Genomic DNA, 72,089 nt, shown 5'->3' with positions numbered 1-72,089 from the left:
CAGAGCTGATCCGAAGGCCTCCGAGACCCAGGACCTGGGAGGTCGGTGAACTGCTGCTGGAGGAACCGTCGAGGTTCGTCTCGCACATTGTGGGAAAATCAGCTTGAAATTTGCTGAAGCCACCTGTAAAGTTCAAATTAGAAAACCATTTAACATTTATTCCTTCAAACTAACTAACTATCCTTTTTTTTATCTGATGAGTACTCATTTTTAATTACAAGTAGTGACTAGTATCATTTTCTGTTTCACTAGTAACAATTCATTAGATGCTAGTACTCTTTATTTACTAGTAACTATTTAAACATTTATAGTTGAAAAGACACTAGAGTAGCCTACCTATTTATTAGACATTAGTGTGTATTCCTATTGTTACTAATAATATTTTCAATATGACTATTACTATTTTTAGTAGCCAACTGCAACTACAGTGGATTACGAAATGTGACTAGTAACAACTGGGACAATTGGAATAGTTAACAACGGACGTTGTGACTAGATACTAGTTAGTACTAATAAATAGTTTCAAGTGAAATACATGTAAGCAATTCATACATACTAGTAACATAAAACAGATACTATTTTGTTGGCAAAAATATACCAAGTAAAATCGTAAAATGCAGTGGAATTGAACGTACCTTCCAGATAGAAAGCTTTGTAGCCCTCGTCCTTCATTCTCCTCAGCAGTAAACCCAGCACGGACCCGCCGTCGATGTTTTCATTCCACTCTCGGCTGTACTCGTCGTACAACACGATAGTGTCCGTCTTGCACCTCCGCGCAAACATCTCCCGGTCTTCTCCGTTGGAGAGCAGAGACTTGATAGGCAGGTTGCCCTTCTTGAGTCGCCGGAGCATGAGGCTCGGGATGGCCACGTTAATGGCCGTTTCGACGTGCGACGATTCGTAGAGCTCTTGCGCTCGACAGTCCATCACGAGCAAACAGTCCCTGCGCGTTTCCAGCTGCTCCTTCAGCCACTCTACCGTCTTGCTTATAGCCATGACCGAATCGAACTGCACGGGTTTGAACTTATCGAGCATTAGTGAAATAAGGTACGGTACCGTGAGACCTTAAACTGCGGAGAAGACGCGCTGCAAGAGGCCGTGGACGTCTCAGGCCTGGAGCTTTGAGATTCTCACGTCAAAGTCTCTTTTTCTGCACCGTCGAGATGATTTAAATCCTCGGGTTTTCCTTCGAGAGTCAAGCGCAGACTCGCTCTACTTCCACCCCATTCATGCAACTGTGTGCATTTATCAATGACTCACACTAGCCAGTGAGTGCGCGAGCCACAGCCACTGACGTTATCATATGTTATATAACCTCTTTTCTCTCGCGCCGTCGATTTTCGCACGAATCAATCTAGATATCCAGTCGAATATCGATCGTAGACTAATAACGAATGCAAAACGCTTCGTAGCTTTATTTCCCTGCGTGATTTATCCCGGAGAATGCAACACTGCTTCCTCTAGTCCTAGATGCGCTCTCTGTCACAGCGAGCTCGTGAATGGATACAAGCGCGAGGCGTTTCAATGGATACATTATGTCGGCCAGCCAATCAGGAGGCGCCGAGAAATCGTCGCCGTGGAAACGGGGCCGGATGGAACAGACTGTGTTGATGAATTGTTAATAAGTTTGTCATTCACAAAAACGGAAAGGAATTTCCGCTCCGGATCAGAGGAGTGCAAACACACAGTAAAGAGGCACTGCACGGGAAGGAAGGAGTGCGAGTGTATTTGGTGAGGGGTCTATATCCTACCTCATGCTCAGGTTACACACTTGAACTCCGTTTAGCCACGTTTCAGCTGCTGTTTGTAGGTCGGTTTGTGGAGTCTCGTGCGTCGCTGCCTGCCGACGATTAAATGAACGTAGCCTATTTCATAAATGTGCTGTCTGTGTTTTCAAATGTCGTTTTTAATTTCATACACTAAAAGAAAAAAAATCATTATTTTTTTATCACAACGTTTTATCTTTTGTCAAATTGTCAATTCAACTTCAGATAACATAATATTTCATTGTATCAACTCAAATGTTTAATTTCAGTGAACTCAACATTTTAAGGCAACCAGGTAACTTACTTTTTTTAAGTTAAACCAATATTTTTTTTTACAGTATGCACACTGTAGCTAAATTAGCCTACATTTCAAATTGTCATCATATAAAATGATCAACACACAATAAAACTATGGCTTAATAAGTAAATAAAGCAACATTATTTGTCAGTATAAGCATGAAATAATAGCCTAATAACAACATGCAATGAAATAATCATGCAACAAAACATATGCATAACCGACAGTGCCAGAAATTGAATTGCATAAAATGTTAAATAAAACAGCCTATGCATAAAGATAAAAACATGGTAAGATTTTTGCAAAATCGCGCGTGATTTGATCAATCTGACTGTATTTATCGCCTTGATCGATGGCTCAATCCGAATTCAATGAAGGTGGGGTGCGCGAATGATCGCCCCAATAAACACACAAACAGGGCCATCAAAATAGTTTAACACCAGATGCAAATTGGGAGTTTCTCTTCACCTCCTACAGTCATTTCCTACACTGAACCTATAATGTCATCTTGTGTGTCGACATACCACGTGTGCAAGCTTTGAAAAAAATCACTCACAAATCCTTCAACAGCTGCACCGGATTCCTGCGCATACATTAAACCAGATGTCTTTGAAAAAAAAAATGTACGTAAATTTTATTGCTATCGGTTTCAGTAGAACAAGGTTTATTTGAATTGCATACTGATAAACTACAGCGCATGTATTCGTTAAAAGGTCAGGTCTGGTCTCTGGTGCTCAGAAATGCTGAAGCTTAAAAACAAGAGGCTAAATGTTATTTAACTTTGCATCAAGTCGGAGAGTTTAGAGAATTTTCCTAAATGAATCCCTGAGATTTTTAAAATATTAATCTTCACGAAATATGTGTTCACTTTGGTCTAAGTGAATGTAGTAGCCCAGATTAGGGTGACCTGATTAACATGCTGTCAGACTTCCTGTCTCCTGTGTCATTTGGCAGTGAATTGCTCATTAATTGTCCATCAAGGCTCTCTCTCATCATTCACATGCACAGGAGTCGCATGGGCCAAAGGTGTGTTCAGTTTCACCCCGCTTAACATATGAAACGCCACACAGTACCAAGATAATGGCCATTATCCTGTAGCTTGTGGAGATCCTTCTGGGGAGGCTGAATTGTATTCTCATTGTAATCCACTTTGGCTGCTTTACTGTCCATCTGGATGAGCTTTTGTCTTTGAGAGACGTGGTCCCTCTACAATTTCCACAATCTTAAATCTTATAAATCACTTGATTCTTTGAATTGTCAGTACAGAATTGTATAACAAAAGAAATAAAAAGAAATAAAACTTGACACTAATCATGATGATTACTAGAATGTTATTCAAACAGATGTGCCATAATTTCATTTGCTATTCCTTTGATCATAATTTAAAAATAAAAAAACACACACACACAGACATATATATCTGCCTCTTTCTCTCTCTCTCTCTATATATATATACATATATACTGTATATATATATATATACTTTAATATGACTTTTATGGTAACAAAATGAAATAGATAATAAATATAATAATAATGCATATAATAAAAATATTACCTATCACAACTGAAAACAAAATGGCTGCTGCATACAATTTTTTTTATTTAACAAAATAAAAACAAACATTAATAAAACTGAATAATAATATTAATAAAATATGTTAACAAAATTCTAAAATAAACAAAGACAGATAGCATCATATGTAGTTTATATATCATTTGTTTTTTAATATTTAAAAAAAATCTATTAATAATATGAATTTATATATATATATATATATATATATATATATATATACTTTTACTTTTATTGTAACAAAATTAAATACAATATAAACAAAAATATCAAGAATATAATATTTTGTGGAAAATTTAGAGGCAGATACATAGATTAATAATCATTTTATTTGTTTATTTGAACAAAATTAAAATTACATCAATGAAACTTAATAATAAAACATGTCAACAAAATTTAAAAATATATTAATAAACAGAGACAGATAGCATCATATATAGTTTATTAATTTTAAAATATTTTTAGTTAGCACACAAATAATATACAAAAAATATAAAGAATATATAAATATAAAGAAAACATGGAAGAGACAGAATTAGTCAAAGCTTAAATGAATACCTCTGAAAATGTTTTAGAAGTTCATTCAAAATCATAGAAATAAATTAATAAATAATTTTCCTTTGTGTATTCACACTGTATGTGTTGTACACTACTGACAGAATAAATACGAACACTTATTTTGAGAAATCCCCAAATTTATTAGACACCTTATTGTAATACATCAAGTAATTATTGTAATTATCGAGTATTTATTGTAAACCATCAAGCAGACTCCAGTTAAAGTCAACCTTTAAACAGACACATGCAGGTCATCCGGCTCCAGCAACCGGCATGCAAACAGATAAGCGCTCAGTTCTTCCTGCTATTATCACAGAACTGATGATATCTTGTGTGTCAGAAGCAAGCGCAGCACAAAATAGCCCTGTGGTTGGAACATACAAAACTCTTGAACTTTGCAGCTATTTTCATTTAGCCAAATGCACGTTACAGACCATTTGCAGTCGTGTATGAATTACAATGTTTCTATCCAAATACATTCAAATACCTTTATGGAAATGTTTGGGATAGCGTGTATGTAGACTTGTGGTTTTGGGGGGGCTGGAAGTTTCTGCCGCTCAACAGGCCCACTAGACTGTGAGGTTTAGACAATACCGGCTCCGCTTTTATCTGCCGGGTCTCTGTCTTGCATCAGGGTCTCTGCTGACCCCCCGCCATCTCTGAGAGCAGCCCATAGTGCTCTTGGGATGAAAGGTCAATCTGATTGTGTTGTGAATCTCCAGGGTTTCTCTTTTCTTAAACTAACTGCTGCCCCCACCTCCTCCTTTTCACCTATGATACAGTGCAACTTCCTGCCCTCGTGATGTTTACTTCCTCTCTCATGTTGACTTACATTTGTTCCTCTTTGTGAACCGATTTCTTCCTGGGGGTTGGTGGACTTTCATAAACATCAGAACTGCAAGTCATGCATGTAAAGAACACTGTTTGAGAGGTTAAAAGAAGGTGACAAAAGTCATTTAAAGGAGTAGTTCACCCAAAAATGAAAATTAGCCCATGATTTACTCACCCTCAAGTCAGCTAGGTGTATATGACATTCTTCTTTCAGACGAATACAATCGGAGTTATATAAAAAAATGTCCTGGCTCTTCCAAGCTTTATGGAAGCTTTATGGCCAGTGAATGGCCATTTCTGTTTTGAAGTCCATAAAAGTGCATCCATCCGTCATAAAAGTGCTCCACACTGCTCCGGGGGGTTAATAAATGCCTTCTGAAGTGAAGCCATGCGTTTGTGTAAGAAAAATATTCATATTTAACACGTTACAAAGTAAAAATTCTGGCTTCCGGCCAAACGCAGTCTACTTGCGTATAAGCGCAACTTATGACGTCGGAAGTAGCGTAGTGCGTAATGGCCTAGAGTAAATATCAGCAGTACGTCACATTACTCGCATAAGTTGTGCATAGACTTACACCGTGTCCTAACCAGACGCGATGCGATAAGATTCCAGCGACAAATAACTTGTCTGTCCACATTAGACGCGACGCGACTGCGAGATGCGTCAAAATCAATCAAAACCCACAGCCAATCAGAACAGCGTGTGGGTGGAGTCTCGCGGCACCAGAGAGTAATCTTGACGGCACTCACAAGAAAATGGATAAGGCTACATAATCAAATTCACAAATATTACACCATTTAAACATTATTCAAATACATAGGCTATTGAGTCACTAAAACAATCTTTGTCAAAGAAAACACTTGTTTGTCCACAGTTTGAACGTTCTTGTTTCCATTTGTTTAATTTCAAGATCTGAGGTGAATTATCCATTGTTGCTTTTACAGCTACAAAGCTGGAGCACTAAATGATATTCAAAGTCACATTATACCCTTTTAACATTAAATAAAGCACATAAACAGTACCTGAGATTATCATCGCCACACTTTGTGTTTGCTGTTCCAGCGCGACGTCGCAGAAAAATAGAAACCGTTTAAAAAATAGAATCATCGCGTGTCGCCGCCGCGGCTGGTTAGGACAAACACTCTGATTAACATGGAAAAGATACATTTTATCACGTCGTCGTGTCGCGTGTAGTTAGGACACGGTGTTAAGTTGAATCCGTATGTTCGTTTGTCCGGAACCTAGTTAATTTACTTTATAAACTTTTAAATATGGATATTTTTCTAACCCAAATGCATTGCTTCACTTCAGAAGACATTTATTAACCCCCCGGAGCAGTGTGGAGCACTTTTATCATGGATGGATGCACTTATATGGACTTCAAAACAGAAACAGCAATTGACTACCATTATAAAGCTTAGAAGAGCCAGGACTTTTTTAATATAACTCCGACTGTATTCGTCTGAAAGAAGAAAGTCATATACAGCTAGGATGACTTGAGGGTGAGTGAATCATGGGCTAATTTTCATTTTAGGGTGAAATATCCCTTTAAAAGAAGGTGACAAAAGTAATTTAAAGTGAAGCCCATTACAACCATCACAATATTTAAAATTCTGCCTAATTTTATACAAATCCTCATCCTGAATGAGACTCCTCTTAATGCAGCTTTTCTCCTAGTAATTTCATAATTGTCTTCCAGTGTGTGTTTGAATAGCACTTGTTTGAACTCTTAGCAGGACAATAAATGGGTTTGCCTTAGGCCAAGAGGAGGGACACATTAAAGGACACTCCTGGGAATCTAATAGAGGTTTCAAGGCTGGGCTGGTTTTAGTTGTGCACAATAATGCACTCTCTGAATCAAAACAGGAAGCAGAGCCACGAGGGTCTCTCCAGAGAACCGCAGTAAACAAACATGCAACAGCAGCGCTACAAACAGGAAGTGCTCAGATGAAACCGAGATCCCATGTTAAGAAGTCATCAACAAACTATTAAGTCAGGACGGCTTTCACTCCGATTTAGTACATTATTCATGTGATTTCATGCATACATATGGACATTCAGTCATGTGACTGTTAAAGATGTACAGGACACATTATCGATATGGATACATACAACTATAAAACCATTATCACCCCACAGGGCATGTCTTGTCGGACCACCCTTAAACACAAAAGCCCTTTGTGATGGTTCGTTTTCATCAGGTTTTCCACAATCGCCACTTCACATTAACACCCTTAAAGCTCTTGAACTCTGAAATTCCACTTCTAGAAAAATTCTATTAAAATTGCAATTATGTCTAAGAGTGTTTGCTCAACTGCAGGCACTTTTGACCATTCAGAAACACTTAGTTTTAGTCAGTTTAATTGGTCCATTAACAATGTCCAAAACCTTTGAAAGTTTTTGTTTTTCTTCCAAAAAGAAGTCTGTTATACTCAACAAGGCTGCAATTATGATTAAAAATACAGAAAAAACAGTAATATTGTGAAATGTTATTTAGGCTACATTTTAATCAACTGTTGTTTATTTGAATATATTTTAAAATGTAATTTATTCCTGTGAGCAAAGCTGAATTTTTAGCATCATTACTCCAGTCTTCATTCTTGAATCAGTCATGATTCTTCAGAAATCATTTGAATATGCTGATTTTGTGCTCAAAATACTTTTTTTTAAATTATCATCAATGTTTTAAAAAAAAACAGCTGGATTCCCCCCCCCCCCCCAATTCTTTGATGAATAGACAGCTCAAAAGAACAGCATTTACTTGAAACAGATTTTTTTTTTTTACAGTATAAATGTCTTTACTTTCACTTTTGACCAATTTAATATGCATCCTCGCTGAATAAAAGTATTAATTTATTTTTAAAAACAATCTTATTGACCCCAAACCTTTAAACAGTAGGATAATTTTGTCATTATATATTTATTCTTTCTTTTCTGAAAGTAATGAAAATCCCAAGTAGGTACATTTCCATAACAATAAAAAAATATATATATTAATAATAATAATAAAAAAAATACATTTTGAATAATAAAACTGAAGACATTTTTTTCTGGCCAAGGATCATTTCAGTGCTGCCATTTAATATATCCTAAATACACAATTTCTTACTTTGTATTTCTCTTCAAACATTTAAAAAAAATTAATAAATCAAATATTTATGATAAAAATAAGATTTTAAGATTAAAAGTCTTGGTGTGGGCCAAAAGTATAAAACAGTCAAATGTATAAATAAAAGGACTGTGAAAGTATCTAACAGATGAACGCATTGCAAAAAGTTTCCAAGTTTTAATGTGACCTTCTGATAACGAAAGGAAAAAAAAAGTTGAAACTGTTAGTTTTAATAAATATCAACCCCTGGGAAGTAAAAGTGGCCAAAGTTGAAGAAACACCCATAAACATTCTCTCAAGTCATCCTTCCCACCGCACGCCTTTTCCTCCACCGGGAATGAATGTTCTTATTTCAACACTTTTCTTGATGAATGAATGGTAGAGGCCCAGAGCTGTTGAGAAAGACCCTTCTGCAAGGCGTCATTCCAGACCCAGCTGTTTTCCTCAACCCCTTTAACAGAGGTCTTGCAGATCCTGAAATATGGTAGGAATTTGTAAACAGAGGCAGACAGGGGGCCCCGGGGTATCCTGGGTAATAGCGGAGAGAGGGGAGGGTAATTGAAGGAGAGCAGGATGAAGGTTATTATGTGTTTGTATGGCAACTGAGGAGTTGATGGCGTGTAATTACAGTGCTGGCTGAGAGGGGAACACTTTACATCCTCTTGCAAGTCCCAGCAGCGGCCCACTGGTCTGTGCTGAGGCGTAATGGAAAGGCAAATTGCAGAGGGATAGTGGAATGTGTTTATTCTTTCCTTTAACTTCCAGTATATCTGCACCTCTACGCTTTGTTCTCTTAATGTTGTACACCATAATGACTGCAAGCTCACTCATATGAATCCTGCAGTGCCTGGTCTAGTGGATGCTTTAAAAGTTTTCCAAAAAATCTAGTACTAAATCAAATCTAGAAGTCTTGCATCAGCCGAGCAACTGCCATTGAGATGAAGGAAATGGATAGTTTTCTGTGCATATTATAGACACCATTGTTTGTGACATAAACAAGAAGTAATAAATATAATTCAACCTCAAACACTGTAAAAAAAGAAAAGTTGACTTAACTTAAAATTATAAAGCAACTTGCTGCACAGATTTTTTGAGTTGACTCAACTAACAGAGTTTACTCAACTGGAGATGTTATAGTTGAGTCAACTCAACTATAGAGATGTTTTAGTTGAGTCAACTCAAAAAAATCTGTGCAGCAAGTTGCCTTATAATTTTAAGTTAAGTCAACTTTTCTTTTTTTACAGCGAATGCAAACTTTTTTTTTTTTCAGACATTTTGGGCTCACAACATTTGCCAATGTATGACATGTAAAGTTTTTTATAAATAAATCTGTTTATTAAAAAAATATTTAATATTATTATATTAGCATATAAACATATAAATGTAATTCAAAATATATTTACATTTATTTTATAATTTAATATTATATTTTATAATTTTTTATATATATTTATGTATTTTAATATAATTATTTATTAAATATCATATATTAAATTATCCATTTAATTTTTAATAAGATTTAATTTTATAATATTTAATTATAGACATTTCAGCCTCACTACATTTGCCATTTTGCCAATTAACGCAAGTTTTTATTAAATAAATATTTTTCCTGATATATACTCTTGCTGTTTAATTCATTTAAACAGTGGCAAAACGAATCTCGGCTATCAGCAAGGATTCTCTCCTGTCCTCTGTAACGAGAATTATACAAAAGTGGCAGGATTCATACTCGGCCTCGCTTCACAAAGACATAAAAGCTGCTCGGAAAATGGCTCATAAGGCCGGACCACCCACCAAGGCTGAGTGTTCGTCCAACACATGCCCATTTTTAGCCAGGTAAGTCAGACCCAAAGCGTTGCGTCACCCCTCAAAGAGTTTCAACAGTTCCTCAAGCAAGACGGCGGGGCTATTCTGGATAGAGCCGCTGGAGACGGTCGATAGGCTGGGAGCTGGAGTGATACGCCACCCCACTAGCATATTCACAGCATCTCTTTTATCCCTCTGTGAGGGGAGTCTCGCACAAAGGTCACGCTATACGAAGGTGTGCGGATTCAAAAAGCAGCCCTGCTCCATAATAATATCTGAGGTACTTTACTCCGGGACCACCCACAAGGTTATGGTCAGTCCCACCGCCTCAATGGGACTATTGTTTCCCCTCTTTTGAGAAAAGATTAAGATGTCCTGAAACAATTACTCAAGTGCCATTCAAATTTTCTCAAGGGCAATTGAGACAAATGATCAGAAAAGCTTAAAGAGGCTGCAGTCCCACTCGGTTTAGTGCCTTTCAAAGTGGTGCATTAAGGGTTAATGTAAAAGGAGATGGTGGCACCCATTACGTTCTTGGACTGGCATGCTGGTCTGCCCATATTTAATGCCCAGACTAAACAAGTCCTCAACTTAAATACAAGAGTGTTAAATCTCTCATTCGAGTTTACACTTGGTTGTCTCATTCCAAACTGCATTATTCACCTCTTAGTTGAGTTTAAAGCAAGACACCACAAGGTGAATAGGGTATAAAATAACTATAGATATCACCATACTTAAAAAATTATCAGTGCATGAAAAAACAAAGTTTTTGCCTGTAGTGTCCTTGGTTTAAATTGTTAAGCCCATGGACAAATTACTTTAATTATATCTCACAGCTGTGCCTATTTCACTCATATTTGTAATGCAATTTCTGAAAATGTAGGGGCCTTCTGAACCACAATCCACCCTCTAGATTTGTAAAGCCCTGCTGTACAGCGTTCATTCGAGAGCTTCTGGATGCTAGCAGACTTGAGGGAAAACAGAAGCTGCAATAATTACAGAGTTTGAGGTCAGGTGAGCCCCTACCAGCTGCGGATGTCCAAATCACTGTCAGCATGTGAGGGTGTTAAAGCTGTCATGGTCTGGCAGATGTAGGTTTAACAAGAGGAAAAGAGCAGATGCAACCCGAATCATTTCCACCGTCTCATTTTCACAACCTGCAAAAGAGTGTGAAGGAAAAGGGTGAGATATTGCAAGTTGTCTTTGTCTTTTCACTTCGGCAAATCTAGCAGGAAACGCAACTCACACATTTATTTTCTACTTATACATACTGAAAAAAAGAAAAGAAAAAAAATGAACAGTGGATCCACACATTGGAAATGGATTTCTTTAACATCATTAAACTCAAATACCTTGTGTGTAGTGGAAACATGAACTAAATAAACCAGTGGGCCATAAGCAGATTGTACAAAAATGTATGAATAACATTGCAAAAATTCATACGAATATAGCCACAAATGTACCAACATGTAAAAATAGTTGCGAATTCCAATTTGTTACGTATAATGCAAATTGAAGATGGGAAGCACAAGAATGAGGAGACCTTTTACCATGCTAACATTTGCACAGCAATATACAGTATAAGATAAGTAGCATAATTATATCTCAAAACAGCAGCACAACAGAACATTAAGCACATTGTCAGCATGAACCCAATAAAGTTTGAGCATTTGAAACTGAATGAATCACTTGTAGTTAACTATTAGCTTAGTTAGCATTAGCATATATTAGCATGCCAAAAATAAAATTTCCTTACAACATATGTAAATTGTGGGCAGGAAGCACACAAATGAGGTTTTCTTTCCATGCTAGCAATTTTTAGAGCAATATAAATGTATAAACTAACATAACGCTAACTAATTAGAATGAGAACATTAAGCATAACATTCTCAAACAGATAAATCCTATGAAGTTTATGCATTTAAAAAATAGTTCAACTGAATCACTTGCAGTTTACTAGCTAGTAATAGCATTAGCATGCCAAACAATTTTTTTACAGCATATTATGGAGCAATATACAGTATAATATAACTAGCATGCTAACTGCCAAAACGACAAGATAACAGAACATTAAGCAATAACATTCTCAACATGAATCCATTAAAGTTTAGGCATGTGAAACCAACTCAGCTGAATTTCTTGCAGTTAACTACTAGCTTAACATATTATTATGCTAAATTAAACTTTTTTTATAAAAAAAAATGTTTAAATTTTTTTGTGTGTAAATTGTAGGCGTACCTTTATACCTTTATATATATATATATATATATATATATATATATATATATATATATATATATATATATATATATATATATATATAAACCCTGCCTGTTTTAGCAATGTTACAAACAACGTACATGTAGTCCCAATTTGTTCATGTAGCTTTTAAAAAAAAAGAAAAAGAATTTGATTATTTTAAATAAGTTGGGCCAGGAGCGATTTTTAAATGCATACTACAGTAGTGATTCAACTTAACACACTTAGCAGTAGCTCAGCTAGTATGATTCACCTCACATCTCATGTCAAATTCAACCACAAATGCTATTTAAAAGAGCCTAACCATATAAACAGACATAGCCTAAACATCCTTCCAGTTAATCTGACAGCGAGATCGCAGCAGCGAGACAGGTCCGAGACAGACAGCATACTGCCCTCCTCAGCGTGACGTACTCCTGGCAGCTTGTTGGATGAAGGTTTGCGTATGAAACACTGTCATCCCCTCATCCAGGCGGGCTGCCAGCATGGTCTTGTGCGCAACAGCATCTTAAAAGATTAGGAAATGCTTCTTAACCTGCTTAACACCAAACTACCGGAAAGATTGCCGGAAACACAGGCTCACCTGACCAAATGTGACAACCAAGTCCACAAAAGATCATTGCAGGCAAATATGCTAGTGAAAGATTTAATGTCTAAAAAAAGCACAAAACTCACTAAGATCTCTTTATTATCTCCCACTTTCAAGATTTTTCTAGTGGGTTACAATATGTAGACTATGTCAACAACAATGCTGGATGCTAATATAAATTTGTAGCATGTCAAGCTACAAGCAAATCATGATTTTAAGTAGTTATAGATGCTATTTGAGTGAAAAAGTAGTTAGCTACACTACAAATTATTGGCCAAAATTTGCTTGCTAGCAAACTAGCTATGGGGAAAATATCATCTTATTGTACAATAGGTTAACATTTAATAAAAACCAATGAGGTTGACATTGACAAATACATTTAACTAGCGGAACTAGCAAAGAACATGTTCGCTCCCTTTGGATTTAAGAAGGAATAGCCTGTGAAGTCCACCTCGTAGGGCACTTATGGTTGAATAGAACGCACCTATTACACACACACAAAAAGTGTTTGCAAAGTATACAAGATCAAGCCATAGACATCAAGTTGATGTTAATTATCCATAACAAGAATTGTGGACTTAGCAATTAGCATAATCTTGATATCTATGGGTTGTTCTCTACCCCGACCCCACTACAAATCATTTCTAACATTTACCGGTATATGAATGCGATCATTTGGCTTAATTGACTTGATCAATTAACCAAATCATAACATTGTGAATATCAGGACATTAGCATGTAGTCCTTGCAACAGCAAAAACAGAATAACACCAGATGCAATTACTTCCTAGCTTCTTTCACTAGCTCATCCTCTTTTCTTGGCCTCCTCCTCTATATCCTCTCAGCCTCCGTTCTGGGAGAGGGCTCGGTGACAGATGGGTTTGGGACATCCGGCCGAGGGTCGGGACTTAGGGAAGCGGCTAAGCTAAAACAAAAACAGCAGTTGGCAGGTACCACCCCCTTAGCCGAAGACAAGCAGAGTGATTAGAAGAGTTGAGAATGGTCGAGAGCACCTGGAGAGGATTACAGACAAGGAGACACACATACAAAGCACTCTGTTCTCTAGGGCACTGCTTTGTTGGCAATTTTTGGGATTAGCAGGGCCTTCCCATAACACACCTGCACATCAGTGTGGGATGGATGGCGACCATTTGCTTACATAAAGGCTTACAGACAGGAAGAAGACATGACATAAGTGGACTAAGCGTGTATTATCCTACTACGTGTCCTAAAAAAAATGAGGTAACCGAGACACACAGTCATTGCATAATGCTGCTCGGAGTATTATGCCGCATCTAATAATAAGCAGTAGTAAGACAATAACAGCACAATTTATGAAACCAGAGCCTGATTCATTTGATGGAATGTGACCAATTGGATAGAATTAAAACAAATAAGGAAGACTTATGCTACACCTATCAAGGATTAGTGGCGTGACAAAAAAATTATATAATTTTATTATTATACTAATACAGGCGTCTCACAAAAACTGAAATACTCATATTTCACCCAATAAAACAAAAAGGGAAAAAATTTAAAAAGTAATAATTGAATATTCAATTATTTTAATTCATATTTAAATTTTTATAATTATTATATTAAATTAATTAATTCATTCTTAAATAATTAGTTTACAAAATTTTATATATTTTTAAGAATATTATAAATGTATTATACTAATATCATAAAAATATAATTAATATTCTAATTATATTAAAATGTACATATTTAAAACAATATTCCGCAAAAAGAAAAGGTAGCTTTTTAAGTAACTTTTTTTAATCTTGCCAATTACTACTTTTCAATTTTCCCATTTCCAACATCTTCCCAAATTGTTAATTTAGTATGTTTGCAAATGACAGTTTATATATATATATATATATATATATATATATATATATATATATATATATATTTATATATATATATATATATTTATTTATTTATTTATATATATGTATATATATATATATATATATATATATATATATATATATATATATATATATATATATATATATATATATATATATATATATATATATATATATATATATATATACACACACACACACATACATATATACATTATATATACATACAGTATATATATACACATGTATGTGTGTGTGTGTTATATATACAAAAGTGTTATTTGTTACACTTTTGCTACAGAGACATTATGTGTGTGTGCGTATGTACTTAGGTGTAGGACTGCATCACAGCGTTTGCCTGTTCTAGTGTCCATGTGCCTGTCCAGTCATGTGCCACTCCAATAGCCAGACTCCATCTCCACACATATACATACATACATACATACACACACTTTGGGGTAAAATTGAAAGAAATGTAATGAAATAATGTCATAGATTCAATGAAAAAAATATATATATATAGTTTGGGGTGAAATATGACCATTTATTCATGAGATTCCCTTACATAGACATTTAAAAGTTAATAAAACCCCCAAAGTGTTTTCTAAGCATGAAAGGCTCAGGGAGTTTAGAGCAGGAGCCTAACTTGACCTCACTTTTGAGGTCAAGAAGCTGAAGTAAAAGCTGAAGTAAAACTCCAGTCAGGCCAGATGGAAAGCTGAGCCACGGAGGTCAATGAGTTTCACTGTCACATACACTCCTAAAGGATGAATTGACAAACATCGCAGGTATTCATACCCACTCCACCCGGCTAGAGAGAGGGTGAAGAGAAGGAAGATTACACAGATGTCTCCACCTGCCAGCTCTCAGACAGGAGGCATCAAGGGAATAGGCTGAAAGTCTTGCTTAAGGAAAAGCCATCAGGATTGAGATGTGGAGATGGAGTTTGGCTATTGGAGTGGCACATGACTGGACAGGCACATGGACACTAGAACAGACAAACGCTGTGATGCCGTCCTACACATAAGTACATACGCACATACACATAATGTCTCTGTAGCCAGGCACAATTAGTGTTCAGTTGATTCAATTGAGAATTGTTTTAAATAAAGTTAAATAGCGTTTAAAAAAATATGCAGGCTTTATAACAAATAAAAATTTTGTAGGGAAGACCGGGGCTTTTTGCTTTAGTAAATAAATGAATTTATTAACACATAATGCTATTTATAGTGGGCACAAAAACAGCAATTATCCCAATTTTTTTATGATCTCATTTGAATTTGTAGGCATTCATACATAACATTTACACTGAATATGCTGAAACATACGGATGTACTGACAGAATCTAAAATGTAAAAGTACCCGCATATGCACAGCTTTAGAAAGCAAAAGTCTTTAAAACAGCTTTCTATTATATTTATATTATAAATGCATATTTGTATAGTTATTATTGTACTATAGATATCAAGCCCCAAACCCCAAACATACCCTAAATATTGGCGGGTAATAATAATACACTCTTATATTTTTAAAGATATTTTGGTAACGCTTTACAATAAAGTTTTATTTGTTAACATCAGTTAACTACATCAGTAAACAAAAACAAAAATATTTATTAATCTCAACATTTACTAATACATGAATAAAATCAACAGTTGTGTCTGTTAATATTAGTTAATAAACTTGAGCTAACATGAACAATTTTTTTTTTTTATTAAATCATTTTCACAAATATTAATAAGTACAGTAACAAATTATATTAACTACCCTTAACTAATGGAGCATCATTGTAAAGTGTTACTGATATTTTTAATCCATTTTTAACAATGGATTACGTTTACAATTTTATGTGTTTGTATTTGTTTTAGCTATAGCTCTCAAATAGTAAACAAAATAAAACTTAATTGGTTAATTAATAATTCAATTATATTATTTTCATTCAGTGTAACATTTAAAAATTTAGGCAAGGTAAATGACTGATTTAAAGGTAGGGTAGGCAATTTTCAGAGCAGCTAGCAATAACAAGATAGCTTTGAAAGCATAGGATCCCACCCTCCCTTCAGAGCGTCTCCAAAGCCACGCCTCCTTCCAAACACATCAACGCACACAGCAGTGTGTAAAGCGTCACGAGACGAGAGACGGCGTTAAACTACCTCATGTCTCATAATGAACATAACTTAAAAAGCACTGACCTGTTCCACCTGACTGCTGCAGATTCATTTCGGTGTTGATAGAGTTGCCATTGAAACGCATCAATTCGAGTCACGCTCTGAGTATAACGTTACAGGTTTCCATCTCTTCCACATTGCAGTAGTTATGGTGTGAATGCAGCATAAGCTCGTTGTTTTGGTTTAGGAAGAACTGTAAAATGTGGCTGCTGTTTCGGTTGCGGTGCTCTGTGACTGACGTCTGTCTAACTCAAAGCATGAAACGTGCTGATGACAAGTGATGTCTGTGCGAGCAGGTGTGCGGCGATATGGAAATGCATACGTTGACTGGCTGGTAGGACAATCGTACCATTGCAATTATTAGACGGACATTTTATGGTCCTACGCCTTCCACAGACAGATTTTCTAGAACAAATCGCCAGCCCTGCCTTTAACTTAAATAAAAGAAAAGAAAGAATAAAATAAATAAATGTTTGTCTGTTAAAATAATACAGCACCAGAATTCATACTAATGAGATAGGTGTACAAATAAAAAATGATGTTTCCACAGGAAGTTCTGTTCCTCTTTTCATTTCTACAGTACAAAGTAAATATGTTTTGACAAGGTCAGATTTCTCAAACCGGTTGTGGGGAGACAGGACGGATGTTCTAGCTTTTGCAATGACCCCTGGTAGCACCTCTTTCCAGTTAAAGGACCGGCCCCATATGTGGAAGGTGGGAAGTTCCGTAAGTCCTTATCAGCAGCAGGGACAGCCTGTTCCCACATTTCCTCCTCCAGCTGAATGGACACAAGAAAGAAAAAACTGATATCTATGAAAACCGGAAGCTCATGAGACTTTACAGGAAATTGGCCCTTTTCTAGACTTTGTGAAATGTAAGCAAAACAAAGAATATAGGGTTAGTTTCAGAAGTGAGAGGAAATTGTAGAGACAGAATCAGTGTTGGGAAAATCATGACAAATGGTGTAAAAGCTCACCAACATTGGTGCGTTTTCCCACACAAATGGCATTCCCGGGTGAATAAAAAAACCTATCAAGGTAAAACAGATTAAAAAGCAAAACGACAGACATAACAATATGTAGAACATCACTACTGATCACTTTAATGTAAAACACAAGTCCACAACAACAACAATTAATTTTTGGTGTGAAATAAAAATACGCTCTTTCTCTTTTCATGTTCCGAGATTTTATTAAGTGCAGCTGTTGTAATCAACACACCTCTTTGTCCTTTGAACTTGGCATCTCTCTTCTGAAAACACATTAGGTTCCTTGTGTTATTCAATCAAAGAAAACTAAAACACTTGGAGTCAAAGGATTTGCTACAGGCAGTGCAAATGTGTGACTTCAAAAGAAATAGGGTTTAAAAAAAAAACAGTTTGAGATAAGAGCACAGGGGGTTTTCGGAGACTTGTTCTAAGGTTTTGAGGAAAAGCCAAGGAGGAAGTATCTGGGTGGGGGGTTATTAACCCTTCACACCTTTTACAATACCTCTCTTAAGGAGATTTAACACTTTGAGAGTCTGTGTTAACCCAAGCGATTGTTTTTCATTCATTATTTTTGTCCTAATTTCCATTGCAAATTTTCAGAAACGCAACGCAGATTCCATCAGCTGTGATAAAAATAGTGCAAATACTCCACAGCCTTTTAAATATTCAAATATCATTATTATTATTAGAAATATTACTAATTATTCCAAATTTATTTAGAAAAGTATTAAAAATATGCAATATTGAAAATATTTAATAATAAACATGACATCAAGAAGTGTGACATGCTATACGTATACATCAACTATTGTAAATAAAAGTTGATTAAAATTCAAAACAACATTGTTTTACTTTTTTGTCTTTTGTTTTGATGTCTGTAGTCATTTTAGAGAACAATAAGCATTTCAAAACTGTGAGGTTGGAACAAGTTTATGTACTAGCCAAAAATAATCAAAACTGGGGTGAAGCCGCCTGGATTTGGAAAACACCCCGCTCAATAAACCAGGTGTGAGGATAACACAGATGTGAATAGGAACATATGATTTAAACGTCATAGTGTGAGCCACAGATCTCAAGATACGTGCATGATGGATTTATGACAAGACGAGACTAAAACAAGTGAATCCAATTCAGTCTTATAGATCAAAATGCTTGGAAGCTGCATTTAGTTCTGCTCCTCAAATTTCAAGTGGTTTTAATACACCGTCCAAAAGAAATGTGTTTTCTCTCATCCTGTATTGCTCAAACCAGGATTTCTCTCACCAGTTCGGAAACTTCAAGAAAGATCTCCGACCCACAACAGGTGTATACCTATCTTTAAACTTTCCGCTCCATCTATATTTGTTGAAAGAAAAAACCTCTCAACAGACGTTCCCCGAATCTAAAAAAAAAATTAAAAAAAAATGGAGCAGGTCTATTCTGTGTAGGTGGCACTGCAGAAACAATACGAGCGACCTCTTTTCCATTCCTCTATCTTTATCTGTTCTTCCCTAGAGCAGAAGGTCAGAGGGAATTTCCTAAAAGTGCTCTGATTCAACGCCAGCCAGTCCTGGCTAACATAAGGAAGAACTCGTCCTCTGATGTCTGTGGGGGGGATAATGTTTACCTTCCCTTGCCTCATAAGCAGGCAACCACTTTACCATATGTGGGTCTTTCAAGAACGTGCATGCGCACAAATCCATAAGCGCACAGACACGTGCTCGAGTAGACAGCCACACAGAACCACTTTTACACAGGCACACATGCGTACATTTCCATTCTCTTCTCTTTGTTCTTCATTCGTAAGTTGGTTGCTCTAGCCCTTTTTCAGGGCCCCACCGTAGACAAGGGACTCGAGTGTGTTGTGCACAGAGAGGTCACACGCACACCTGCTGTCTGTGTGCTGCACAGGAAGTAGTTGGAGAGATGTTTGGTTGGATTTTGCAGTAACAACAACAGTCACATGCTGGATTGTTTTTGTTGTGTATATGACAAATTTTTAAGAGAATATATAAACTAGTGCTGTCAATCGATTCAAAAATAAACTAATTAAATCACACATTTTTTTGTAATTAATCACACCTAACAATAATTTGGAGATTAACTGTGAAATTATTCCAATATAAAAATATATTAAAAACTAGAGATTAATCCTTATTAAAGCTAAAAATGAGCAGTGAGTGATTTTCTCTGTCTTTTGTTCTTTGATTTACATAAATGAAAGACATCACAGCCACAGGTTTATTAGGCTGCTGTCACTTTAATATCTGAAGCGCATGATGCAGATCGGACACGTATCCCAATCAATAATTTTATGATTTGTTTTCACTGCTGTTGGATGCATTGTTTTTATGTAAGACTGTTGTGAAGACTTAAGCAGAGCTGCTGCGCACAGACGGATGTGGTACACAAAGCAAACAAGCAACGCTTGGCCTTCTGTCGATTGGCTCCCTGCTTCCGTCTGACCTCCAGCCAGAGGAAAGCCACAAGGCTGCGGCTGATTGAGAAAGAGTAAACAAGACTGCGAGTGTCTCTGAGGACACTTACTCAGTCTCTCTCTCTTACATACACATGCACATGCACAAGCCATTCATGCTGCCTGGGACACAATCGCATCAAAGACTCGTGCTGTAATTCATTCATAATGGTTTATATTTACATAATACATGCAGCAGACACAAACCGCTTTGGATACAGTAAAAATCTGTGCATGTATGTCTATTCTTTCAGTCTCTTCCCTCGCTGCTGTCAAAACATGACTGGGATGTTGTCTTAGCTGCAGCTGTCCTTTTAACATGACATTTTTTTTGGGTGAGACTGCTGTACGATCCTTTCAGTCTTTTCATCTTGTGTCCTTTTTTTTGCATTGTTAAGTCCAATGTCCTCATTTGGAATGACACAGCTGGATGTCTTTAAGCTAAAATGAAAAAAGAATAAGGGATTTGGTCCCCCTCTGCAGGCCAGAGGAAGTTACCATTGAAGTGAGGACCACTGGGGTTGGGTATCCCTCACACAGAGGATCCCTCGGTTTCCTCGTCAGATCGGTCCACTTGTTGTGTCTGTTGCAAAAGCAGGACCTGATTGTCCAGGCATGTCCTCAGTTTGTCTTCGGTCAGCGTAAGACGCTCCTCGAGGACAGCAACGGTCTGAGATATGAAAACCAACAGTTTAAGGCATGATCACATTAGCGACATTTCGTAGACAAAAGGGTCTATTGCCATTAGTGTAGCAATTTATGAATCACAGCTCACACAGAAGTCACTTTCTGTTGGGAAACAGAAAATTTGCGTGACCAACTTAAATTTGTTGTGAAATCTGCATGAGGAAATCTTTGACCCTCACGAAATTCCCCATTGCATGGATTCCTAATGAAATGACTTGATTTTACCCGCAAAAATGGTCAAACAACAGTAAATATGACCTTATCTTTAAACAAATTTCCGATTTGACTAGGAAAAACAAGCTGATTTGCTGGGTAGATCTAGACAAAATAGCACTATTCAACAGACTTAGATGAGCTAAAAGCAGTTCACCTGGGTCAGGATGTCCAACTGCTGCACAATGTTCTCCAGAGTGCTAGTAAGGTTTGATGGGATACCCGAGTGCTCCGCTGCAGATGCTGTCATGCCACCAGGAAACCTTTCTTCTTCATCCTCCCCTTCTTTGGGTCGATTATGAGCCCGAGCTGGACCTGAGTCACGACCTGAGATGTGCTGATGTCTGCTGCTTGTGCCAATATCATGGCTCCTTACATCCTGAGGAATTAGAAAACCAAAATTAAAAGTTCCGTTATCATTTTTTCACCCTTATATGTTTGACTTTCTTTCTTATGCAGAACAAAAAAGGGATGTTTAGCAGAATGTACCAGGTGCTTATTTCCAATGAAACAATCAACAAACAACATAAAAGTAGATAACATTTTGGTCTTTTCCTCACTCAGAGCTATTTTATGGCTTCACAAGACTTCACAAAGACTACTTTTATGGTCCTATTTTTTTTTTTTTCATTTTTGGAGCTTGAAAGAAACAATCCCTATTCACTTTCATAAGGGGATTTTGCACTGGAGGAACCTTTTCAGAGTTCCTATAAATAATGGTGTTTTTGGTGTGTTCGCACCACAGGAACTGGGAATGATTTTAGACATAGGAACTCCTTTTTGGGGTACTAAATTAGGTCCTACTTCAGAGTAGGGTCTAACCCAGCACAATATGAACTATCAGTGATGTAAGTGTACGCTGATTGGCTAAATGCATGCAAAACACTGGCACCCGCCATTTTTAAAAAGACATGTAAACACACAGTTTATAGCATTATTTACTCCACTAACATGGACAACAGAGCAATAGAATAGAAGGGCAGACGACCGCTGAGGAAATCCAACACTACTTTGAAGGAACCAAGCGAAACAAAGTTTTTTCTGCTCAGCTAGCAACATTGGCCACACGGCAAATGCTATAATACTTTTTCGCTAATTAAACATCAGTGTTGGTCATTGATTTTGGCCCTAAAAAGAATTTTCATCCAAAACGGTGCATTACTAACAATGTTTTCATTTCTTCTTTTGTATTACACAGATAAAAAATTAAAAATTACGTGGAAAAAATGCACCACATCACAGTCATCTTTTTGCTAACAATACATGACAGAAACACAGAAATCAGTACATGGGCCTCTGACCCTATCATGCATAGAACCAAAATCTTGAACAGAACAGAGAGACAAAGCGAGGAGGAGGAGGGAAGGGTCATACATTCCTGCCCTAATGCAGGAAGAAAATCGATTGCAGACCCTTACTTCCTGTGCAGCGTCCTGACTTCAAAGCTCAGGCCTGAGAGACAGCATCACGGCCTAGGAAGGGAGGGTAGGAGGTGAACAAAGCTGTCAGTGTGTTGAAGGGTTGGTTCTGGGGTCCTCCAGCACCCACCAGCCACATCTGGAAAACATCTGCTAGCCTCATTTACACGCTTCACGCTCAGACCTCGATCATGCTACACTCCAAACCTAGTATCTTCTTCCGTGTGTGTTTAGTTTCTCTATCCTAGTGGAAAACAGCCCTTGGAAAATGCTGTCTGTGCTAGTAGCAGTGTCTCATTTGTGAAAATGACTGAGGTAAGGTAAGGGGTCTACATGTATGCATGACATAACAGTTCAAACCAGGAAAAAAGTTCCAGCTCAGATTCCTCTAAACAGGGGCCTTTGCACCAGGTAGTTATAGAAACTAAGTTACAGGAACTAGCTACCAAAGCAGTGCCCCTATAACTAAATGTTCCCCTAGGACCATTTTCCTGGTTGCATTCGCACCGCCAGTTGGAACTTTCAAGTCATATAAGCCATCACTTATGCCCTGCCTCTTTGGATGTTGTGCGGGACTTTGATTTTGAAGATGCGGCAGACTTTTATTTTGATGGTGCTGAGAACGGCTTAGCCAGAGCCTGAGCACACATCGCTCACATTCTCGGTCTTCATTAGTTTACGATCTGTTTAACAGTCCTACCTAATACGTTACAGTATTAGTTAGAACTGTTAAACAAAGAAAGTAAACGGTATACAATAAAGTATTATAGCATTTGCCCAATATAGTTGATGCCCAATGTAGTTAGCTGAGCAGAAATATTTAATCATGTTCCACTTGGTCCCTTCAAAGTCACGTTGGATTTCCTCCTTAGCATAAAGGTTAATAAGTGCCTATACTTTGGCGTCGGTCCATCTATCACCATTTCCATGTTGGTTGAGTAAATATATAGGCTATAAACCTACACTTACACAGACCCTACTCTGAAGAAGGAGCTAGTTTAGTTTCCCCAAAAGTCTTTCCTAGAACTAAAATCGTTCCCAGTATCTGCGCTGCGAACACGACAAAAAGCGGGTACTTCCGCCATTAGTTATAGGAACTATGAAAATGTTCATCTGGTGTGAAAACCCCTAATGATTCTGGTTCCCTAATAGTTCCATTAAAATGTATTTGATTTTGAAAGAATTGAGGCAGATGAATGTGAGCTTCCTGGGGCGGGGTTTAAGCAGACTTAATGATTGGAGAAGTCCGGTATATGTCACCAGAAAGACGACTGATGTTTCACCGGAAGATTATATCACAAGTAATGATATTATGATTATAAATTATGATGTAGAAAAAAAAAAAAGAATTAATAATTAAAAAAATAAAACATGTATGGATGAATGGTCTACAATAAGATCAATCATTTAGAAATCGATAGGGTGCTATTAAAAAAAAAGTTTAATTTTTTTTTTTTATAAGAATACTTTATTTTTATTATTTTTTATTATAAAATACTATAAACAAAGCTAATAATGTGCATCTTTAACTACACATTGTAATATGAACAACCAGCGAGTCTTACAATAGTAAGCTGTATGCGTTCGATTCACTAAAAAAACCCCACAATCATATATAGTTTATTGCATAAGAAAATTAATTTATCTGACTTTTCTAAGGTTTTCTAAAAAAAATCAGAGGCAACCTTTTCAAAGCAGAAACAGCTCTAACATTAGAGTTATCTTGTATTTCATACTGTCATATCTAATCGCACATAACGCTGCCTTACCAAAGCAGAAAGGTCAGATTTGGCCTAGTGTTTCTTACTCAATGGGCTCAGGTTAGGCAAGAGACTATCCTGTGTTGCAGGGTGAATGAGTGACCTCTTCTAGATTGCTTCACCAGTTGCCATGACAACAGGGGTACCTGGGGTTGCTCGCAAAGAGTTACACTCATTCTGTTCCCTTGGTGACAGTGTAAGCGATATGTGAACTGACTTCAATCTTTCCTGGACCGTTCCGAGAACGTGCACCTTATTAACAACTGTTGTGTTAAATCCAACACGGTGTTGCAGTCTGCAGTCTGAAGTTTGAAGTGGGCACAGGTGGGTCATTACAGTTTGAACATATTCATTCAGCTCTGAGACCGTGGGTCTTTATGCCAGTGCAGATATAATTTATGTCAACAGGCTTGCTGGCCGCTAAGCAGGTACTTCACTGGGCCATTGGGAATATTTATGAGCTCCCTAAACAAAACCGAAAACCCCCCAACAACCCTTTGAAATATCACTGCGTTCCTCATTGAACACCTGGGAGATGGAGCATAATGACTGGATACTTGACAAGATCAGAGCAGCCGTTGAAGTCGTGTCTGGTCGTCTACTCATTAAGAAATGGGAAGACACCTTCTCAACGGCCCCCTCACAACAATATCGGCTCCTCATTAGCGCTAATATTAGAACGATGTGTCCGTGCCAGTGCGAGAAATGTCAAATGTCCTTCATTTGCAGAAGCGTATGCTTGTCCTCAAGGATAGGCACTGAAAGTCCCAAAACGGTTATTTTTTATTTTTTTAAAAGATAAGCACCCCTTCTCACTGCCACTAAACCACTCACTGATCTGGTCTTGTGACAGAAGATATTTCCTTGTCACAGGATGCCATGTAATGCCATTAAAGTGAGCTCTCTTGTACAAGGAAATCCTTATTGAGATCAAGGAAGGAGGCATTAGCTCTTTGACCTGCAAGCCTCTTTATACCCCAATATCTCCCAATCTTTTTCTTTCAACAGTCTTTCTATGGATCAGAGGCTGGTTTCTGCTGTGTGAAGTGTCTTCTAAAGGCTGGCTATAATGGGGTTTAAGCTAGTATCTGGCTCCAGAACTCAATAAGACTCAATTTTGATACTCAACTGAGACTCTGAAACAACTGAAAGGGAATGGGAAAAAGAAAAGAGCAATTTTAGATTCATAACCTTTTAAAATAATGCTGAAAAAGTATTCATTGCTTTTAAGTGAATGGTCTTCCATATATATATAAAGTCGCTGTTTGGATTTAAATGGGCAAATGCTTAAGAGTCAATGATTGGATCATTATTGCAGTAATTATTATTGCATTATTGCATGTTATATGTTCGGCATCAGTTCTTCTAACCCTAAGCATGAAATTGATTTTTTTTGCACATGAATCCAGACCTTAAATTCATTGAAAGTCTTTTGGATGTGCTGGAGGAGACTTTACAGAGTGCTTGACTCTTGGATTGTCAATACATGATCATGACCAAAAATTGATGCACCCCTTTATGGAAATAACAAGAGTCACAATTTGAGCCTGATGCATCTTGATATTGTCATCCTGGAAATGGAATATGGCCATGATGTGTCTTCTTACGTGGTTGTTTAAGAAATCAAAAGCTACACACCATCAATTAGGGTTAGAAGAGCTGTTGCCAAATGTATAACATGCTAGAAACATAATAATCACTGCAATAATGATCCAATCATAGACTCTTAAGCATTTGCCTATTTAAATACAAACACACACACACACACACACACACACAAATAGACTTGTGAATGATAAGCATTACTGTCTGGACAGTTCATTATAGTTAAAAATCCCTGCACCGCTATGTCATGTTGTCATATTTGCACATGTCCTACTTCACTGATTTCGATGACGGCTATTTTTGCAAGCCAAGCCTGACTTCTTTATTATATGGTGTATTTGACCCTCACGCTGGCTGGCCAAGTGGAAAAGTGAAACCAACACTTGTCACTCTGAATGTAGGCCATATCCTGTCAGGGGACCAAAACCACAGCTGTCTGCAGCACCATGAGCTTCACATAGAAGGTCAGGTTATGGGTGAAGCCCAAAGAGGACCTGCTTTTGCTTTGGTGTGTATCGGTGCACAGGAAATGGGCTTTGAAATGGGTCTTTGTCCCGAAATGAGAAACACACACTTTCGAGACGAACAAACACATGCATGTACACGCAAAACCTGACCCTGGGCTTCAAAAGCAAAGCTGCTTGGTTAGTCTTCCAGATGAAAAGAAGTACTGAAAAACTGGAATATCAGAGATGGCTCCTGCACGCTATGGTAGGGGAAGCAGACGCTTCCTTTTTCCCTCTCCGTCTGTTCTCGTATCAAACCACCATTCGCTCGCCCACACGTTGGCTTCAGGGAAGATAAATATCCGTTTTCAGAGATACCACAAAACTGCAGCATTTTATAACCAGCTATGTGACTAAGTGGTTATGTCACATTTCAACTGTGACTGAAGTGTACGCCCTCATCGGGAACAACACAACCAAACACAGCAATAAAACCTGCAGATCGCTGTCAGTACCCTCTCATCTGCTCTTCATGAGCCGTGTTCACAATGAGTGCCGATACCGCCAGTGACCTGAAACCACTAAATGGCAAGTCCACAGGATATGATATAACTCGATTATGCAAACCAGGATGCACTGAATAAATGTATCTGGAATAAAAAGAATGGATTTAAAAACAATCAGACTGAATGATGTAATATCATTAGAGGATTCTTTGTAATTCATTCAATTAGAATCAAACGCATAAATTCGACTGGTGAAACTCAAATCAGAAGCCCTCGTTTGAAGAAAATGGGGGATCCCTCCACAAAAAGGGTAAAGAGGGATGATGAATGCTGTGTTCTGACCCAATTCCTATTGGAGGCACAGTTTCAGATCCCACAGACTGGAGGAGTCATCAGGCGCATTCACGCTCACACACACACCTAAATGGTTCCAAACGCCCCAAAAATCACAAAACCGAAACGTATGGAAAATTAAAACAATGTGTCCCGTGTATGAAGGAGGGCAACGTGTCCTTGTGGTGAGTGGGCATTGAGTAGGTCGGGTGACGCCGACATGAGGGAAGACGCTCATTCCATCACATCTTGAACATTAAAAGCACATTAATAACCTAATAAACTCCTAATGAACAAATGTGTAAAACAATAATAATAATAATAGTAATAATAAGTAAGTTATATTATTAAATACAAATATTATTCATTTATGTATTAGTATTAATTTATTTATTAGTACTATTATTATTAGTAGTAGTATCTTTTTAATACAGGTAAATATTATTATAATTTTAAAATGAAATTTCCTGTGAATAAAAGCTTTTTAGCAGCCATTACTGCAGTCTTCAGTGTCACATGATCCTTCAGAAATCAATTTCATATGCTGATTTAGAAAATAGGAATAGGAAAAAAAGATGACAAGAATTTTGTAATCGACCAAGTTCTCGGAAACCATGTCCATCATTTCTCTATCAAGCACATTCTACAACATTCAGACACCTCCATTCATTTTTCACTCAAGTGCCTGTGACTCCCGGTACTCGGCAGAGTCGTGATGGAAAAATTCAGCATTAAATGACCTTGCGAGAGCGACCGAAGTTCGCTGCCTGAAACGCTTGTTTTGTCTGGAACGCAGCTCCTTTTGTTATTTTTTGCGTCCTGTTGCCAGGAATGCAGGCAAGGTTAAACATACAGGCTTCATTGTAGGTGGTAGTGGTGTCAACTGAGGATGTGTAGGAGGAAATTTAGCCTCTCGGAGTAGGCAAAGATGAGTCACAGTGAGAAAACTGAAGGTTAAGTCTTGAAGGTACAGTTTATGCACTATTTTAATTCATTATAACATAGACAAACAGAAATTCGTTTACTATCCTCGGGTAAAATGCTACTTTAGGAATGGATAAATATATTGAACTTAAAAACAGGCTTAACATGACACAAAGTCAGCCTCGGTGTTGGGATTAAAAGAAAAAGAAGCTAGCTAAGCTACCAACTATTCAAAAGCAAAAATGTATTTACACAAAGTAGCTACACTGGAAAAAAAATTGGTGTAGAAACAATTTTCACTCCGAAATTACAAGGAAATTTCATAGACAATTGAGTGACGCTGATATGACGTAAAATCCCAGGCGACTAATTCGCCAGTAGTTCCCTCAAGATTTTCCTATGGGTTTTTATACATCAGGTGATGAAACTAGGATGTTTTGTTCTACAACAGAAATTAGACACACATATTGAAAATGCGAATTTTGAAGCTATTATGTTAAAAATATATATTTTTTTTTATGTTTCTAATAAGTAACTAGATAAGCCATGATGGGTATCCAAGTATAGTCAACTTATGTTTACCACAGACCTTATTTTTATCATAAATTGAAAAGCCCCATTATAAAAACCCATAGGAAAATCTCAAAGGAACCAGTGAACCACAAAACCACAAACAACACACTTAATTAAATGTGAAATTTTGAAAACTGAAATAGTATTTTCTTTTAAAATGTACTTAAATAATCTTTATTTAAAAGTTTGAAAAATCTATTCTTACAGTCTAGGTACAGTATAAACTACAAGACAAAAGAAATACTACATACTAAATGCTACATTTAAGCTAAATAAAAATATATATTTTGTCTAATTTCTTATAAAACAGTCTGAATGATTCAGACTTAAAGTGATTTAGACTTTTTTTTCGAACTTGTTTGAAATAACCGACTCAAAAGAGTGATTCACTCACAAATCAAACATACAAGATATACGACTTTGCTGAAATACCGTCTCTGAAAATGTTACATAATAGCAACATTTTCAACACTACCCCGCTATATAATCAACACAATAAAATAATAAAAAAATCAGTAGAGAAGGCAAATTCAGTGCACAGTCTAAACTCTACAGTCCAAATATAATGCAAGGCAGAGAAAAGTGTGTGTTTGGCTCAGATCAGCTCACTGTGACGCTGCTCGTAGCAGATACAAATTGATGCCCGTTGTGGCAGCCGTAATGTTTCTAAGCAGGAAACCATTAACATGGCATTACGCGGCGGATGGAGGGCAGGAAATTAAATTCGGCTGTCTTTGAGTAACTGATGTCACAGTTCTCCCTGTGGGTAATTGATTATTACTGCCTTCCGCTGGCTAAGAGCACCCTGGATGTGGGTCATGAAGGGATGAAGAAAACAGAGAGGTATGGTGAGTTTGAGTCAGAATGATTTGTTCACCAATCAGACTGATTCAGTTCTTGAGTTCAACTCACTGATTCAATCTGATTCCAGCTGTCTGATTCAAACCTGCTCCTGCAAAGCTGATGGCTTTGAGAAAAATATGCCACTCAAGTCTCATTGACTAATTTTATGATACTTTCAGCTCCCTGTACTATACTTCCTTCCCTGTCACCCTATCTCACTTCTGTTGCAATCTGTCAAGAAGCCAAACGGAAAAAAGGGATAAGGAGGTCATGTTAGCTGAGTTAGCAAAATCACAAAATAAAATAAAATCAAACATGCCTATGATAAAATAAACAAATACATAAACATAATGAATTATAATAAAAATTAAAATAAAATTGATTATAATTTGATAATATATTTAATCAATTAAAACATATATTATACATATACTGTAAGCATATTTAGATTTCATAGACCCCCAAACCATTTATAGAAAAACTTGGTTATGAGCAAACACATGCTGACAATCATAACACATATCTGCCAGGCTGCATAAGCAAGATGAGAAGAGAAAAAAAAATTGGCAAAGTCCAACGGCATTGGAAATCCAAAACTGCAATAAAAAAAAAAACACAAGCCGCCCAATGAACACTAAAGCACCATGCTTATCTTGGCTTTATGCACAACCATACTGATCTTACAGCCAATGATTAACGCCAGGGTCAACAGCACTGACTGTAAAAGCTTTGCTATCAGCAGGAGATATCACGCCGCCAACTGACACCTCATTGAGACGTGTTGGATCCAACCCCCATTGACAAACTGTTCACACCAAGAGAGTCCACATCCTCTCTTTTGCTTGTTGTGGCTTCATAATCAAATGCTCTTTTAAGTTTGGGAGAAAAAAAGATAAGAAAACACTTGCACAAGGTTAAATGAGAACATGATGTACAGTACTACCATGCCGTAAAAATGTTTGACACATAAAGGCCGTGTGCTGTACATGTGGCACGTTGTGCAATCGTAAGTGACATTGGGAGATTTTATGGTGTTAATAGAGTTGTCATATAAAACTCTCATAAAATGTGTGAAAGGAAAGTGGGATTAACATTATATGACATGCAAGTGGGTGACTGTCAGTTGCATTACGATGAAAGTGGCCAGCATTGTTTAATTTGGGCTGGACGTGACAGACTATGGTCCTATGTTCGATAGTTCTACCCAATGCTCCTTTTCCTAATTTCAATGCTATCCACTTTTCAATTATCCAATTTTTTTATCAATTATAAATAAAATAAAATAAAAAATACAAATAATCAATGTTAATGAAAAAATAACATGTTTTATATAAAAAATATGTTTCTTTTATTTTTAACTAATTAATAAAAAAAATAAATGTTACATATAATTTTATTATATGTAATATATGATAATTATATAAAACAGGATATAAAGTTGAATTACTTTGACTTGGTGTTTAAAAAACACACAGCTAATAGTACAAGATGCTGCAAATTAAATATAATAATAGTAACAATTGGCACACATTGTGTAATTCAAATAGTTTTTTTTTTCTTCTTCTTTTTTCTAACATTTTGTCCCAACCTGTCACCATCCTCACTGCACTTCCACTTATTTTAAGATGCGGTCAGCACATTTGTTTCCGATCTCACCCCCTCCTCTTTTAGTTCTTCCTCTCTCTCAATCACCCACTTCTGCTTTAATTTTTTAATTCTCTTGCTCAACGGCAGCTGTGCTCAACTGTGGTTCAGACAGAGCCAGAATACTGTGGATTTTCCATTTAAGAGTGGGACACTGTTAGAAATGACCTGGTCCAAAGCCCATGGTCTCTGCAATGATCCAAATGCATTTGAATTACAACAGAACATTGCGATTAGAGAGGCACTACCCGCTGTTCACAAAATCATGACATGCTGGTGCTGAAAAGAGATGAGTTGGTGCACCTCAAATGCTATCAGATGTGAACTCAAGAACTATTGCTGTGAAGTAGAATGCTGAACGCTAAATTGGAAAACGGGTTGGAAAAGGAACAGAAGCTGAGCGGTGGCCCCTGTGTTTAAGGTGTACTTGAGTGGCAATTATTGGAGAATTGTTGGTATCAAATGACTTGCTTATAAATGCTGCTGATAATACATTAACAATACATTATTTTCAAAAGTGTATCTGGAGAAGATACAAAATCTTTTTTATTTCACTTCAGATCTCGCATGCGTTTTGACCACTCGAAAGACGAGCACGGGGAAAAAATGAAAGTTTTACAAGTTACAGACCAAAAAAAGAAAATAACACATTTAGTCCTGGTTCGCTTAGCATTCACACAGTCATTTTTAACCTCAAATCTAAAGAGGCTTTTATGACATATGTTTAGAGACGGAACTTGTCGAACATCCAAAACAATGCTGTGCACTGGGCTAAATGCTCTCACCGTATGTGCGTACATATGATGGAGCTGACAACTCGTGAAAGGCTTATAAAATGTGTAAAGGAGTCGAAACAGCAGCAGGAATCCCTCCGTCACACACACAAACGAAGATCTGCTGCAAGGAGACGTGGTTCTGATACCTGTACCGAACTGTGATGGGCAACATCGCGACTATGGCGATAAAAACAGGTAGGGCCTATGCTTGAGCATTCTTTCCTTTTTGGGTCATATCTTGTGACATCATGTCCTGTTTTTTGTTCGTTTACATGTCTTTGGTCTGTGTTGCGTTCATATTACACCAGAGATTTTTTTGGAAGCATCTTCAGCGGTCTCGGTCCACTTGTTTGCTGTCCACCAGGGTTCGGATGGCAGCGTTCACATTTATTCAAATGAACCGCACTAACAGAGCAATCGCACCAGTTTGTTTAATCGTACCAAACATGCCAAGTGCTTAATGTCTTCTAGGTGTTTCTTAGTTTCAGACTAGTCAGTTGCAAAACTTAATTTTAAACGAAAGTCAAATTAGTCGTATCGTGCACCCCTAGCTGTTGCCCTATTGCTAGATACCTTTGAGTATTTTGCAATTTATGATATTCAGAAGGGAAAACAATTTAATTTTCTGAGAAATTCATTAAAATTCATTATTATGTAGTCTTCATATTTACTATGGACTACAGATTTGTTCTTGCACTTTCTCGCCTGCTTGTTTTTCTGTTTCCCGCTGAGACGAATACTGGCAGACGGGCGGCGTCCCTCGCAAGAGTCTGTCAGGCGTCTTTTCGTATCATTAACCTATTTTAAATCCGCTTTCAAAGAATTATCCACTTTTAAAATATTTACCCCTCTCTGCGACACATGCCAAACGACGCACTCAGCAGGCATGGAAATAAATCATTTCCGTATTACAGTGCTTAATACATAAAACAAACAAGTAGAACAGGCGGAAACGTCCTAAGCATGAGCCAGTAATGAGTACCAAATGCTGCATTTAATCTGCAAATCAACGGATCAAAAACACATACAAGATTCCCTCATTTTTAATCCCTTTTCTCAAAAGCAGAGTGGAGTAGAAAGTGTCTTAGTATGTATTCCTCACTATTTCCAGCTTATAAGCTTGCAGCACTGTAGCAAAGAGTGCAGACAGAGTGAAAGTTCAGCAGTTTGACTGACAGCTACAGCAGCAGGTGGCACGGGGTCCAGCTGAGCCTGTGCCCTTCACCGAGCTCCGTCAGGAAGCCTCACTCTCAGCATGCCACCTCTCAACTCCACCGTTACTCCCTAAACCGGACGGACAGAACCTTCACGTCAAATCAGCCTGAGAGCTACATGGGCTGGCGACTCTGTTGCTCCTAAGAAACACTGTTCCACAAGGCTGATTCAAAAACTTGAATTAAACTGCCTTGAAAAAGCTCTAAAATCTTCTGATAACTAATATAGTACAGATATGTCATGCATCCCTACTTTTATAAGAGTATTGCTCTATTACTTTAGCAACATGCTAACATCATACTCTTTGTAAATCAAGGTAACCATCATAGTATCTCCAGAAGCTTCCCCACTAGATGCTCTCATTTTCCCATTGATTGAACAAGCAGAGGGGAGATGATATCAGTGGCAGGGAGTCTCAGAATAGTGTCACCATGTGAAAAAAGCCACAAGCTCGAGTGCAGCATATCTCTAGGTCAACCCCATAAAGCAGAATATCAAGGCTCCCCTGCGCTTCCTTGCATATGAGCCGGTGCCAGAGGCGGCAGATTAGTGAGAAGAGCTTCCTGTTGCTCTAAATAGGTATGACATCTGCAATTCAAATTGAAAATGTAAAACTACAGGTGCACTCTTCCACTTGCTGCTTGGTGTTGGTGTGTGTGTGTGTGTGTGTGTGTGTGTGTGTGTATAAATAAGGTTTTTAAAATGTATAATTGGAAAATCAAGGATATTCAATATGGATGTTGCTTTCTGTGAGCAATTCAGGTTCAATCGACAGGCCTTAGCATACAGCGAGATCTCATGCCGTCTCACTTTATCCCAGACTTACAAAGAGGCTATCTGTCTGATTGTAAGCTGATGCAAGGTGTTGCTTAAGCAGCACGGCCTACAAACTAAAGTGAAACAGTGAAACCTTTTCATTCTAGTGCAAGCCGATTAGGCCATTCACAGAGAAATCACGCCTGTATTGGCCCCTTTTCTTTGTGAGTTCCCACAATCTGATTCCTTAGAAAACCTATTAGTCCAAAGTTAACCTACATCTTTAGAGAAGTCTGCTCAAACTTTTGGCCTCAAGAGGCCTGTGCATTCCATTAATGTTACATTAAGAGCTAAAAAGTCACCTCTACGTTTTAAGTGAAGCTGAGAAACACAATTAAAGGTGGGGTATGTGATTCTCTTTTTTGTCCATTTTTTCTAAATCACTTGAAATCCTATTCCTAACCCACTTACAGCCACTGAGTTAGAAGCACTGAAATGAAAATTAAGCAATTTAATCATCTGTGGAACGGGCAGGACTCGAAAAACTCCAGCCAATCATTTCCAAGACCACCTAGAATCATTGGACAGTAAGTTCGTCAATCAAATCATTTCTTTAAAATTAGGGTTGCAAAATATATCGGTACCACACTTTATCAGTTTACTTATATATTTATATATATATATATATATATATATATATATATATATATATATATATATATATATATATATATATATATATATATATATATGATTTTTTTAATTTGAAGGGGGAGTATATTACATTTATCTCACCTAAATGTTTAATGTTGAATTAAATAGAAAAAAGTAGCACACATAAATGCAACAGATTTTTAAAAATTATTTTATATATAATAATAATAATAATACATTGTTTTATATATATTATTAATGCTTTATATATTGATATTTATATATTAGTAGTATAAATAGTGGTAGAAGTAACAGTATTAATAATTATTATAATTTAAACATTATTAATTATTTATATATTATTATTATTATTGCTGTTGTTATTAGCAGTAATAGTAGTAGTGATGATGATGATGATGATGATGATGAGCTGCTAAGAATGAACCGTGTCATCTGAAAATGAGATGGAATCCTATTTTTTCCAGTGCCAGAGAGGATGTTAAAAACATGACACTTAAGCTCAGACTACGACATGCTTTTCTCAGAGGCTAAGTAGACAGCCCATCATTTTCCAGACAGGAGCAGATAGTAGCAGTGAAACTGGAACAGAGTTTTGGGCATCTCTGGGGTATCACATACACCTACTACTTGAAAGGTGTGAAACTAGTGGCTAATTTTATCCCTAGCCAAAAAAACACTGACATCGCTATTCCAAATGCTACAGTGATGGATATCAGTTACGTGGGGGAAAAAACAGGAAGAGAAAATGGTGAGGCATGTCCAGAACGCATTGGAACTTGAGCTTCGAGCCTGACACCTGACCCCACTGCTGCTTCGAGGGGGTCAATGCAGGTCAAGAGACTGATGGGAAAGAGGAGCGGCAGGAGAAGAGGTGGATGTTTTCCAGTGTTGGCTTGGAAAAAATGTAGACGCACTTAGGTAAGTAAACATGAGAGAGTCTACAACGCCATTCCTCCACAATTCTTCCATCACCTACTTAAAGGTTAGGCTGAGGGCAAGCAGATCCCCCGTCTGATAAAGTGAGAGCAGCTGTTTACACTTGTGCTTTTGCATGGTAATACCGAAGGTTGTCAAGCAGTGGAGAACCATTACTGCAGTTCACCGGCAACGCAAGGCTTTTTATAGCAAGTCAATAAAATTATTCCAGTGTTAAAAGGGGATGCAGAAGACCAGAGTAGGCGTAAAACTACTTTTATCATTTTAATCTGATACTTACGACAATGACCACAACAGAACAATACAGGCAATAGAGGATTTCCCTGATCCAAAGTGAATTCAACAATGCAGTAATTTCAAATTCAAAGTGGCTCTTCCTGATTCAACTAGGGCTCCTGCTGAGTGATCTCCATAATGACTTCACTTACGTGTGGCCATCGCTTGGCCTGATGACCCCTTTTTAACCCCAACAGTACTCCAGAACACCTGTTTTTGTTCCACCGTGGGGAGGGGGTGCACTAATACAAAATAGTGATACACATTACATTTACATTTAATAATTTAACAGATGCCTTTATCCAAAGCGACTTAAAAATGAGGAGAGCAATAGAAGCCATTTTTGTATGTTGAGCTCAGAAAAAAAAGTTGGCAGGGCAAGTAGAAATCTAAATTACTGACCAGAAGGACAAGAAGTTGATTTGCATGCTAAACACAACATGTTAAAACACACTCAGGAAAGTCAGCATCTCTAAATTCATCCACCGCCACCACTGGATGACCATCCTGCCCATTCCTAGAACATTGGTAGAGTGGTAATTTGGAAGCATATAGTTTGTCTAGCCAGATTTAAGTAGTAATGATTACCTGTGTCTACACTTCATGCAATTTCCACGCATGACGTAAACCCTCTAATATGTATATTGTATTGTATTTACATACGAACGACTTTTCCAAGTTAAGCCTCAACACATCTGGATGAGCAAAATTAAGAAAATGAGGGCTGTGTCAACTCTCCAAAACACAGAGAGAACATTGCAGGACATATGACTTCTGTCGTGCCAGTCAATGCTTACACACATTCTGTAATTTGATTCTGGCTAATCCGATTGATCCATGCAAAATCAGGGACATCAGCGAAGCGTTTGTTAAGCGTGTTTCCTAACTCATTGCCCTCACATGAGGTAGTCTGTAAATAGCACAAAGAGGAAGAGGCAGAGCGAGTGGGATGAAATCAGTCTTCATGGGAGATGTGGGGGAAGCAGAGGTGAAGCAAGCAACCAATTTTCCCCCCAGCAGCAACGCAGGTTTCTAAAAATACAATCATGCAATGTCCGACGAAGAAGAGATAATGAGATTTCAGAGGGCTGTACAGTCTGAATATGCTAACTCGAGGTCTGGAAGGTTGTCACGAGCCAGGGGGTAAATGAAGATAAAAAGATATTAGAAACTGGAATGTTTGGTAGTTATGTTAAATTACCCAATCATTTCACATTTTTTAAACCATTAATAGTAAAATACTTGGTCTTTTTCTGATCTAGAAGCATTGTTTTCTTCAAATGAGCCCCAGCTATTCAATGTGTTCGTGTTTGTGTATATTTGTGTTAGTGTTGTCAAAAATATTGATATTTTGATATGTATCGGTACTGAAATATCTGAAACGGTTCCAATACCCTTTTTTTGCAGTATCTCGTCTCATTTGCTCTGGTTGAATAGTGCGCATAATTTTAGTCATCCTCGCAAGTTTCGCGCTCACACCAAAAGCGCGAACACAACTGATCTACAGTATATAAGTGGTGCACACGTAAAGCCGCCACTCAGACAGCTTGTGAGTACCCAATTGGCTTATTTTTCGTGGCTTATTGCACTTAAACGGCAAAAACATAATGCCTGTCTTGCCAAGTATTAAGGTAAATACAGTCATTTTTTGGAACATAAATAGTTGAGAGAAAACACGTAACAGTATATTGGATCTGTGCATGAGCTCTAAAAGTGACATTTGATTACTTTAATTTCTGTAGTATTTCTTACCTGAATACTACTGTTAGACACACCTGAAAAACTTAAATCCATGTTTATTTCAAGTAAAGCCTCCCTGTTCTGTGTGTAAACTATGCTAAGCTACCTGTGACACCAACCAGAATGGGTATCTGCCTGTCCTGTGAACTACATGCGTACTCACACACAAGTTCCAAATATCAACTTTGACTAGGACAAAAATTGCAAGAGAGTAGGGAGATGGAGACATTCTGACCCTGGGTCATTTCTCAGGTTGAGGAGGTTTCTCTCAGTTCTGTGCTAATGGTGATCTAGCTTCCGGGCCTGATGGAAAAGAGGCTCCCCACTGGCTAAGAAACTCCTGCATGGTCATCATATGACCATCATACGTCAATAAAAAGAGTCTCGTATTTACAAATACCTCTGTTGTCTGCTGGTGCAGTGGAATATTAATTTAGTATTAATTCATGTTAAGGGTACACTTACTAAGAAATGGCATAAAATGTAACTATTCTGTCTAAATGAATTGACAATAAATCACAAAAAATATATATAAAAGTAATCATTTTAAATGCACAGTATGAAAAAAAGATATACATTTTTAGAAAAACTAAATATTCCATTTATGGCAAAGGTCAAAATGTAAATCTAAAAGTAAATATAGAGGAAATGAGCATGAACAATGAAATATGCAATACTAACCAATAACAATTAACTCTAATGGAGGTTCATAACTGACAGGGTACCAAAATATCATGGACCCCTACATAAAAATGATTATGGTATGTCTTACTGATAAATTACTGAGATTTATAGTCTAGTATGAACGACATGGTTAGCATGAAAACATTGAATACACAATGTAGGAATTACTTCAAACAAACAAAAATGCACTAATCCCTTCCTGTACACCAGCCTTAACTTCACATTAACTTCACATCACATTTTAGAGCTTTTGTTTTTTTGTAAACTGGTGTAATTCCTTTAGAATTACAGTTATCAGGCTTAAAAACAGCAAAACCGTTAACTTTCAAACATCAGAAAGCAATGTAGGTAAATTCACAAATACACGGAAACAAGAGGGTCCCTGTGTGGGATTTAATTTAAGCTAAACCCCATTGCTACACAAATGCTAGATAATCTGCTTTTGAACTTGGTAATACCAAATCGACTGCAAAGTATCTGTGGGAAAATGAGACGCACAATGAGCTTGTCACTAATTACGAATCAGCAAGACAACAGGATTTCATTGGTTTAAAAACCATCTTTAAAATTGGTTCACTTCACTGGATATTGGCGTACAACAACAACAACAACAACAAAAATAATTCTTTGTATAAAATTCCATTACAATTATTGCTTGCATTAAAATTGGCTTGCGAAAACAGTTTGTCGCACCAGTGCAATGCATTTAAAGCAGTGTTTGAAGGGTTAAAAGGTGATGTGTGCACAGACATTAACGCACTCTGAGATAAGAACTTCACTGACCTCACACTCTTAACACCACATTTTTGGAGAGTGTTTGAGATAGACGTGAATAATGCTGTTGGCGTAGTCACTGCTTTCGCAAGAGGAGGCCCTGGGAGGAATGTGAAGCTTTATGGTTAAGTGCACTTTAGCTGGGCCTTGCCTCCTTTCAAAGTTCCATGTCAAAGCCCCCTGGCTCAATTCAACCCAAAGACTTCCCCTCATCTTCAAGGGAATAGGTGTGAGGGGTTAGAGGGGAAAGAGAATGAGTAATGCTAACGCATTTCCCACAGGCAAGGAAGAATGCTGTGACTTGTGCGGGGTTAAGCCCATAAGGCCCGGACGGGTCGGCAGAGAGGCGCCTGACAGCCCTTGCGGGCCTGTGGCTGGAGGTGGATGTTGGGGATTAGAGGAGAGGAGGAAGGGGCGGCAGGGAGAGTGGGACGCAAGGGGTTGAGGTTCAAAGGGTCACGGACATTCCCCGCGCGTTTCATTGTGAGGCCGAGGCCAGCTGACGCCAAACAGGCAACAGTGGTGCTGTCGGCGTGCGTGTGGTATTTTGTGTAAAAAATAAAGGAAAACAGGGTCGGAAAGGGCTGGTGTGAGAAAGAGGGAGGGTCGTGGTATAAGACTACAGAAAAAATAAACAGGAAAGAGTGTGAAAAGTACAATAGGAAGAATGGAAATGTGTGCAAGAGTCATTCTCAAAAAAATAAATAATTGGCTTTCTGACTTGGAAAAAGCTGATGTTTGAATTCAGTTCAGGTACGTTTTCTAAAAAAAAAATATATATTTTTTTATTAAAAGGTACATTAATAATTCAATGCATTGCCTCATCATCTTCTTTTTTTTTTTTTTTTAAATGTACAAAATTAATCAAAAATTGAGTGGTATGTCAGATAAATGAGACAAGGTATTTTTCAGGCCCCTGGCAAATCAAAAATATAGTTACAAAAATGAAATATAGTCAAGGTACTTTTATAAGTATTTAATAAAAAGTTAGTTTATATAATTAATGTTTCTTGAATATTTTAAATATTTTTCATACTGAAAAGTAACAGAAGTGGGATGCTTGTCACCATATTTTGAAAATGACGCAAAAATGTACATTGACTTCTATAAAAAGAATATTACAACAGCTATTACATGCAATAAAAAACTAAAGAGCTTTGGGAGAAGATGGGAAACATTTGACACAGGAAGATTTAGATAGAGTGAATGAGATGGGAGAGAAGGGAGGGAGCGCTGGTGTAGGAATAGAAATGAATGACTTCCTAACAGGTGGGACAGGGGGGGATGCAACTTACCCTCTAACTCTGATCAGTATTGAGTTTCAGTACCTCTGGAGCCCATGACCCTCCTGTACTCTCGCTCAGAGGAAGCTGATTTGTTTTCTGACCCCTGTTTATTTCAAACATATTTTATCAACCAAAAAAAATCAACCAAAACTCACCTCTAAAAATAAAACTTCCACAAAAACAATTTACCAAGAGTATGTGTAGGTTCATTTTTGTTTAGTTTTCATAGCTGGTTTTGAGCTTAAAACATTAGCAAATTTTTTTCCATCAGTGAAAAGCGATGTTTTGATAGCTCATCCTACACAGTTCACAGAGGCGCTTCCGCCTTCCATTCATGCTACGTTAAAAATAAACTCATGCAGGTGAAGAGAAAAGCGACAGTTAAATGGAGCATCAAAATAAATCACGAAACCGCGCATGCAGCGCCTCTCTATTAAAGTAAAGGGTCATGGAGGGATGACCTGTGTTTTTAATTGCTACGTTTTCACAGAGGCTCTGCTGCTCTGAAGAGGCCATACTGTACCTGTGGTGTTAAAAAACATGTACACAAACAAACACTTTACTGCATAAAAGTGCTCATAATGCACAAACCTGTTTGGTGAGGAGTGTATATTTAGCATCATATAGAGAATTGAGTGGGTATTCAAAAGTATTGAGCAGATAATCTATTCTGCCATTGCGATGGTCCAATGTTGGCTTGTTCCTTTAGTAATGATGTTCCTTTAATAATGATGAAATAGGATATATAACTGTTTTTAGCATGCTTTAAAATGTCTGGAAAGCTCATTACAATTGTTATGATTAAAAGTCTAAACTCTGCACCACTAGTGAATAAAAAAAAAATAAAAAAAATTGTTTAAATAGTTTTATTCAGCAAGGATGCATTAAATTGATCAAAAGTGACAGTAAAGACATTTATAAAGTCACAAAAGATTTCTATTTCAAATAAATGCTGTTCTTTTAAACTTTCTATTTAATCTAAGAATCAGTTTCCACAAAAATATTAAGCAGAACAAATGATTTCAACTTTAATAATAATAATAAATGTTTCTTGAGCACCAAATCAGCATATCAGAATGATTTCGGAAGGATCATGAAGACTGGAGTAATGATGCTGAAAATTCAGCTTTGCAATTGCAAGAATGAATTACATTTTAAAATATGCTCAAATAGAAAAGTTACATTTTCATCAAATAAATGCAGCCTTGCCTGGTGAGCATAAAATACTTCTTTTAACAACATTACAAATCTTGTCGACCCCAAACAACTGAATGTCTTATTTTGTAAAGGATGGATGGTTCATCCAGTAAACGAAACAAAATAAATTAAACAATTGTTTTTTTCTGCTGTAGCGTAATATCTGAAACAGAAGAGATTGTGTAGACGGACAGCACAGTGAGTGCATTGCAGGAGAGCGGCTCACCGTTTGCCTTTGATGTGTCCCTGTTACCTGCAATAGCACAGACCCACTATTTTTAGAATCAATGTTGACGAACTGTCAGCGTATTTTAAGCTATGCCCCTCTGGGCCACCATATACCCTTGAGAGAGCTCATGGAGAAAGAAATGTCAGGTGAGAGAGGAAAAACAGACCCTAAGCCATATTCTGATAAGGTCCTTTCAACTCTACAGTCAACGTGATTGTGCTCCGTTTTGACAGGTACTTAAGATGAGGTCTGGACTATTTAGGAACCATCTGCTTTAATGGAGGAAGTGAGATCAGCCATTAAGTTAAAGTGCCAGTGTGACTCAATGGACGGAACAGCTCTATTCTAGGAGAGGGGTCAATAGCCTTTGGTGGAACTCGAAAGACAGCAGATAAAGCAGATGAATGAAAAAAAAAAAAGAGAGATGAAAGGGGTGGATGAAAAACATTATTTAATGGACAGAAAAGAAAGGAAGAGGTGCAGACAGACACAATGGGCGAGAAACAAGATTAAATATTAAGGCGGACACACCGAGTTCTGGGTGTGCCCTACACTGAATAAGTGATGAACCAACCCGGGTTCCTGTGTCTTTGATGTGTGAGCGCCTGTTTGTCTGCCGGAGTCCCGGTCTGAGGTCCCTAGGTCAGTGCAGGGGATTATGGGCTGGGTGAGACATGCAAACTGACCTTTTCTATTATCGGCCTTAGTTTGCGCTTTCAGGAGAATCCAAGAAAGGTGTAATAACTCTAGTGCCAATGCCGCCTACTGTCATAACAAAAGGAAATTTGCGATAACAGCTGAAACATGACTGCTGTTGCATAACCATAACACATATTTCCACACTTCACCACCTACATTTCTTCAATGAAAGGTGCTATGTATGTTTCACCATAAAGGTTGAGTAAACAACTCTAAAAAGCACAAACAATAAACTGAATATCTCTTCCGATGCAATCTGATTCAAATCGATGAGTACTTCCTGCTGACAGCTCTTGTTTTTTTGGTTGAGGATGACAAGTCACTCTCTCTCCCTGTAAGGCTATCTTTCTCAAAGCTCTCCCGGTGGAAAGTGAACCTTCCCCTGGGCCATTCTATCTTTAGCGATTTACTTCCGTCATGTCACGTCTTGTCACCGGAGCCGGTGGCAGGCCTTCAAGCTGGTATCCACACCTCGCGGCCACCCAATCTCCTGCTCTTTACAAAACAGGAAGAGGCTCTTTGCCTGTTTCCTGTCTGTCACCCCTACAAGCAACCTTCAGAAACGTAATACCAGGTGGCGCGCACACATCTACAGACCCTCAAACAAACAAGCATGCACACACTCGGTTATGATAAAACTATGTTATGATAAAAAAAGGTTTCATCTTCTTCATCAGAGTTTAATTTGATTAGTTTAAATGTTATTCTTGAATACTAATTTGAAAGCACTTAATACAGTTAATCATTTTTGCATATATGTTTTTACATTATACTTATATTTAAAAAGAAGTATCTCACCTCAATAGCAGAAAAAGTGTTTTGCAATGCAACAAACAATCAGAAAACTGTACCAATTTTTACTTTTTTGACATCTAATATAAAGTTACAACCAATAACCCATTTATATTGTACAAAAATGAGATAATCATCCTCGTGGAGCCACAATGATTATTAAATTTTACCATATATAGAGAACAAATAGCCTTACTTTTGTTTTGGATTTGATTTATAACTGTGCTGAATAGCAGCACACTGTTGAATTAAATATTGATGTTGCAGTACAATGTCTACAAAAAAAGTATTCATATAATTAATTTGTCATTGTTTTTAAATAATTAAAAAAGTATAATATTATTAATAATTTAAATTAACATTATGAATGTATTTAATTAATTGATCTATGTATTATTAATTATTAGATGATATTGTACCATAGTATTTTTTTGGTAAAACAATATTTTTTACCATATATATATATCAAGTATCGCCAACTACCTCACCATGTGATACATCTTCAATATGCAGTGATGCATCACAATATTGTAATTGAACTGTGACTAATTCAATATCTCTTGCACTGTAGGATGTGATATGAATGCTCAAATAAACAGACATATCGATACAAGTAAAAAAATTATTATATGATTATTATATTTTTATTATTATAGGATTATTATAGGAAAATATGATTTAATATGATTTATTTTACCGCTTTTACTGATGTATAAGAGGCGGGAGCGGGATGGGAAAGTGACGTAACTAACTACTGCTAACCACCAGACCCACGAGTGCTTTGACACAAGCTAATACTTGGGTCGTGGTCCTTTCCCTGCTGTTCAGATGCCTCTGGTCTTGCTTATGTTGTCTATGCATAATGCATCAGGGAGTCAACAAGGACCGAGATGCAGAGGAGTTCCACCAATTGAGGACCGCATCACTGCACACACACACACACACACACACACACACACACACACACACACACACACACACACACACTCAAGCTGAAAGGACTCCAGAGAGAGTCAGTCAAGAGGAAGTGATGGCAGGAAGCGTCACACAAAAAGGCGCCACGGGTCATACTTCTCTCTGCCGTCCACTTCCTCATGTCTCTGCTCCCACGCACGCAAGGCAGGGAAGCAGAATGAGGAAACTCTGTCCTGAAGGACTACAGGATGCTCAGGGCCAGATAATGACAGGGTTTCCCTGAAATTGGGCCCTGACAGGTCGGATTCGGGAGGGCATCCTGGACTGAACTGAACATTTTTTAAGTGTGAATGCCTATAAAAGTGAATGTGCGCTATGGCTATTTTTTACTACTCAACTTGTCATCCAGAAGATTAGTTGACTAGTCAGTGGGTTAAACCACGTGCCATGCAGCTTCAGCAGCCTTTTTTTGTTTCTGGCAAGAGGTAGTTCACCCAGTGTAGTCTGATTCACAAACAAATTACTCCCATGAGTCAGTTCTTTTAATAACTACGGTAGTTCAAAAAGACAAGGTGCCAGTTTGAAAGAGTCTGAAACACTGCCCTCTATAATACACAGCATTAGCAGAGAGAAAATGCAGGGTTTTTCCTGGGACAAAAATGGTTTTCGGTGGTGGCGGACGAAAACAGTCATCAACACACACAGGTACACATCAGGTACAAAGTACCTTGCCCAGGCCAGTATACTCATAATAAATCCAAAATAATTGCAAAACAACAGTTTGTAATATTAACTTATCCTATTATTCATGAAATAAAAAAATAACCACTCAGGTAATTTATACTATAGTCACTAAGTGACTCAAAGTGAACTACACAGTAACACATTACATAGAAAAAGTGTCAGGTCTATTATTTTGCATTTGTACTCCAAGATTTAATGCACAGATCATTTGACATACAGTATCCGATTGTTTTGTTCCGTTATTGGTATTGTTGTCACATTAAAATGACAAAAAAACAATCAAAATAAATCTTTGGCGGGACCGATTCATTTTGGAGGCCGCCAAAATATTTTCAAAGCAGGAAAAACCCTGAAATATCTGAAAAACAACCAAAATACACCCAAATGAAACCGAATCAAAACTGAATCTAAAGCTTGTAAATCAGAATCGAATTAGAATGGGAACATTTCTTTCATATCTTTTCATTACAACTGAAAAACAACACCCAAATGAAACAGACTCAAAATGAACCGAAACCAGAACTGAATCTTAAGCTTGTGAATCAGAATCAAATCTGAATGGGACTCGCAAAAACATGGACAATTTCTTTCATATCTTTTCATTACAACTGATAAAGCACTCAAATGAAACAGAAACTAAATGAATTGAAGAACTGACTTTAAAGCTTGTGAATCAGAATCGAACCAGGATGGGCCTTGCAAAAACCTGAATGTGGTAGGCCTACGTAGACAAATAGTAACACTGGGACGCAGTACAGTAACATCAACTGGCACCATATAGAACAAGTGCAATTAAAGTCACATGATCAACAACATGTCAACACATATCCAGTGAGTCTATTGGCATAACGAATCGACTAGTCAACGTGTGTGCAGACGTCCAAGTCGGACACTAGTTTTCTCTATGCAGTACAGTGTGTACAGACAAAAGGAACAAATGGAAGAAAGGGAGAGACAGCGAGAGAGAGCGCTAAAGTCACATTGTGGAGGAGTCTATTATTAGTCTATGGCTCCAGCAGCAAAGTGAGGTCACATCAGAGCCCAGCTTTAGACACGTGTGTGTGCTCGGTGTGTTTTTGCTTTCACGCTCGAGCTACTCTACACAGCCAGAATCAGAGCACTCAAAAAAAGAGAAAGAGAGAGAGAGAATGAGAGGGGGAGAAAAAGAGACTTCCTGTAAACACGTGAGCGAGGCACCCACAGTCTGTTGTGTGCCATCTCGCAGCATTTCCTCAATCCGCTTGTAAAGCAGAAAGCACAGCATTTTGCACGGAAGCACGAGGACATTCCCATAATTCGGATCAGAACTAGGCACGCAGTAAATAAGAAAGATTTGGAAAACTGCCGGCCACACAAACAACACTGGGCTGAATATAATAAACACTCATTGGAAAACCGGCCACATTAATAGCCATCATGTGCCTCATATTAACTATAATTATACAGCAGGGTCCAAAAATTTGCTGTAAGTGCTTCTATTTTTTATTTTATTTTAATTGAATATACAATATACACACACACAGACACACACTATTATTATTATTATTATTATATTAGTATACATTAAAATTACATTTAATAAATAATTAAATATCTAATTTTTCAATTAAAGTATTAGATAAGCAATGAGTGAAAACTTATTGACAAATGTATTTAATATTTTATGACAAATTATAGTATCAGAATAGCAATCCGAGTTCAAATTTAATGTAAAAAATTAGCAGGAATTTACTAGTTTCTTTTGTTTTGTTCTGTTGGTTTCATGACAGAATGCCAGATTTTCAATGTGGTCTCAGATTTTTACACCCCACTGTCATATTTACAAGAGAACAGAAGTGTATGGAGTAGACAAAACCATAATTATGTGGAAAAAAACTTAAACTGATAAATATTGATGAGGAGTGATCATTTAAAAAGAAAACATGAGGGACAGCAAAAGTGTGTCAGTGACCGTACACTTTTCGATGAGGGCTTACATTAGCTAGCCTATATTTCCCCCTAGTGGTTGGAAACAGTTCTGACTTCATGAATCAGTTCCTGTCAGAGCTCAGATCTTACCGCTGTGGAGAAAAGAACACGTCCCACTTCAACCACCTGAGGGTCACCAGACTGAGTATCAGCAACAATGGGGTTAATCTAAGAAAAACGAAAGAATGAGAGATAATAACTAACCTGAATGCAGTGTGTGCTGGTGTCACAGAGCTAATATACTGACTGCAATGTACTGGATTGATCTACAGTGTTGATGCTGTACTGATCCCCGAGAGGAAACTCAGTACTGTTTCACTGAAACTCAGTTTCACAAAAACACAAGGGTATTGTAGTAGCACTGCAGTTGTGGGCACTGACCTCAACTGTGCCATTTTGAGCAGTGTGTCGGTGAAGGGATCGAGGGTAAATGTCCATCAGGTGTGGAGGGGGATCTGGAGTGACTCGTTTGCTATGCCTGCTCAACAGCTCTCTGTAGTTCAGTGAATCAAAGTTGGTCTTCCACATTAGAACCTGAAACCCAGACGATCACGAGCATAAGTGACATGATCAGCTCGACGGTAATCGGATGGTAAAACATTAACATTACATCATAATTACCTGAGAATCAGCACCTCCTGAAGCAAACAGATCTCCATCTCGAGAAAACGTCACAGCCAACACTGGACCCTGAGAGCAGAGGAAAAGGGTGGGCTGTTTAATGCAGGTCTACATCACAAAATACACAAAAATTTGAGGAATAATTATTTGTTTCTATTTAACACAATCAAATATTGTTTTGAACAAATTATTATGCAGCTCTTGCCATACAATTACAGTTGATCATGACTATCAAGCTCAATTCATGTAATAAAAATAATAAATTACCATACTGTAAAAGTACTCCATATGACTATTTTCAGTTCATATTCAGAAACTTTATTATGTGTAAAATTGTATTCGGCTTCACCATAGACAGTATGGACAGTAACACAAAAAAGCAAAACATAATAGACCAAATATTACCAGTCAAATAAGAAAGATAGCATTTTCAACAAAAAAAGAAAGAATATTTTGGAAATTAACTTTAAAAAGTGAATATTTATTATTTATTTTATTATTATTTTGATACCAAAATTATCATGTTAAAATATTTAATTGTAAAAAAGCTTCCCCCAAACCCCCCCCCCCCATGAGTTGTGATACATTTTTGGTGATTTCTTGATTTACTGTTGTATGGCAGGAACTGTATATTTTTTTTCCAAAAAATCTGTTTTATGTCCCATTAAAAAAGAAAAAAAAAAGAATATGGGTTTGAAATGACATGAGGGTGAGTAAAAGATGAGAGAATCATTTTTTTTTTTTGGATGAATTCCCAATTGTTCCAGCTAGAATTCAAATTCTACGCTATTAGAGAGGGTGACACCTTGTGGCCGTGAAGGGTGTAGATGAGCCTTCCCTCCAGCAGATCCAAGATCTTCATTGTATTGTCACTCGAACCACTGATCAGATAGTTTCCGGATGGATGGAAGGAAAAGCTGTTGACCCCTGCGCTATGAACTGCAAGACCAAGTAAAATGCTTGAAAACAAGAATTAAAAACAAATACGTTTTCATGATGTGAAACCATCTCCGTTTATATTAACTACCTCTGTAATGTTGTATTAACTTGTTTGTACGAATATCCCAGATTTTTAATGTGTTGTCCGCTCCTGATGATGCAATACATGTGCCACTGGAATTGAAGTCCACAAATGTCGCTGACCTAAATAGACAGTTTAAAATATCAGGAAACTTTAGTCCAATAAACATACAGTATCCTCAAAAAGATTCAGAAAGGACCAACAACGCTTAATTCTCACCCGCCGTAGTCTGTGAAAACGTTTATGCACTGACGAGCAGATGTATCCCAGAGGCGAACCGTCCTGTCATCGCCACAGGAAGCAACGAGACGACCATCTGGTGAAAACCTGACAGGGACAGACAGGACAAGTGAGAGTGAGAGAAATCCCACTTTATGTGACAAAACCGGAAAGGTTAGACACAGTCTCATACCTCGCACAGCGTACCCAGTTGGTGTGCCGGTTTAGAGAGTAAAGGAATTTCTTCCGTTCGACACCCCACACTTTCACAGACTTGTCATCTGAGGCCGTGACCAGCCTTTGGCCATCGCTGGAGAAATGAACGCTTCGAACGCTCGCTGTGTGTGCTTTGAACACAGTTGACTCGCCCTTTCTGTAACACACATAGACAATAATGCATTAAGATACAAATAATACATTAAAGGGTTAGTTGTGTAGTTGTGCTAGACTACTTCTTACAACCGAACACAATCAGAGTTATATAAAAAAAATAGCCTGGTTATTCCCAGCTTTATAATGAGAGAGATTTTAAAGCCCAAAAAAAGTGCATCCATCCATCATAAAAGTAATCCATACGGCTCCAAGGGGTTAACAAAGGCCTTCTGAAGTGAAGCGATGTGTTTTTGAAAAATATCCATAATTGTAAATTTATAAACTGTAATTACTAGCTTAGCTAGTTACCACTAGCTTAGTAACGGCCGCCCGCGCGTTCAAGAGAGAGTCGAGTTCCGGCATATGATGTAGCATTTAGGCGTAGTGTAAGCATAGGTGAGAGTAGACGCCTCTCGCAATTCAAACAAATAGGGCTGGGAAACAAACTCAAGCTCCTCTGACATTTCTCTTCAAAAATTCTCATTTTAAACTTCTGACTTGTGACCGATGTTTTTTTTTGCTCTATCCTCTGCGCTTCCGCATTCGTCAATACGTCATGCGTCGTGTCAGAGGTCACTCTTCTGCCGGAACTTGACTTGCGTACGGCCGTTACCTGAAGCCAGTGAATTTAGTTTATAAAGTTATAAATACAGACATTTTTCTTACAAAAATGCATCGCTTTGCTTTAAAAGGCCTTTATAAATTCCTTGGAGCCTTATGGATTACTTTTATTATGGATGAATGCACTTTTTTGGGCTTCAAAAAACAAGGTACCATTATAAAGCTTGGAAGAGCCAGGATATTTTTTTAATATAACTCCGATTGTGTTTGGCTGAAAGAAGAAAGTCATATACACCTAGGATGGCTTAAGGACGAGTAAATTATGGGATAATTTTTGGGTGAACTAACCCTTTAAAACTCGAAAGGGATCATCTGTACTCACATGCTGGGCGTCCAAAGTCGAACTGTCTGATCTCTGGATGAAGATGCCACCAAAGATCCGCTTGGAGAAAAATTAACACCTGTAATGACGTCCGTGTGACCCACAAACCTAAACGCCCTTGCTTTTGGAGCGAGGTTCCAGATCATAAGGTTCTTGTCACAGGATCCAGAAGCTGCAAGAGAAGTTGCAAGTGGTTATGTTGGGATGTTCTCCGACTGAAAATAGAAGATAAATAATATGACATACCCAGCTGTTTATTATTGGGGCTGAAATCAGCACAGGAGACAACATCTTTGTGACCTTTAAAATGTCTCTCAAGGGTGGGATCCTCCTAAAAAGGATATCATAGAAGAATAAGGTGTAAAATGTTTATTTTCCAAAGTTTTTTCAATAAAACAATGTGAGTGAATGTTCAATTTACATACATATTTCTTAAGTAATATATATATATATATATATATATATATATATATATATATATATATATATATATATATATATACACACTCACCTAAAGGATTATTAGGAACACCATACTAATACTGTGTTTGACCCCCTTTCACCTTCAGAACTGCCTTAATTCTACGTGGCATTGATTCAACAAGGTGCTGAAAGCATTCTTTAGAAATGTTGGCCCATATTGATAGGATAGCATCTTGCAGTTGATGGAGATTTGTGGGATGCACATCCAGGGCACGAAGCTACCGTTCCACCACATCCCAAAGATGCTCTATTGGGTTGAGATCTGGTGACTGTGGGGGCCATTTTAGTACAGTGAACTCATTGTCATGTTCAAGAAACCAATTTGAAATGATTCGAGCTTTGTGACATGGTGCATTATCCTGCTGGAAGTAGCCATCAGAGGATGGGTACAGGGTGGTCATAAAGGGATGGACATGGTCAGAAACAATGCTCAGGTAGGCCGTGGCATTTAAACGATGCCCAATTGGCACTAAGGGGCCTAAAGTGTGCCAAGAAAACATCCCCCACACCATTACACCACCACCACCAGCCTGCACAGTGGTAACAAGGCATGATGGATCCATGTTCTCATTCTGTTTACGCCAAATTCTGACTCTACCATCTGAATATCTCAACAGAAATCGAGACTCATCAGACCAGGCAACATTTTTCCAGTCTTCAACTGTCCAATTTTGGTGAGCTCGTGCAAATTGTAGCCTCTTTTTCCTATTTGTAGTGGAGATGAGTGGTACCCGGTGGGGTCTTCTGCTGTTGTAGCCCATCCGCCTCAAGGTTGTGCGTGTTGTGGCTTCACAAATGCTTTGCTGCATACCTCGGTTGTAACGAGTGGTTATTTCAGTCAAAGTTGCTCCTCTATCAGCTTGAATCAGTCGGCCCATTCTCCTCTGACCTCTAGCATCAACAAGGCATTTTCGCCCACAGGACTGCCGCATACTGGATGTTTTTCCCTTTTCACACCATTCTTTGTAAACCATAGAAATGGTTGTGCGTGAAAGTCCCAGTAACTGAGCAGATTGTGAAATACTCAGACCGGCCCGTCTGGCACCAACAACCATGCCACGCTCAAAATTGCTTAAATCACCTTTCTTTCCCATTCTGACATTCAGTTTGGAGTTCAGGAGATTGTCTTGACCAGGACCACACCCCTAAATGCATTGAAGCAACTGCCATGTGATTGGTTGATTAGATAATTGCATTAATGAGAAATTGAACAGGTGTTCCTAATAATCCTTTAGGTGAGTGTATATATATATATATATATATATATATATATATATACATACATACACACATATAATACATACATACACATACAAGTGAAACTCGAAAAATTAGAATATCGTGCAAAAGTTCATTTATTTCAGTAATCCAGGATGCTTCAATAGCGGCCTTCAGCCTTCAGCGGCAATTCAGCTCTTCTGCATTGTTCTGTCTCATGTCTCTCATCTTTCTCTTGGCAATGGCCCATAGATTCTCTATGGGGTTAAGGTCAGGCGAGTTTGCTGGCCAATCAAGCTCAGTAATCCCATGGTCATTGAACCAGGTTTTGGTTCTTCTGGCAGTGTGGGCAGATACCAAGTCCTGCTGGAAAATGAAGTCAGCATCTCCATAAAGCTTGCCTGCTGAAGGAAGCATGAAGTGCTCTAAAATGTCCTGGTAGACGGCTGCGTTGACTCTGGACTTAATAAAGAGAAAGATGAGAGACATGAGACAGAACAATGCAGAAGAGCTGAAGGCCGCTATTGAAGCATCCTGGTCTTCCATAATTCCATTATACTTTTCAGAGGGCTGACATTTCTGTATGTAAAATACTTTTTTTTAAAATTGATTTCATGTAATATTCAAATTTTCTGAGATTTTGAATTTGGGGTTTTCATAAGCTGTAAGCCATAATCATCAAAATTATAACAAATAAAGGCTTGAAATATCTCACTTTGCATTAAATGAGTCTATATAATATATTAGTTTCACCTTATAAATTGAAATACTGAAATAAATTAACTTTTGCACGATATTCTAATTTTTCGAGTTTCACCTGTACATGGTGACAACACCATGGTTGTACCATGGTAACGTTACAATGTCTAAAACTGCTAGTTCCATAGTACTTTTTGTTAGCTAATTATATTGTTTTGTACGGTCAATTTTGTCAAATATAACCAATATTAGTATCTCCATATTCAAACATAAATACACGAAACTTTCCAGCACAGTTGCACAGAGCTAATTAAACCAGAAACGATATAAAATGTCTACATTCGCACTTTAAAATGTTTCTGCTAAGTAGTCTTACCATTACAGACGCCATTGTTCTGGAAAACGTCGAGAAAGTTTTTGAATTTCGTGCAGTTTGTTCTTTGTTTTACAAGTAAACAAGTGAAACTCCTTCATGTTGAGCCACTTCCCATCTGTCAAACAAGCCGCGTTTTCCCCAGACCAAACAAATCACGCTCCGAATCATCGAGTCAGCGGGACTAGATGAGCAATGTGGACTTAAAATCCCTTCCGATTCAAATTATTTACATGTATGAATCGTTATTAAGACTGACAAAAAACTATTTTACACAGATAAACCTCTGCATTAATGCAGTCAACTGAAACCGCTAATGTAACCCATCCTCCTAATGCAACAGAAGGCTTGCTGGGATTAAAACTAAAATTTGCAAGCTTGTCTTACTAAGATTATACTGTCTGTAGAGTTAATTAGTTGCATATCCAAGCCTAACATTGTAAACAATTGTCTTCAGAAAAAAAAAAAAAATTCAGGAATTACTGCTAAAATACATAGATCAGAAAAAGCATTTAATAAATTCTGCCGACGGGACTCTGTCACTGCACAATTGAAAAAGCATTGGAAATAACGCCGTTGCATAGCAACAACCCCAAACGGTAAAGCAGTAGAACTAGCATTGAGGTTAAAAGAACTCCGTCACTGATTGGATAACCAATTCAACGGGCCAATCAGTGAAGATTTTGCTCAAAGAGGCAACGCTTTGAGTTTTGATTTTGAAAGCTAACGTTAGCCGCCGAAGCTCAGCTACGGTAAAATGTCGGTCAAGCTAGGGATTGGCGATTCAAAGGTCAGTGTTTTTATGTTTCTGCAAAGTGTCATTTGCAAAATGTATATGTTGAAAGCTAGCTCAGGGAATGTTTCAACGTTACATGGGAAGCTGGGGTTTAAAAGGGAATCTGACACCGGCGCAGCTGCTCCTCCGTTGCCATGTCCGTTACCTGTCTGACCATCAACACCAGTTCACTGCTGATGCTTTCATGTTGTATTATTTTCTACCAGTGCTAATCAATAAATAAACCATTTATATATACTAATGGATGTTATTGGAGCTTACAGTGGCTTTTATATTCACTGCAAACTCCATTAAACTCAATGTTTGTTTTTATACACATAATTTTCTCAGATGAGAAACCAACGTTAAACAATTACATTGATCCCAAAAACAATTATTTCAGAATAGTTAGTTACACAATGGCAGTATGTTTTACTGAAATGGATGCTTATTTTCCCTCAGTATTTAAAAAAGAGGATTCCACAGAACCCCAAATATCAACATGTAAAAACACGACTTGATACAGGTATCCACTTTTTGGTGACTAACATTTTGAATATTCATTGCATATATGACAAAATAGACTAACCCTGTTTATTTTCTAGGCTTCAGCCTGACAAAATATATGGAGAGACTAGAGGAGGCCAAGAAAAGTAAGTTCAGAATATTATAAATCCATATTATTGCTGAAACATTTTTTAATATTTCAAAATGTCATGGTGCATTTAATTCAGAAGGGTTATTCTAACTTTTTTACAACACCTAACAAATCGCAGACATTCAAGCACATCACAGTGGTCAAACAAAACTAGTGTGTGTTTACATAAAAAATATACAAAACAGTGCAGAATGGCACAGTAATGCATCTTTTGTGAACAGCTCCTTAATGACTTGTTTCAGCTGTTTTGTCTCCAAATGTACTTGTCCTACTTATATTTACTCACCTGATGAGGAGAGAAAGACTGCTTTGTCCATATTGGTCATCTTGTTACAGGTTCCCTCTGATTTCTCAAGGATAAGCAAGTCTTGCTCCTCCTTTTTGATGCATGAGCAATGGATGGTTATTGTACTGTAGATTACAGTTATTCCTCTGTCAAGATTGTCTGTAGTGAAACCGAGATGCATAACCTCATCCAGTGGTGTCACTTGGCATCTTACAGTGGGTTTGATGGTGAGGCTGGACTATGGAGTTCTTGCCAAAGATAAAAAGAGACGTTGGCAGAGCTCGTCTCAGTTTGCAGCAGCAATTGGCTTGTTAAAGTCAAGTTTAGCGAGTTTAATCTGTATCAAAATGGAGTTTGATATTTTGGGTGTGAATTTAAATGATGTGTCTTTAAATGAAGATGAAGTGAGAAATGGTAACACTCAGGATCCAGGTAAAATGCATCAGAATTGTTTTTGTGCAGCAGCTCTGCATCATTTGAAATGCATGTTTATTATATATATTTTTTCCAGACTACAGATACAGGAAGGATGAGCTATTTAAAAGACTGAAAGTGACTACATTTGCTCAGCTGGTAAGTGAAAAAGAAATTATAGCCTATAAAACACATGGTTTACTTTCAGTTTTAATACAGTAAAAATATTTTTTTAGAAATATTATTACAATTTAAAATGACTATTTTCTATTTTAATATAATTTAAAATGTAATTTATTCCTGTGATGGCAAAGCTGAATTTTCAGCATCATTACTCCAGTCTTTAGTGTCACATGATCCTTCAGAAACCATTCTAATATACTGATTTGCTAATCAAGAGACAAATCTTTGTATTATGATTATTAACAATGTTGAAAAAAGTTGTGCTTTGCAAGAGGAAGTTCAAAAGAACAGCATTTATTTTCAAATTTTTTTTTTTGATGATATAAATGTCTTTGCTAACACTTATTAATTGTATGTATATTGTGTGTGTGCATAATTGTTTATTTGTTTATTTTTTCAGGTAATCCAAGTTGCTTCGGTGTCAGATCAGAATGACAACATTAATGATGAAATGCCTGGATTAGATGGTAGTTTCATTTCTCTTTTATGTTACTCTTTATTCTCAGTAGTTTTTACTAACAATTATTATGAATTAACACCCTAGCAACCGCATAGCAACATATTAACTACAACTCAGGACACTTTAGTACGGAGCCCCTAAGGGGACATGGTTATGGAAAACATGAGATGGGAGGAAAAAAAATTATATTGCAGTGACTTTGCGTTTACTTTCAAATCTTTTGCGCTCACCTGAGAAACATTGCGTTCACTTGTTTCTTTTGCATGAGCCTGCACACCTGCAGATGGAAACAATTTAAGTTGGGAGGAAAACTATTTTAATGCTTTTTTGAGCGAATGCTCATGGCAATGCAAAATTTGTGCAAGTGAACGCAAAAGTTGTGCACACAAATGCTAAGTTCCTTGGGGAACGCAAAAATTTGTCCAAAGTAAACGCAAAGTTCCGCTGGGAATGCAAAAGTTGTGCACGCAAACGCTAAGTTCCTCGGGGAACTCAAAATTTGTGCGCACAAATGCTAAGTTCCTTGGGGAATGCAAAATTTGCGCGCACAAATACAAAGTTCCTCAGGGAACGAAATGTGTGCGCAAACGAATGCAAAATATTTGCAAGCAAATGTAAAGTTTCTTGGGGAAACAAAATAACAAAAGTAGCGCGAGTGAATGTGAATTTTCTCAGGAGCTTTGCAAAGCAGTTTTTCCCTACTATCTGTCTATCCGTAATGTACTATCCGTACATTAGCAACCACATAGCAACGCCCTGACAACTGTTTTCATTTTATTTATTTATTTTGTATATGGTTTCAGATGATATTTCAATATTCTCGGCATCAACGGGGCTCGACGGCTTCTCCGATCAGACTAATGGCTCCCCAGAGCCGACGCTTCTCAACTCACAGTGCATCAACAATGAGGAATCCGGCAACACTGGGTTTTCTCCTAGATCTACACTCCAAAGGTAGTCAAATCACTTTTGTTTTTGTGACACACCTGTCCATGTCCTTAATTCAACCGGTCACATCAGAATATCATTTTATGCATCTAACTGATCCCCCCTCTAGCATTTCCTCTATTGTACACCCACAAGAGCTCTCATTGGCCAGGCTGCTTTCTCATGGCCCCAAGTGCCAATGAGTCTGTTTGGGGACAGTCGGTGCAATCGGACTCCGTCCTCAGAGACCCTGTGGGGGGGAACAATGAGATATAGCCTGTAACACTGAGCACCCCTGACTGTCCTCACTCGATGTAATCGAGAATCTCTGGGCTCATTCATAGTGTCATCAGTGGCGTGGGAGAAATGGATCTGGACAGGAACGGACAGAAGACCATCCGACTGTCTCCAGTGTCTACCTCCAACACCACAGAGTGCCCCTTACCTGACTGCCCGTATCTGTTGCTGGATGTGCGGGACAGAGAGCAGTATGACCAGTGCCATATTATCAGTGGTAGGAAACTTACCTGGAAAACAGAATTTTGCTCAAAGCATGAAATACATTAATATAATATTATTAACAAACTTTTTTTTGCTCACAGCTTATAGTTACCCCATAGCGACCTTATCAAGGACAATGAACCCATACACGAAAGAAGTCCTTGATTACGTATCCTTTTATTCCTGATATGTGAAAATGTTTGTTCTGTATTAAAACATATCGCAAACCTATAATGTGCATCTAATGCACAGAAGCACAATAAATGAATATTTTTATTTATTTATTCATCAATTTTGATGCACATTTATGAAATGCGCTATAATGTATAATACTTATAAGGGGGTCCTATGAATGAAGGAATAAATAATTTGATTTAATTCATGAACAATAAATAAATAACATAAAAAATATCAATTGTGCATTCATTCATAGGACCCCAGGATACCATTGGAAAAAGTCGCACTGTTTTTGTACGATCAATCGTTTCTGTCATTTCAAATTCCTAATTTTAAAATCTTTAACAGCTACACAGAAAAATGCATCGGGAAAGATCATAATTTTGTATGATGAAGATGAGAGGATAGCAAGTCAAGCGGCCACCACCATGTGCGAGAGAGGGTTTGAGAATCTCTTCATGTTGTCGGGGGGTAAGTCATCGTGATGACTTCTTCCAGGCAGACTGGAGACTGATAACAAACCTCAAAGACTTCCATGAATATTTTTCTACATTACTTCTCATAGAAGGGAAAATAAGAAGTTCTTTTTGAAATGAATATTGTTATACATAGATCATTGGGGTCTCAATTATCTCCAAAGAATACACGTGGGTTAATCCTGTCAGTATTTCAGTATTCATCTTTTCCTTTCTCAACAAGGTTTAAAAGTGGTTGCTCAGAAGTTCCCTGAAGGAATGACAACAGGCTCCATTCCCATCTCCTGTCTGCCATCACCCACGGGACCTGGAGGTCGTAAGCGATCGGTGCCACGGCAGACGTCACAGGCAGCAGAAAAAAAGTGGCGGTTCACCTCAGAGGACCAAAGCAGAATCCAGCATTACTTAGAGGAGGTGTTAATACCCAGCGAGCCCGGCAGTGAGTCATCCATTTCAAAAATGATGAAATGAAATAACCATTTTCACTGACCAAAAAAAAACTCTCATCAATTACTCACCCTCATGTCGTTTTTATTTTATTCTGTGAGCCACATTTACAATTACTAATATATTACTATTTCCCCCCCCCCCACACACACACACATTTTAGGTCGTCTCAGCAGTAGATTGTCCACTAGCAGCGCTGGCTCCAAAGCATCTACAGTTCGGAGCGGTCGACAGGGCTCATCCATAGCAGGATCAGAAAGCGTCCGTTCGCAGAGCAGTCGGCCTTGGAAATAACCTTCCGTTTCACTCTCACCATTGTCGTCTTCACTTCAATGCAAATAAAGCCTTTATATTCTACTTTTGCAGGATTCCTGTGAACATCTGTGATGGACATTCTAAACTACTGGCCACATGCACATAGTTTAATTCTCAGAAGTACACTGGAAGAAATTAAACATTTTATTGGTCCTGGTAGTACACCCAAATGGCACTGTTTTATTATTTCAGTTTATACACATATCTTTGCACTTGCTGACTCCAAATCTAAACTACATGTTTCAAATCTGATTTGCGCAGTCATCAACTTGTTGGCATCAAGAACCATTTATACTGTAATGATGGTACAAGATGTCTATGGTTTGACATCTAGCTGTTTTAATGCATATGTAGGGTTCTTCTCTGTTACATAAGTAAGCAGGTCTTAGTGGAAGGACTACACCTCTTGGTGGTCATTTTATTTGCTTTAGTTTTGCTATGACATGATCTGTTCATTGAGCATGCTGTATGTTTACTTGCTCAGTAGACGCAGTATGTATGGCGCATTACTTTAGAAGTATTTTAGATGTGCTTCATGTTTTTTATGCCTTAAATCTATAGCTAATCTGTTCATTCAGTGCATTTATTTAAACGATTGATGCTTTCTGAACTAGTGCGGAAGATCTGCTCAACTGTGATTTGAATATTATGAAATGTAGATGTGATTGCTGGCATTAATGAAGTTGATGTTGCTGTGTGAAATTTTGCTTTGTTGCAGAGTGTGATGAAGGAACTTAAAGTGCATTTATTGGAGTCAGTGTTGGTGGAATGTGTACATGGAGTGGTAGAAAGAGCTTTGACTGGTTTGTTTGGCCTTTGTTGTCTGTGCTGATTGACTGAAATCAGTTATTCCTGTTCTTTCATAGACCTTGTTTTATTGACTAATTCATAATTTAATGTAATCTATATAATGAAAACTACCTGGTTTGTTCTTTTGTAATGAAAGTATGAATAAAGATCAATTTTATATTGAAGACCTAAGTGGTACCTACATGACTTTCAAGGATATTTATCATGTATGTTCAGAAATGGCTTGATCTAATGAGCTGAGCTGTTATGACAATGATCTTTTTAGTCATTGTTCAAAAATTGTTTATTACGAGTATAACTCCCTGTAATACTTGATTCTAGTTGGTCAGTTAAAGTATTAATAAGGCAATCTAATGTTCGCAGTCGTCCCTGACAAATGCTCTAAATCAGACTGCTCGTAACTAACCAGTGCAGCATTTAATAAAAAATGATAAGTTGACTTAACTTAAAAAAATGAGGAAACCCGTTACCTTAAATGTATTAAGTGATTGAAAAAATTAAGTTATGTGGACTTGTCAAGTCCATGAAGTTTATTACATGAAGTTGTCAACTGATAACTTTTTACAGTGACTTCAGACTTAGTATTATTATTACTGTGATACTGCCGTGTGTGTCTTGTTGCTAAGCTGTAAACAGACTATTATACAGTGGCCTAATATTTTCTAATATTCACTGTCGTCCTTGGCTTGCAACGCTGTATATCAGACCTCTTAACTAACCGGCGCAACAATGGCAAGCTGCTTTGACTTTTAATCTGATATCAAGAATTCAATTATCAGTAGTTAAAATGATCATTCTTGACATCAGGAGTTTTTATAGGAACAATTTCTAATTGTTAAAATCAGGAATTACATTTCCAATAATAAAAACGTGAATTCTTGACATCAAAAAAATTTCTTACAGATAAGATTATAAAACACTTTCCACTCAAATCAATATTTCATGTCCATAGCTTTATTCATTTGTCAAGAAGCAATTTAATAAGATGGATAATCTACTATCTGATAGTCATTGTCACGAAATAAACCCCTTTTTGCCATAATGACCAGCTGACTGTACATTATCCCTTACTTCATGCATACACTTACAAACTTATGCACTTTGACTCATCACAAAAATACTGTTGTATGTTTAATATGGATTATTCTTGGTGTGCTCCATGATAGCCATCAGGGCCAGCCAGGTCTCCTCAGCAGTCGGGATGATCTGATTGGCTGGCAGGATGAAACCATAGCGACCAGTGTCTCTCAGCTCAAAGGTGTAGGAGTACTTGATGCCCTGATCGTAAGTCCAGTCAGTAGTGACTCCATCGGCTTGGTCTGAGAGCAAAAAGATTGTTAACAATGAGATTAATAGTCATTATGATATTAGATTAAATCTTTAGGTTCACTGGAAATGTACTTACAGATGGTAGTAATCATGCTGCCAAATGTATATTCAGTGTTATACAAAGACTTAAGTTCAGTGATGGCCTTTCTTGCGAGTTCATGCTGAAGGGACAATGCAGAATTGATTTGAACAGATCGAATATGTTAAAAGCATCAAAATCAGCATGTTTCTGTGACATACATACCAGTTCAGCCTGGTCTTTGGCAGGAGTCGCTGTGTATCCATGTGGATATAGGAGCATCTGGGAATAGCTGTGAATGGACAAAAAGGCCTTGAGGTTGCCGTGAGATTTCACAAAGTCCACAATGGCCTTGATCTCTGGCTCAGATTGAGCACTGGGTCCATGGTAGGTCTGAGAGCACGGGTCACTGCTGGCACCAGGACCTATAGACGAAAAACAGTATAGTATAATATAGTTGAAACAGTAGTATAAATAGTATAAACAGTATATACATCGTTGAATATATAAATCAATCAGAATCAATATCCCAAACTTAATGCTACATCTCACCACCAAAGCCAGTGTCCCAGTTTCTGTTGGGATCAACTCCAACACAGCTGGAGCCAGGGTTCGGCTTTCTGGTTTTACGCCACATGCGGTCCTTAAACAACCAACCAATTGGATTCCACAAGAAAGGGGGCAAATTTCATTAAAATAGTTGTTCTGTTAAACCGAATGTGCATGTAATGTCTTCCAGGCATTAAACTCACACTGCTATGGGTGTAGGCGAAACCATCAGGGTTGGTGACAATCTCCAAGAAGATATCATAGTTGTTAAGGATGTCGGTGAGGACGGGGTCACGTCCGTAGTCAGTCACGATCTACTCAACAGAAAATACACGGGTATAAATCTTTGATTCAGTTATGCTGTCATAGATTGTATTTCAGAATTTCAGATTACCTTCTTGGCAAACCAGATTCCGCTGGCCTGGGTGACCCATTCTCTGGAGTGGATGCCAGTGTCGATCCAAATACCTGGACGGTTCGCTCCAGTGCTGAACTGAGTGACAGGATATTAGTCATAATGAACAAATATTCATTTATCCTGACATTTATATTACTTACGCTGCATGCATCCTAATTAATACAAATTTACATTATACACCACATTGGAAATTGTAAAGCATGCATTTTTCTGCAAGTAGTCTAGCAGTGAAATAAAATTGCATCTTGATATCACCTTATTAGCTTCTAGCTAAAATTATTATACTAAAAATCATTACTGGAATCATAGTATTATCATAGCTTGTGTGCAATATCTCATCTGAGATTTGGTATTTTGCAAGGTTCTATTACCAGCATGATTTGTGACACACTAATCTTGCATGTAGATATACGCAAATCTCTATTAAATCCTGCTATATGTAATAATTAAAGTTTCCTAATAGTAAAATAAGCATAAATAATATCATAAGATTGTTATTGATTGTGAGTCATGACCAACCTTCAGGACGTTCAAGGGGCGGCTCTCATAGCTCTGACCAATCACAATTTTGCTGACCATACTGTTTTCTGCCACGAGCATGTCCATGAAAGAGTAAATCTGCAAATAGCATGGTGAAGATCAAATACATGGATGTATGTAAAGCTAGGTTCTATAGGTTTATACACAAAAAAAAGTTAACTTAAGTCATAAACACATTTGATACAAACAATTTTAAAGTACAATAAAACATCATATAGTTTCTTTGAAAAGGCTGATGTTGAAAGTTGAATGTCTTGTAAAGCTATTGAATTAAAGTTGCACCACTCACAGAGTTCAGGTCATGGTAGGTGGTGTAGACAAAATCATCGGTACTTCTCGGGAAGGCGCGAAATTTCACCATCTCACGTTCCTCATCATCCAGCAAATCCTTATGTTACAGAAAGCCATCAAATAAGTAAGGATTTTTCAGCTTTTTGTTCGTTTGTTTTTTCGACCACAGCTTTGAAATAGTCCCACCTGAACATTCTCAATCATGACATTATACGGGATCTGATTGTATGCCAGGAACGCCCTGACAGCCTGGAGGCTGTGAAAGGGAACACGAACATCCACAGGCAGGGACTCATGAACGGGCTCCATCCAGAAGTCCAGCTGAACACAAATGAAAATATAGTGTAATAAAGTAATTTATATTACATTAAAATATGAGTATAATATAAACTATATAATAGTAATAAATATTACATTGTGCTGTCAAACCGATTAATCGCATCTAACAAAAGTTTGTAAATATATAATGTGTGTGTGTGTGTGTGTGTGTGTGTGTGTGTGTGTGTGTGTATAAACATCACCTTTATCCCAAAAAATCTGAAACAATCAAATGATCTATGGGCTTCACAAACACTTACCCCGAGTGTCTGTTCAGGGAGTTCCTTCAGGAGAGAAATCTGCTCTGCATCTTTTGCAGTGATCCGAAGAACCTGGTCTCTTTAGAAACATTTATCCAATTTCTTTAGCTTCAATATTCAGAATAATGAATATAGTATTTTGCATGTTTTAGATAAATAGAACAGAAACTGGCACATAAGGAAGTCAGAGTTTGTTTCTCTGTATTTCAGCTGTCGGTATAGGACAATATGTTAACACATGACATGTTTATTTATTAGCTGGGAATTTGGCAGCATAAAGTAAGGGATAGACTACTTGGAGACACAAGAGAACTCACCCCTCAAAAGTTACTTTGCCAAATACAGCCACAAAAAGAGCCGTTAGAACCAGTAACCCCTTCATCTTGCTGCTTGAAGTAGAGTTTCTCATAGTAAGCAACCCCTTTATATAGGCCTACTATCATGGTGGTGATTATGACTGGATTCGAGGAGCTAACAGGGTCAGGGCTCAGACAAACCTGCTGCTTTGGTTCTCACAACGTTATAAAATACTGATGATGGAGTTTAAAGGATGAGAGCATTGCATCTGTTTTCTCTCCTGTTTCTAAATATAGCAAGTCAGGGTTTATTGACAAGAAACCAAGTTGCTGTACTTTTTTCAAGTCCATGGTTCACCGTCAAATGAGGAGGTAAACTGGAAATTCAATCTATAGTCACTACAGTTCATATTTCTGGAAAATCTACATATTTGTATGCAGAGCCGGACAGTAACGGAGTATATTTACTTGAGTACAATTTTTGGGGAGTACTCATGACTTTACTCAAGTACATTTGAGAGGCAAATATTGTACTCTTTACTCCACTACATTTCTATCCATAACCGTGAGTACCCGTTACTTCTAAAAAAAAGGTAAAAAGAAAAATCTCGGAAACCCTCAATTTGTTGTTTCCCTCTCAAACGTGATTGGATTGTGCAGGTGCCACTGATTGGGACAGCCTATCAGCAATCACCTTTAGCTTTCCGCCAAAGTCAACTCCATGGTCAGATTTAGATAAGAGACGAAACCATGGATGAAATAATGGATGAAGACGCAGCAGGTCCATCCCGGGAATGTGCCAACCCTTGGCTCCACCTCGCCAGACTATTTCAATTTTCTGAACAAGTTAATGATAGTTTTCACTTCAAGTGTTTGCTGTGTTTACCAATGTAAGCACTGTGGCAGTAGTAATGCAATATTTAGAAAATGTACTCTTGTACGCTTGATACTCAAGTACTTTTAAAAACAAGTACTTCAGTACTTTTACTTAAGTAGACATCTGACTGTAGTACTTTTACTTGTACTTGAGTAAAATTTAGCAAGGGGTATCTGTACTTTTACTCAAGTAATGAAGCTGTGTACTCTGTCCACCTCTGTTTGTATGTCTATTACGCAAACCTACTAATTTGTTTTCTGTGATGTCTTTGACGTTGTTTTGCAAATATTGCTGATGTAATATTTTGTAGAAATGACGAGAATGAAGTGATCCTTTTGTCTTTTGTCCTTCAGTAAGAATGGGTTTGAAATCATAAACAAATAAGTAATTTTTTTTTGTGGCAAGGCCAGTGAAAATGTTGACAGGGTGAACACTGAATAAGTTGACTGATAAAGAGCAAAAGTCTAGGTGTGTCAATAAAAAAGTTTTTAAATACATTTTTTATATCCATTTTCCCTGTTAAAGTTCTTTTTTTATCATTCATAATTTATTTTAATTTTTTGTTATATTTTAGCCTTTTTGCATTATAGAAATACCCCCTTTGCATTTGAATTGAGCTATTATTTAATAACATAATAATCCAAACAAAAAGCAGTTGAAAAAAGCAGTTGAAGGATAAAGTGAATAATTAAATTATTTATCTGACTCCAATATAATTTATCTGACCAAGTTGTTGTTATTTAACCTCTTATTCTTTAAAGGTAAAAGTCTTTCTTAGAACCGATAGGGAAACATAGGATTTAACCTAAACGTTAAGATAGCGTCTAGGTTACAAATCTAACCCCCGTTCCCTGACAACAACTGACGAATTGGTATCTCATCTGAGAGGCCATTCACCTTCGAGTGGTAACAAAACAAGCCAATGCACATTGGCGAGTGAGATTTGCATCACAAGCCACTCCTTGCTTCTGTGTATATGAGGCAGCATGCAAAGTCTCACATTAAGTTTTCCGCTGAGGAGCCGAGACATTGTCCCGGTTGTACCAGCAGAGTTGTGGCGACAAGATGTAACGTCCTTCTCTAAACGGGGGTTACATAAGTAACCTAGACATTCCCTATCCGTCAGTCACGTTCAACATCACATCAGAACAACTGGCGATTTGGGATTCCCATGGAAGACGCCACAACTGCTGCCCCTACCAGCGGCCAGAGTAAGCTGCTTGGTCTCCCTGCACCTGCTGAGGCGGAAGAAAGGACAGGGCTTTGCACGGACAATGTCAGTCACTGACGTTTCATTTAACCCTGTACAGTGAAATTATTGGATAACACTAGGAAAGCGTGCCTATTCCAACTGGAAAGGGATGCTACGGAGACCACATCTTACCTGTAGGGAGGTAACGTGGAGTTACACACATGGGCTGGCTAACAGCATCTAACTGCCGATTATGCTGGAGGAACTCCCCCGGGGTTCACCAGCCGGGGAACTCACCTGAGGAACAGAATAGGCGCTCATATCCCATCCTCAGAGGGGAATGGTGCAGCAAGCGAGACACAGAGTTAAACTTCTCTCATATTACCTGTTTGTAGAATCTTGTGAATGTGTTAGGTGTCGCCCAGCCCGCAGCTCTACACATGTCTGCCAGAGAGGCACCATTCTCCAAGACCCAGGAGGAAGCAACACTCCGAGTCGAGTGAGCTCTCACCCGAGGGGGCACAGCTTATCTTGGGATTGGTACGCCAAGACGATGGCATCCACTATCCAGTGAGCCAACCTCTGTTTGGAGACAGCCTTTCCCTTCTGCTGGCCACCATAGCAGACAAAGAGCTGTTCTGAGGTTCTGAAGCTCTGCGTGCGGTCCACGTTCAAGCACAAGGCGCGAACAGGACACAGCAAAGCAAAAGGGTTTGCCTCCTACAGGGGCAGCACTTGCAAGTTCACCACCTGGTCCCTGAAAGGAGTGGTGCGAACTTTGGCCATGTATCCAGGCCGGGGTCTCAGGATGACGTCAGAGTCGACTGGCCCGAATTGAAAGTACAGTATCGGTGTGATTTGCACTCGATGTGTGCCGCGGTTCCATGCCTATTACGGGACCCCAGTGCTGAAGTTGTCTCATATGAAGAAATCCGAGCAGCGTGACCGCGGCTGTGGATGCCCTATGCCCCAGAAACCTCTGAAACAGTTTCAGTGGAACTGCTGTCCTGCCCTTGAACAAATTCAAGCAGTTGAACTGACTGGGCGCACTTGTTCGTGAGGCGCGCTTTCATGTTGACAGAGTCCAACTCCGTACAGAGAAAAGAGATTCTCTGCACGGGGAGAATTTTCTCTTTTCCCAGTTGGCCTGAAGCCACAAACAGCTGAGGTGCCTGAGCACCAGGTCCCTGTGTTCGCATAACTGATCTCGTGACTCGGCCAGAATGAGCCAGTCTTCGAGATAGTTGAGGATGCAAATGCCCGCCTCCTTCAATGGGGTAAGGGCAACCTCCGCTATCTTTGTGAAGACGTGGGGCGACAGGGACAGCCCGAAGGGGAGCACCTTGTACTGATATGAAACGGTCTGTGTCGAGGTAGGATCGAGACATAAATGTATGCATCCTTCAGGTCGATCGCTGCAAACCAATCTTGGTGGCGAACACACGTGAGGATGCATTTCTGCATCAGCATCTTGAACGAAAGCTTGTGAAGGGCCAGATTAAAGACGTGCAGATCCAAGATCGGCTGAAACCCACCGCCTTTCTTCGGTACAATGAAGTATGGGCTGTGAAACCCTGACTTCATATCGGCTGGAGGGACCGGCTCTATCACATCCTTCGCCAATAGGACTGCGATCTCCACACGCAGGACAGGAGCATACTTGTCTGCCACTGAGGTACACCGGATGCTGCTGAACCTGGGGGGCCGCCAGGCGAACTGAATCGCATAGACGAGTCTGATCATCCGAATGACCCAGCGAGACAGGCTGGTAAGCACTAACCAGGTTTCCAGGCACCTTTCAAGGTGGACCAGAGGGCAACAGACAAGGCAGCACTGTGGAGCACAGGGGCCCACCTCGGAATGCGCAGGGTCCTGATGTGGAGGCCGCGAGTGTGGGGGCACACTTGCCTGGCTCCATGGTTCCCGTGAGGGAGAGGCTTGAGACATATGAGAAGACGATCTTCCTGCGGGGAGATCGACATTGTGGCCTGGGTGAAGGCAGCTGCTGTGGCCATGATGAGAACTTACAGGCCTTGGATGGGAGACGCTGACGACCCCTCCAGGTGGCAGCATTATGCAGGCACAACTGCACCGCAACTGCACGCTCCACCTGGGGGATCTCTATGTACCCTTTGGCCGTCCCCCGCCATCGAGGGTAGTCAGAGTGGGTGCATGACTCAACGAATGCCAGCTCAGCATGATTATGGCCCAGACACGTGAGGCAGAGATCGTGGCTGTCAGACGGGCAAGGAAACAACAGCATCCAGAAACACACAGGTGGAATGACATCTTTAAAAAGACGCAACTTCACACACGTGTTTACTTTTTTGGGGAAACTGCTCTTTAGATGTTGAAGCACCCAGGGGAACAGCCGCTGAACTTAACCGTGCACACACTCGCGACCTCTGCTGGAACATCACACCAACACAGGAACAGGTACAGGATCCCTCTTGTTGTTTCAATCTGCTCTTCAAACATCATTCCAGAGTAGCAGATACTCTGGAACGATGTTTGAAGAGCACATTGAAACAACGCTCGGCTCCAAAGCGAAAGCTTAATGTGAGTGTTTGCATGCTGCCTTATAAACCCGGAAGCGGGCAGTGGCTTGCAATGCAAATCTCAATCGCCAATGTGCATTGGCCTGTTCGGTTACTACTTGAAGGGGATTGGGCTCTCAGATGAGCGTTAAACATGACTGACTGATAGGGAACGTAAGTTACAATCACTTTAGCTTTCAACATTATCAGGTAAAAGGAAAGAAGGAAAGAGTTCCACCAATATTCCCTCAAATATAGTCTGATTAAATACTACACAGATTGCTGACAGATTCATAAATCTGAAATCTGATTGGGCCCGTTTAAAATAAACGCCTGTTTCAAACTTTCGGATCCTTTGGAGGAATTTAAAGATCAGCAGGAAAATCTCAATGCCCATTTTACTTCTATATCACTAGTTTTTCTAGGAATGATTTTTTTTTCCTTCTTCCCATTATTCTGATTTATGGCATTATAACACGCATTATAAATATGGGTGGTCATGTTTTGATGCATCTGGATGATGTCACAATGTTGCGTGAATTCAAAACATTATTTTTGCTTTTTGGCTTGTGTATGGTAAATGTATGGAGGAAGTTTTGAGGTCTTTTACTGCAAAAAAAATGTAATTGTAATGAGATGTAAAAATTATTTTTACATTATGGCCTATAACCAATAAATGGTCTATATTAAAATTATATACTCTTTTGTCTAAATAAATTAAAACACTAAAAACTAAATAAACTGTTAATAAACTAAATTTAAGCATCACAATTTTATAATGTATAGTATGAAAAAATGGATATTCATTTAGAGATTTGATAAAAGAGTACATTTAATAGTGTTATTAAACTGTTAGTGTTTTTAAAGATGAACTTTAAGATAGCCTTACATGATGGTAAATATAGGCTAATCTAAATGTAAAAATAGAGGAAATCAGCATTAATTAAATATCCAATATTAACCAACACTGATACATTAAAAAAAAATCTCTAATAACGGCTGATACATTATATGGTACAGATATATCAGTGTCCAGAAGCTTTTCAGGGCTGAACAATGTATTATTTATATTTGATAATGTACATCAAAGCAACATCCATAAGATGGTGATTGTTATGTAGCTTTTATTAACATTCTTTTATTCAACACATAAAAGAAATATTAGTGTATGTTTAATATGGATTATTCTTGGTGTGCTCCATGATGGCCATCAGGGCCAGCCAGGTCTCCTCAGCAGTCGGGACGATCTGATTGGCTGGCAGGATGAAACCATAGCGGCCAGTGTCTCTCAGCTCAAAGGTGTAGGAGTACTTGATGCCCTGATCGTAAGTCCAGTCAATAGTGCCTCCACTGGCTTGGTCTGAGAACAAAACAGAGATTGTTAGCAGGGTAATTGTGATGCAAAACTAAAATTAAGTGACTCTCATTAAACTTACAGATGGTGGTAATGATGCTTCCATATCTGTAGCTAGTGTTATACAATGACTGCAGCTCAGAGATGGCCTTTCTGGCGAGCTCATGCTGAAGAGATGATACAGAATTCATATTAAATGTTGTTAAATATATCTAAAATAGTGTGTTTCCACATGCATACCAGTTCAGCCTGGTCCTTGGCAGGAGTGCGTGTGTATCCGTATGGATACAGGAGCATCTGGGAATAGCTGTGGATGGACACAAAGGCCTTGATGTTGCCATGAGATTTCACAAAGTCCACAATGGCCTTGACCTCTGGCTCAGAATGAGCACTGGGTCCACGGTAAGTCTCAGTGCATGGGTTATTGCTGGATCCACCACCTATAGATGAAAAACAGACAATTACAAGAATATATTAAACACTATTTAAATCTTTAAAGCCCCTTAAAAGTTACAAATAACACTTTATTTCAATAGTACACTTGAGAAATTCTACTAACTATAAGTAACTTTGCAGCCAACTACATGTCAACTTATTCTACTAACGCTAACTTAACAGTCTACGTATGCTCTAATGAGAGTTAGTTGACATGTAGTTGCAAAGTTACTTATAGTTAGTAGAATGTCTAAAGTGGATTATCGAAATAAAGTGTAACCAAGTTACATTTTAAGGTACATTCTACCGGTACATGTCAGTGTCAAAATAATTGAGATGGCCAATCAAATTAAAGAAGGCAGGCAGACCCCCCACCTGCCCCAAGACATGGGCCTTAAAGTACAACTTCAATGATGAAAGCATCTCACCTCCAAAGCCAGCGTCCCAGTTTCTGTTGGGATCAACTCCAACACAGCTGGAGCCAGGGTTCGGCTTTCTGGTTTTACGCCACATGCGGTCCTTAAACAACCAACCAACCAATTGAATTCCACAAGAAAGAAGGCAAATTTCATGAGAATATTGTTCTGTTAAACCGAATGTGCATGTAATGTCTTCCAGGCATCAAACTCACTCTGCTATGGGTGTAGGCGAAACCATCAGGGTTGGTGACGATCTCCAAGAAGATATCATAGTTGTTAAGGATGTCAGTGAGGACGGGGTCACGTCCGTAGTCAGTCACGATCTACTCAACAGAAAATACACTTGTATAAATCAAAAGTATAAATCTTTGATTCAGTTATGCTGTCATAGATTGTATTTCAGAATTTCAGATTACCTTCTTGGCAAACCAGATTCCGCTGGCCTGGGTGACCCATTCTCTGGAGTGGATGCCAGTGTCAATCCAAAGACCTGGACGGTTCGCTCCAGTGCTGAACTGAGTGACATGATATTAGTCATAATGAACAAATGGAAATATCATGTATCCTGACATTTATATTACTTATGCTGCATGCATCCCAAATCTTTGATAAACATTTACATTATACACCATACTGGAAATTGTAAAGCATGCATTTTTCCACAAGTAGTCTAGCAGTGAAATAAAATTTCATCTTGATACCACCTTATTAGCATCTATAGCTAAAATTGTTATACTAAAAATCATTATTAGTTTAATGAAATCGTAGCATAATCATAGGTTGTGTGCACTATTCGCCGATAAATTATGAACAATGCATACTTCATGGACTCAGTTCACCTGAGATTTGGTATTTTACAAGGTACTCCCTTACGAAAAAGAAGTATACTTCAAGTTCATTTTATGAAGTATACTTGAGTAATGTTCAAGTATATTTTTAAGTATACTTTATGTAGTAAGTATACTAATGTCAATATGTACTAGTAGTAAACTTGTAAGTGTACTATTTTAATACCGCTTGGGACTAAATTGGCCCACTTGAAGTATAAAAAAGTGTATGTTTAAGTGTACTATAAGTGTAACAGTAGTAAACTTTAAGTGCACTGCAAGTGAACTTATGGGTATACTAGTAGTTTACTATTTTAATACTTGTAGCAACTTTGAAGTATACTCTCAGTAAACTACTAGTTTAGTAGTTTTATACTACAAGTTTTCTTTAAGTGAACTTAACATTATACTTATAGTTTACTATTTATATATAATTTTTGCACTTGCAGTAGGCCTATACTACTATGTTCTAATGTTATTTTTTATACTTGAAAAATACCTTTAACTGTACTTTAATTTGAAAAAAAAATTACTACCTTTTTTATCAAACACTTGAATGTTAAGTTTCATAAATAAAGGCAACATTTTAAACAAAAAAGATGAGAAAAATCTCATTTTTGTCAAAGACTACACCTTGATCAGATTCAGAACGATGATCAAAACACAGATAGAGTAGATCGAGTCCAACACCAACAAAGCTTCACAGTCGCTTTCTCTTCATGGGTTTTATATCAATATTTTAATCAATATTTTTCAAACAATGTAAGTTTCATAAGACTGTATATGAAAAACTATGTAAAAATGTATATTTAATAGGCTACTGTACTCAATCAAAAGAGTTAACACAACTACAAGCCAAGTATATTTTGAATAACTAAACTTGTAAGTATATCTCGATCAAAAGATTGAGTAAGTAGAGGCCAAATATACTTGGACTTTTCTCTCAGTATAAGTCAAGTACACTTAAGTATATTTCTGAGAAGTACATAAAGTATATTTTTGAGAAGTATATAAAATGTAGACTGATAGTATGCTTTCTTTTTAGTTGAAAAGAAGTATACTAATAGAACACTTGAATAAACGTATTTTTCATAAGGGAATTATTATCGCTGTGTACAAGATCAGGTTCAGTTCCATTACTCTATAAACTATTCC

General features: G+C 37.9%; 5 protein-coding genes across 5 annotated transcripts in view; 1 reads left to right on the top strand and 4 right to left on the bottom strand.

Annotated features, from left to right (window-relative positions):
* The window catches only part of dusp6 (dual specificity phosphatase 6), a 4,245-nt gene extending 2,529 nt beyond the window's left edge, over positions 1-1,716 (bottom strand). Inside the window, exons 1-2 of the mRNA XM_084094718.1 lie at positions 636-1,716; positions 1-123 (exon numbers count right to left, since the gene is read on the bottom strand). The exon at positions 1-123 is cut by the window's left edge and continues 312 nt beyond it. Coding sequence (XP_083950844.1) covers positions 1-123; positions 636-1,035 — 523 coding nt within the window. The 5' untranslated portion in view covers positions 1,036-1,716. The remainder of the gene's footprint in view (positions 124-635) is intronic.
* Positions 1,717-20,434: 18,718 nt separating this feature from the next.
* poc1b (POC1 centriolar protein B) lies at positions 20,435-53,465 on the bottom strand. Its single transcript, XM_084095718.1, has 12 exons — positions 52,848-53,465; positions 50,318-50,402; positions 50,072-50,243; positions 48,950-49,129; positions 48,757-48,864; positions 48,544-48,659; positions 48,322-48,455; positions 47,517-47,585; positions 47,277-47,429; positions 46,986-47,063; positions 21,339-21,560; positions 20,435-20,951 (listed from the first exon to the last, which is right to left on the bottom strand). The coding sequence occupies exons 1-12, from the start codon at positions 52,860-52,862 to the stop codon at positions 20,814-20,816; spliced, it is 1,470 nt and encodes a 489-aa protein (XP_083951844.1). The 5' UTR covers positions 52,863-53,465; the 3' UTR covers positions 20,435-20,813.
* Positions 53,461-59,437, top strand: cep41 (centrosomal protein 41). The gene is made up of 11 exons (XM_084095719.1): positions 53,461-53,634; positions 54,082-54,145; positions 54,225-54,272; positions 55,075-55,136; positions 55,561-55,627; positions 56,424-56,574; positions 56,892-57,061; positions 57,150-57,217; positions 57,582-57,696; positions 57,925-58,140; positions 58,312-59,437. The coding sequence occupies exons 1-11, from the start codon at positions 53,602-53,604 to the stop codon at positions 58,440-58,442; spliced, it is 1,125 nt and encodes a 374-aa protein (XP_083951845.1). The 5' UTR covers positions 53,461-53,601; the 3' UTR covers positions 58,443-59,437.
* A 770-nt stretch (positions 59,438-60,207) lies between these two features.
* LOC311070305 (carboxypeptidase A1-like) lies at positions 60,208-63,428 on the bottom strand. The gene is made up of 11 exons (XM_084094084.1): positions 63,315-63,428; positions 62,998-63,076; positions 62,606-62,740; positions 62,418-62,516; positions 62,108-62,206; positions 61,565-61,663; positions 61,374-61,484; positions 61,174-61,264; positions 60,847-61,046; positions 60,679-60,763; positions 60,208-60,592 (listed from the first exon to the last, which is right to left on the bottom strand). The coding sequence occupies exons 1-11, from the start codon at positions 63,404-63,406 to the stop codon at positions 60,405-60,407; spliced, it is 1,278 nt and encodes a 425-aa protein (XP_083950210.1). The 5' UTR covers positions 63,407-63,428; the 3' UTR covers positions 60,208-60,404.
* Positions 63,429-69,006: 5,578 nt separating this feature from the next.
* The window catches only part of LOC311070804 (carboxypeptidase A1-like), a 7,133-nt gene continuing 4,050 nt past the window's right edge, over positions 69,007-72,089 (bottom strand). Inside the window, exons 6-11 of the mRNA XM_084094866.1 lie at positions 70,524-70,622; positions 70,320-70,430; positions 70,117-70,207; positions 69,494-69,693; positions 69,336-69,420; positions 69,007-69,259 (exon numbers count right to left, since the gene is read on the bottom strand). Of these exons, the coding sequence (XP_083950992.1) occupies positions 69,072-69,259; positions 69,336-69,420; positions 69,494-69,693; positions 70,117-70,207; positions 70,320-70,430; positions 70,524-70,622 (774 nt within the window). The 3' untranslated portion in view covers positions 69,007-69,071. The remainder of the gene's footprint in view (positions 69,260-69,335; positions 69,421-69,493; positions 69,694-70,116; positions 70,208-70,319; positions 70,431-70,523; positions 70,623-72,089) is intronic.

Source organism: Abramis brama (assembly GCF_963993115.1).
Source record: "Abramis brama genome assembly, chromosome: 20".
Classification (NCBI taxonomy): domain Eukaryota; kingdom Metazoa; phylum Chordata; class Actinopteri; order Cypriniformes; family Leuciscidae; genus Abramis; species Abramis brama.
This window is presented reverse-complemented; position numbering and strand designations above follow the sequence as displayed.

What these genes read in the sequence shown, in the direction of transcription:
- LOC311070305 (XM_084094084.1), bottom strand. Translation starts at nt 63,406, where the DNA reads ATGAGAAACTCTACTTCAAGCAGCAAGATGAAGGGGTTACTGGTTCTA. An exon ending in GGCAAAGTAACTTTTGAGGG is followed by an intron (nt 63,077 to 63,314) that starts GTGAGTTCTCTT and finishes ATGTTTCTAAAG; the next exon opens with AGACCAGGTTCTTCGGATCA. An exon ending in TCCCTGAACAGACACTCGGG is followed by an intron (nt 62,741 to 62,997) that starts GTAAGTGTTTGT and finishes ATTTGTGTTCAG; the next exon opens with CTGGACTTCTGGATGGAGCC.
- poc1b (XM_084095718.1), bottom strand. An exon ending in AACTGGGTACGCTGTGCGAG is followed by an intron (nt 48,865 to 48,949) that starts GTATGAGACTGT and finishes TGTCCCTGTCAG; the next exon opens with GTTTTCACCAGATGGTCGTC. An exon ending in CAGGAGGTGCTGATTCTCAG is followed by an intron (nt 47,430 to 47,516) that starts GTAATTATGATG and finishes TCTGGGTTTCAG; the next exon opens with GTTCTAATGTGGAAGACCAA.
- cep41 (XM_084095719.1), top strand. Translation starts at nt 53,602, where the DNA reads ATGTCGGTCAAGCTAGGGATTGGCGATTCAAAG. An exon ending in CCAGTGCCATATTATCAGTG is followed by an intron (nt 57,062 to 57,149) that starts GTAGGAAACTTA and finishes TTTTGCTCACAG; the next exon opens with CTTATAGTTACCCCATAGCG. An exon ending in TCTCTTCATGTTGTCGGGGG is followed by an intron (nt 57,697 to 57,924) that starts GTAAGTCATCGT and finishes TTTCTCAACAAG; the next exon opens with GTTTAAAAGTGGTTGCTCAG.